This window comes from Peromyscus leucopus, chromosome 16_21 (genome assembly GCF_004664715.2).
Source record: "Peromyscus leucopus breed LL Stock chromosome 16_21, UCI_PerLeu_2.1, whole genome shotgun sequence".
Classification (NCBI taxonomy): Eukaryota; Metazoa; Chordata; class Mammalia; order Rodentia; family Cricetidae; genus Peromyscus; species Peromyscus leucopus.
This window is the reverse complement of record NC_051084.1, coordinates 69,076,407-69,131,641: the sequence shown is the minus strand read 5'-3', so window position 1 is coordinate 69,131,641 and position 55,235 is coordinate 69,076,407. Positions and strand designations below refer to the sequence as shown.

The window sequence follows — 55,235 nt, the reverse complement described above, 5'->3', positions numbered from 1 at the left end:
ATAATTCTTTTAGTTATGACAGAGTAAGTTAGAGATAAAGCTTTAGACTCAAGAAGATAATATAATATGGTAATTGAATGTTTTCTCTAATTTTGTCAAATAAAAATAGACTGGATATTATAACTATAATTCTTGCTTGATAACTTTTTTTATATGTAATTTTACTATGTTAAAGTTAAAACCTTTTTTGATTAGACAGAAAGGGGGAAATGTCATGGGATGATCCTTCTGTATGCTAGGAATGTGTTACTCTAATTGGTTAATAATAAAGCTGTTTTGGCCAGGCAGGATAAGATTAGGCAGACAAACCAAACTAAGGGGGGGGGGGATGAAAAAGGGCAGGGTTGAGAGTCTTGAGTCAGATGGAGAACAAATCAGACATACAAAATGGGATAGAGGTAAAGGCTATGAGCCTTAGGGCAGTACATGAATTAATAGAAATGGGTTAAGTTGTAAGAGCTAGTTAGTAATAAGCCTGAGCTAATGGCCGAACATTTATAATATAAGCCTCTGTGTGGTAATTTGGGAAGTGGCTGCCGGGTATTTGGGAACAGGTGGGACAAAAAACTCAGCCTCTGTTTACAGCTATGTATTAACTTAACCTATAAAAATTGATCATATGGGCTGGGCATGGTAGTACATGCCTTTAATCCCAGCACTTGGGAAGCAGAGGCAGGAAGATCTCTTTGAGTTGGAGGCCAGCCTGGTCTACATAGTGAGTGACAAGACACCCAGGACTACATAGAGACCTAGTCTCAAAAACAACAAACCCATCCCCAAACTAAAAACAAACAAAAAAACCAACAAAACATAACAAAAAAATCAAAAACTGATCACATGGAAATCCAAGGCAAGTAAAGTTGGCTTTTACATTGTTCTCTTAAAGGCAGACTAAACAGGCTGAGCACACAGTAGGATAGCAGTCTTAAGTAACCTCAAAGTGTATTGTTAACTCTGGCTTTGAGGTCCAGCAAAAGTTCCAATCTCTTAGAATATATTTTTTATATGCACTCCCACAGTTCCTCCTTTTTGTTTTATTAAAGAAAAAAAAACACAACATGTTGATTTAGGTGGCCACTGGTAAAGAACTGGTCAAGGCATGGTATACTATAGGGATAGCCTGAATCTGTACCACTTAATTTTTCCTTCTGAAAAGTTGGCAAAGGCTTGAAGACTTTGAGAAGGAAGACAAACAGAATGGCTGTACCTGTAAAAGATCACACCTTAAAATTTAGTCCTTGTGTTAGCCAGGGTTCTCTAGAGTCAAGAGAGCTTATGGAATGAATCTCACTCTCTCTCAGTCCCACAAAGTTGGATGTTTTAGCTGGTCTTCTGCATATGCTCTAATCCCAGAGAAGTAGGCTCCAATGCCAGTGAAAGAATGGATGGGCTAGCAAGGTGAGGACAAGCAGGCAAAGAGCAAAAGCTTCCTTCTATGTCCTTATATAGACTTCCAGCAGAAGATATGGCTCATATTAAAGGTGTGCCTTCCTACCTCAAGATCTGGATCAGAGGTGTGTTTTCCTACCTCAAAGGTTTGGATGAGAAGTGGATTCATCCACTTCAAACCAAGCAGAAAATCTCTCACAGGTGTGCCCTCCATTTCTGGATTATAGTTCATTCCAGATATAGCTGACAACCAAGAATAGCCATTACAAGTCCATCTCTTGTCAACTTGACACACAATCATATCTCCTTATGTCATGATTAATTTCCAAACGAAAACAACAACCAGGTCATAATAAATGCCTAAACATAACTATCCCACATACAATCACAAATGCATTATATATTTAATCAGGTCATAATTACACCTAACTTGATAAAACTGTCCCTCATACAACCAAAAATACATTATAAATTTAAGAACAGGTGGCAGTGTCCCTTGGGGGGACATCCTATTAGTATTCTCTTAATTGATGTTATGATAAAGAAATTGAAAGAAAACACAAATATCTGTATACACGTTCTTAACAAAATACAGCAGACACTCATGTCAACTATAATTCTTGGTTTTTTTTTTTGCAACTGGTCACATGGTCTTGGCTGGTATTTATAAATACCTTCCTCTACTACCATTCTGTATTTCCTCTACCCTTGGCAAGCAAGTCTTGGCTTTTTCCTGGAGGAGTGACCCACACCTTCATTCCTGATGTGTCTGTATCCTGTCATCCTGCCTGGATTAGGCTGCTGTAGTTTCCCTTGACTTTAATCTATTGGCGAAATTATTAAGGCCACTCCATGTAGTTAAAAGGAAGATTTATTTAGTGGATAACTTACAAATGAAGGGATAGGTAGGTCATGGGGTCTGGGGAAGGTGTATCGCACTCCAGTGGTGTTCTCTGGAGCTCTGCTCCGTCAACCCCACCGTCAAGGGTCCAGAACAGAGAGCACGCTGGCCCATCCAGATCTCAGGTCTCTTGGCGCCTCCCTTGGCCCTGCCTTGTAGGTGTGACAGTTGCTGAAGCCTCAGTGGGGGTTGGAACTTCCAGATCAAAGCTGGAATGGCTACCCACTACATTAATCACAGGACATGGTAGCACCAAGAGCTGCCCTAAAGGATCACCTGCACTCCAGACATAATCTTTTTTATCTCCATTGTGGAGAAGCAATCCATTTTCCCTTTGGTAATCTGGATTAATCATCCCTCCTAACACTGTCATTCTTTTCTTAATCTGTTGGTTTAAGGTCATCAGAAGGACAAAGTTACCAGAGGGAAGCTGAGCTTCCAGTTCAATGGAATGTTTGTTGTGATTCCTGGTAGAAGTACTCTCCTCCCTGGAACCAAAACTTCTAGGCCAGCAGAACTTAAGATCACGGGAACAGGAAGCAAAATTTTTCCTAGTGGGTCCCTAGGGGTAATAGTGAGAGAAACAATTCCCTTTTCCACCTCTTGATTTCTGGATCTGTGGATCCTTGCTATGGGAGAAACTGTACCACATACTGGACGCTGATTCAAAGCATATACCACCTTTTGGAGAACCCTGTCCCAGCCCCTCCAGGCTACTGCCACCTAATTGGCCCTGTAACTGTGTCTTCAGAAGGCCATTCCATCCATCAAGCCGGCTGCTTCAGGATGGTGGGGAACATGGCAAGACCAGTGGATTCCATGATCATGGGCCCACTGTTGCATTTATCTGGCTGTGAAGTGAATTCCCTGGTGAAGCAATACTTTGTGGAATACCATGTCGGTGGATCAGGCATTCTCTAAGTCCACGGTCGTAGTTTTGGCAGAAGTACTATGTGCAGGAAAGACAAATCCATAACGTAAGTATCTACTTCAGTAAGGACAAAGTGTTGTCCTTCCCACAAGAAGAAGTCCAATGTTGTCAACCTGCTACCAGGTTGCTGGCTGGTCATCCTGGGGAATGGTATCATATCTGGGGCTCAGTGTTGGTCTCTGCTCTTGGCTGATCTGGTACTCACCAGAGGCTGTAACCAGGTCAGCCTTGGTGAGTGGAAGGCCATGTTGTTGAGCCCATGCATAATCCCCATCTCTGCCACCATGGCCACTTTGTTCATGGGCCCATGACAGGAATGGCTGGGGAAAGAGGCTAACAGTCCACAGAATGGGTTGTGTTTTATCTACTTGATTATTTAACTCCTCCTCAGCTGAAGTCACCTTTTGGTAAGCACTTACATGATCCATCTGTCTTTTGCACTGGCCAAATAGAGTTAAAAGGAGATATGGTGGGAACTACCACTCCTGCATCTTTCAAGTCCTTGATGGTGGTACTAATTTCTGCAGTTCCTCCAGGGATGTGATACTGTTTCTGATTCATTATTTTCTTTGGCAGTTGCACCTGCAACTCTAAAGGCTTCACATTTAGCCTTTCTAACCATAATAGCCCTCACTCCACAGGCCCGGGAACCAATGAGAATTCTGCCAACTTCTAAGTATATCTATCCCAATTATAAATTCTGGAGCTGGGGAAATAACCACTGGATGAGTTTGGGGACCTACTGTGAGTCAGACTTCAGCCAAAACTCCATTAATCACCTGGCCTCCATAAGCCCCTACTTTAACTGGAGGGCCACAGTGCTTCTTGGGATCTTCTGGAATCAGTGGCAATCCAGCATCCAACAGACCCCAGAAAGTCTGATTGTTTCCTTTCCCCCAGTGTACAGTTACCCTTGTAAAAGGCCATAGGTCCCTCTGGGTAAGAGCTGGAGAAAGACTTAACTGTAAAACTTTTAGGTATCTTATCAGGGTCCTTCCTCAGGGGAAGTTGGCCACCCCTTCATTCAAGAGGTTCTGGGTCTGTAAACTGGCTCAAGGTGGAAATTGATTCACTAGCCAAGACTGCCTTTTGTCAAGATCCAATGCAGTCTTTCTTTCACTTGAGAATTTTTCTGCTTATCCAGATCAAACAGAAATACAGTAGGCTTCTCATTGACTGGATGCCTGGAAACACCATGATTGATTAGCCAGTACCAAAGGTTCATATGAGTCATGCCAAAATAAAATTCACTTTGCCTGGTTAGTCTAGTATGAGACCTGTTTTGTGCCTCAGGTAATTCAGTGCTGCCACCTGGCCCCTGCTATCTGGGGGCTCAATTAAACCCATTGCATTTAATTCATCCAATTGAGCAGCAGCATCTCCAACCCTAAGGTCTGGCACAAGGAGAAGGGCGACAACAAAGCTCTTCAAATGTGCGGGTGCCCCTCTCACCAGTTTGCGTCTTATGGGATTAGTGAAGGGCATGTCTTCTGGACCTTCCCATTGAGGAGGATTAGGTTTTACACAGTATATCCACTCTAGCATAGCAATTTCCCTGAGCCTTAAAATTCCTTCATCAACACTAAACCAAAGGACATCAGGCATCTCCAACTCCTTTTCAGTAGGCCATCTTTTGATAAACGCTTCAGCCAACCATTCAAACAGACTTTTGACACCTCTTTTAACTGTGCGAGCGTCCATATTAAATCTAGAATCTCTACTTAGAGGGCCCATATCAATAAATGCAGCCTGATCTAGTTTTATGTTCCTTCCACCATTATCCCACACCCTTAAAACCCATTCCCACACATATTCTCCAGACTTCTGCTTGAATGAATTGGCAAACTCATTTAGCTCTTTAGTAGTGTAGCGCACCTCCTCATGGACTACACTTCCTATCTCCCCTTGAGGAGCCTGCTTTGCTTTAGGTCCAGTTAAAAGTCTAGAGCCAACTACTGGTGGGCCTTGAGGGACAGCAACATTGTCGTGCCTGGCATTTTCTTCAGAGAAAGTCACTGCTGGTTTATCAGACAATGAAGGATTAATTTCCTCAATGAAAGGTGAAATAGGCAGTATTTCAAGGGGTGGGGCTGAGGGTACTATTTCCTCTGGTGAGATAAACCCTTGAGAATCTGAGAGTTCAAAGTTCTCAGCTTCAACAGGGTCCTCCCACACATCACCATCCCAAGTTACAGGATCCCATTCTTTACCAATTAATGCCCTTACTTTAACTGCTGACACCCTCTGAGGCTGAGACTTGAATTTTCGCTGTAGTTCAGCCAACCTTATAATGAGGGCTTCAGTTTGATTTTCTACAACTTGAGCTCTGTGGCTGCTGGAGAGAAGACTCTCTTCCAAGGTACACTTAGAAACCTTTAAACAGTTTACTTGCATCTGGAGCTGGTCAATTTTATCACTAAGTTTTTTGTTGTCCTTCACCGTATTCTGAAGTTGATTAATTTTACCACGGAGCTCATTCCTATCCTTTATTAATTTATCCAGAGATGCTAAGAGCAACCAACCAGCAGCATCATTTTCCTTGTTTTCCCCCAAACTGTCAAAAGTCTCATATACAGAGTCATCACATCCATTGCCACTTACAATTGGTGAATCAGGATAATCAAATGCATCTAACTCTTTAAGTTTGTAATATAATTCACACCACGGGCTTTCAGCATTCTCCAAGCTCCCAGGAGAGGAAGTGACTGTAGCTGAAGGTTCTGATGAATTGAAAAGCCTATTCCAGATACTTAAAAGATTCATCTTTATATGTCTGTTTCTCTAGAACCACTTCTGGTACCAAAATCTGTATTAGTTAGGGTTCTTTAGAGTCAAAGAACTTATGGAATGAATCTGTCTCAGGGAGTGACTTAGAACCTGCAGTCCAGCTACTCCCAACAATGACTAGCTGTGAAGGAAAAGTCCAAGAATTCAGCAGTTGCTCAGTCCCACAGGGTTGGATGTTTCACCTGGCTTCTGCATATGCTGTAATCCTGAAGAAGTAGGTGCCAATGCCAGTGAAAGAATGGATGGGCTAGCAAGGTGAGGACAAGCAGGCAAAGAGCAAAAGCTTCCTTCTTCTATGTCCTTATATAGGCTTCCAACAGAAGGTATGGACCATATTAAAGGTGTGCTTTCCTGCCTCAAGACCCAGATCAAAGGTCTGGACAAGAAGTAGATTCATCCACTTCAAACCAAGTAGAAAATCTCTCACAGATGTGCCCTCCATTTTTAGATTGTAGTTCATTCCAGATATAGTCAAGCTGACAACCAAGAATAGCCATCCCAGTCCTGAAAACCATAGAAGGGTTCAGTCAGTTATCAAACACCATTTTAAAATATTTATTCTGAAAATAGGAATTTACAGTTACTCTAGTTTGGCTGGAAGGAGTTAAAGCCACTGAAGCAGTTGCAGTGGAAACTGTGGCAGCTATGATAGCTGCCATAATCATTCCAATGAATCTTTTCATATGTATATGTTCTGGTGCATAACTAAATTGTTTTAAAGCAGATCCCCCATGCCACAGGCCAATTATACAGGAATCCAGGCACTGATTATTTGTCTAAGATGTTAAAAATCTTAAAATCACCATTTAATTTAAAATCACAATGTAATAAGAGGAAGTTTGGTGAGTGGGGTAAGAATTAGAAGAAGTGCATGCTACTTTTCTTATGAGGACACTGATCACTGGCTAAAGAGTTAGGTCCATACCAGTATAATCTCATCTGAACTTGATCTACAGTATTCCAAATGAGTTCACATGTACATCTAGGGGTTAGGATGTGAATATATCTATCTGGAGATGTATTTCAACATACAACAGGGAGAAACAGACTTCCTTATCTAACAAGGTCTTATTGGCTTTAATTTGGTAAAGTGGAAGATCGGGAATGCTGGTTTTGTGTGCTTGGTGTTTTTTTTTTTTTTGGGGGGGGGGGTTTGAGACAGGGTTTCTCTATGTAGCTTTGGAGCCTTTCCTGAAACTTAACTCTGTAGCCTAGCCTGGCCTTGAACTCAGACATCCGCCTGCCTCTGCCTCCTGAGTGCTAGGATTAAAGGTGTGCACCACCACCACCACCACCACCACCACCACACCACCACCACCACCACCACCACCACCACCACCACCCCCCAGCTGCTTTTTTTTGAAGTGAAATCATGAAACATTTATGGAGTTTTCCATGTGACTGATTTCCTGAGGGACATTTGGGGAAAAGTATGTTGGGTAAGACTCGGAGGCCCAATTCACATAATAAAAGGGGCAGGGTTGGTGCGTCTGACTCTAATTCTCACCACAGACATGGGAGATCTACATCAGTTGCAGAAGAGTGTCTTGTTCTCAAAACACGAATCCTTTGAGATAATTTTCTAGCAGATGACATTAACATGTCTTATGGAAGAGACACTCTTTCCTTGAGTCTAGTCTATTTTTTGTTTTACAGATATTCCTAGACAACTGTCAGCCAATCAGGGTCCTGGACCCTGGAAATCCCCCCAACCCAACTTCTGCTATGATAAAAATTCTGCCCTGAGTGGGCTCAGGGCTCTCTGCTGTCACCGCTGTGTCGTCGGATAGAGAGACCAAGCTCGGAACTTGAAATAAAGGCTCTTTGCTTTTACATGCGGGATTAGGTCTCCATGGTGGTTTTTGGGGGGTCCCCAAAATCTGGGCATAACATGGACCTTTGGAATATTCTATTTGAAAGTGCTCTGGGAGAGGACTGGTCCAACTGTGGACTTACAAATATTGGAAACCTAATTCCAATGGCCAAATCCCAAAGGGGACTATGGAAGCAGCTATGACTTGGGAATGTTCTCGATCCAAGGACCATGTTGAGGCCAGGACCTACTTCTAAGTTTTTTTTTTTTTTTTCCCCCCCAGACAGGGTTTCTCTGTGTAGCTTTGGAGCCTGTCCTGGAACTGTCTGTAGACCAGGCTGGCCTTGAACTCAGAGATCCACTTGCCTCTGCCTCCCAAGTGCTAGGATTAAAGGTGTGTGCCACTGACGCTCGGCCCATATGTTCTTCTTAATACTACACTACCTCCCTTTCAACAGAAAGCAGTGATATTTTATTGATTCCCCACTTTAAGGAAAAACAACAACAATCGAATCAGAAAATTCGTCATGTCTTCTAGAAGAGGCAAACGGAAGTGCCAACAATCACCGCCCCCAACAAAAAAACCAAGAGCTACTATTTCCCTAGCGACCCGGGGTGGCGTCAGGTCATTGCTCTGGTAGAACAGTGGAGAAGTCTGCGCGGGTAACCGGGAGAGGAGCCGGCAGAGCGCTGGACCGCTGACACCTTACCGAGCTTTTGGGGAATCGCAGCTGTGGTCTGAGTTTACGAACAAAGCGGGCGTGTGTGGTCCTCAGTGCCACTCTTCAGGTGAAGACACAGACGGCAGGGGCCAGACTCCCGCCACTGGCCGAGGTTGTCCCCGCGGAGACCCAACCGCGAGGGAGGAGCGAGACACGCCGGCGTGACGTTCCTGCGGGTCTCCAGGACGTCTTCCCGAGCCGCTGGGGGCGGAGCTCAAGTTAGCGTGGCCCTTCCGGGGTCGGCCCGGCTGGGGGCCCTTCCCGGGCGCGAGCAGCCGCAGCCCACGGCGTGTCCCCCGGGGATCCCGCGGAGTCCTCCCGGCCGGGCCGCCCAACATGGCGCTCCGGGAAACAACAACGCGGCGCCACCGGTCGGATTCGCCCCGGGAAGGAACGCCACACCCCCCTGACATTTCCCCCCCAGTCGCCGCCCCCCGCGTGACGCCTGGACCAATCCCGGCACGGCGCTCGCGGCCGGGTTCCCCCTCCCACCCCGGTCATCTCGCGAGAGTTTAGTTCTCCTCTCCGGCCCCAGCGGTTTGATGCTTGTTCGTCCGCCTGAAGGTTCCAAACAGGCCGCGTCTTTGCCCTTCGGCCATTGAGATCTCGCGAGATTTACCGGGCTGGGCCCCCCCCCCTCCACCCTCCAGCCACGCCTGCGCAGATCTCGTCAAAGCAGAAGGTCGCTCTTGGAGGAAGTGGCCTCTTGGCGCCCCGTGACCGGAGCGCCGTTACTACTTTCCCGAAGCGCCTCTCGGCCTCTGGCCGCGACACCCCGCCGCCAAGATGCCTCGGATTATGATCAAAGGGGGCGTGTGGAGAAATACGGAGGTGAGACCGCTTTTCCCGCCGTCCGCTGCCCTCCGCCGGGTCCGGTAGCGTGTGCGCACGCGCGGGGAGGTCCCGGGGAGCCGCGGCTGTCCCGCGGGGTCCCCGTGGGGGGGACCGCAACTGTGCCGGGCCCGGGTGCGGCCGTGCGTGCGTCCCCTGCGCACCTCGGGGGGCGAGGTCGCGGCTTGTCGCCTCGCGCTCCCCACCTGGCATCTGCTAGGCCCTCGGACGCTTATTTGCTCGGTTTAGGGACGCGCCCCCTCGCTCTCCCCGACGACCCCGTGGCCTCCCAGGCGGGACCTCGGCGGGAGCGTGGTTTTTCTCCAGCCCCTTCCTTTCTTAGCTGGTGCACAGCGCTTCGCCCTGGTGGAAGTCGCTGTGGTGGCCGCAACTTTGTTTTTCATTGACTTCCTTTCGGTGGGGCGGGCGGCGGGGTTCACGTCTGCACCTCTCTGCTTATCTCGTACCGTGGCATCATGGGTCCGCTCTGCAGATCCCAAGGTCTTGTCTCTTACCTTTCAGTCGCACCACCCTTGCCGGCATAGTAAGCCAGTTAGGACAAACTACGTATTTGCTTCCAGGAATGTAAGTAGATCCTGCCACGGGTAAACGGGACGGGAGAAGAAAGGAAGGAAAATAGAAATTAAGTTCCCGTGCATTTGAGCGAATGCACTGAATGTATGAATAATAGCTTTAGTCTTGTGCTTCCTTGAGATGTCTTCCTGTTGCTTGGCATCTTTCTGACCATCCTCCAAACTTAGCTCAGAACACTTCTTGGGTTTAGTTATCTAGTGGTTTTGTGGTACCCATCTTCATTTGCTGCAGCTTACTTTGGTTTTGCAAGCGCTTCTGTGTGTGGTTCCAGCTAAGTTTCAACTTCTCAAAGTCTCAGTTTACTCATTTTTTATAAAACAAATAGTATTTACCTCTTGCAGTGAGTTAGTAGTTGGAAACATTGAGAACGCAGCTGAGCACATTATTTAGACTTTCAGTAAAAACGGGTTGCTGAGCGGTGGTGGCGCTCGCCTTTATTTGTTTTTTTTTTTTTTTTTTTTTTGATTTTTCGAGACAGGGTTTCTCTGTGTAGCTTTGCGCCTTCCCTGGAACTCACTTGGTAGCCCAGGCTGGCCTTGAACTCACAGAGATCCGCCTGGCTCTGCCTCCCGAGTGCTGGGATTAAAGGCGTGCGCCACCACCGCCCGGCTGGCGCTCGCCTTTAATCCCAGCACTTGGGAGGCAGAGGCAGGTGGATCTCCATGAGTTCAAGGCCAGCCTGGTCTACAAAGTGAGATCCAGGACAGGCACCAAAGCTACACAGAGAAACCCTGTCTCAGAAAAAACAAAACAAAACAACAACAACAAAAAACAGGGTGCTGTTGTCTTCATCAGACATCACTGCAAGAAGACCAGGCTTTGGTATCCTAGAACCTAGTATGAAGCAGGTTGCTTGGTGATGTTTGGGAATCCATCTTGTACCTGCCATACATTCTTGGTTGAAGATACGTTGAAGTGTAGAAAAACTATAAAAGTTTATTCTATTAAAGTTACAAATGAAGGCACTGAAAAGGGACTTGCTTGCACTGAGGCTATTTAAATTAGAGAAGAGATGACTTCTGAGGGAGAAGCGGAATCACAAAATCAAGGAGCAGCAGGATTCCTTTGTAGTGGTTAGAACCTTGCCCATGTGTGTCTCATGTAGCCCAGAGTGGCTTTGAACTTGCTATGTAGATGAGGATAACCCTGAACTCTTTTGATCCTCCTGCCTCTACCTCCAGTTCTGGGATTGCAGGTGTGTACCACTGTGCAAAGTCTTACGGGAATCTAACCCAGGACTTCGTGCATACTAGGTGAGCATTCTACCAGCTAGTAATATGGAGTGGAGAGGCTCAAGTCCAAGGCATGCAATTCAAGTTCATTGTGGAAAAAAACCTGAAAGTAAGGTGCTCAGGTGCATTCATCTGTGGCTCTCTGACCTCTGGTGTCTGAGTTCACTTGGCAGGTTGTCCTGGGATTGGGGCATGCTTTGGGTACTCTGGTGAAATAGAATTGGAGATTGGAGTAGGCAGGGTGAGCTGTGTAGAGGGAGCTGTGGGTTCCTGGATTGTTGTGCGTAGGATGCTGGAGAGGAAATGTCATGTTGTACCAGAGTCTCAGGTTGCTTCTTGAGATCTGGGTAAGTCATCTTTGATTCTCTTTCCTGGAGTACACAGACCTAGTTCAAGGTAGATACTCAGATTTTTTTTTGAGTAGATATACATGTGAACTTTACCTTTGTGAAGAGAATGATAGATGCATACTGGTGAATACTTTTTGTAAGTCTGTCATAAATTAGTGTTTTCAACATTGACTTCTTTCCACTTCCAGTTTGTTGAGGAGCAGGTAAGATGTCCTTCAAGGGATTTTTTCTTTCTTTTTCTTAAAAACCAAAAGATTATTTTCATTTTTAAAATTATATGTCCGTGTATGGGCATGTTCACGTGAGTACAGGCACCCTCAGTTGCTAGAGGCTTTGGATCCCCCTGGAGCTGGAGTTACAGGTAAGCTGCCTGATGTAGGTCCTGGGAATCGAACTTAGGTCTTCCAAAGAACAGCACATGCTCTTAGCCACTGAGCTGTCTCTCCAGTCATCTCCTGATTTTTTTATGCTATTTATCATTAACTGTTAATGAAGTTTTCATGCCTTTTTTTTTTTTTTTAAATGATTGTGTGTCTCTCCATAGGAAATCTGCAGGGGTTAATTTAAATTTTGTCTTTCCTCATCTAGAGGCTTGTGACTGAATGCATTCTCTTTGGTAACTCTTTTAGGATGAAATTCTGAAAGCAGCAGTAATGAAATATGGCAAAAACCAGTGGTCTAGGATTGCCTCCTTGCTGCATAGGAAATCAGCAAAGCAGTGCAAAGCCAGATGGTACGTACCCTCCAGTAAGTGGAAAACAACGGGGTCCTGATTGTGATGAGTGAACTGTCTCTTTGAAGCCTCCCCCAGAAGAGCAAGAACTGTGATAGAGAGGGAAGTATGGGGAGAGATGGGCTTCCTGCGTGGTCGTAAACAAACCGTTTCCCTCCTCTTTACCATGTCTGTTTCCTCACAGTTTAGCGTAATAATACTTAGTGCTAACTGATCACTTGTGGAGCCCAATCTGAGTGAGTTTATGTATTTATTTGAGAATGCCTTGTGAGACAAAATACATAATCTTAGGAGAGATAGCTGGCCCTCAGCTCAGAGAATGAGTTGTATTCTGAAAGTTTATGAATTGATTGATTTAGCATTCATTTACTTTCCCAAAGAAGTAATGCTAAACAATGCTTGATTTTCTAGGCCAGGTTACAGTGGTTGGTTTCCTTGTAATAAGGTGGCAATATTTCATATTTGCTACATGAAAATGCGACACCAACATTTCACCTGTGCTGTCACCTTATTAAGTAACAGGGTAGTGGACACCAGCATGTGTTCTTGGCTTGAATGAACAGGCCCCACTGTAGCCCATGGGCTTCGAGGAATGTAGTTTGGATTGTAGGAGGTGACCCCGTTCCCAGTCTTCTGGATGGTAGGAACAGTCAGATGCAGAACAGAAGGGAGGTGGTCTCAGGTTGTAGTAGTTTGGTTCCCTGTTGTCAGTGGCTTTAAGCTCCAGCCCAGCTTGACCCCAGGGGTGGTGAGGACTTAGGAACTTGGATAGACTCTGACCCAGCTAACCATGTGGTAGATAAGGCAGATTGGGCAGACGTTAGAAGGTAGAGGATACCATAGTAGTTTTACTTTAAATTTAAAAGTATGGCAGATGAAAGCATACATTTAGTGGGCTTAAGCCAGATGCTTTACATACCAAAAAAACCAAAACAAAACAAAGGTGCTATTTTTTGGTTTTTCAAGACAGGGGACAGGGTTTCTCTGTAGCCTGGGCTGTCCTGGAACTGACTTTTTTGTTTTTGTTTTTTGAGACAGGGTTTCTCTGTGTAGTTCTGGTGCCTGTCCTCGATCTCACTCTGTAGACCAGGCTGACCTCGAACTCACAGAGATTCCCCTGGCTCTGCCTCCCGAGTGCTGAGATTAAAGTTGTGCGCCACCACTGCCCGGGAGAAAGCATGTGATTTTAACAGTCAGTACATCTGATATGTAAACTGGAGATTTGTTCTGGGTAACTGACTAATGTTTGAAATGTTGTCTCTACTAGGTATGAATGGCTGGACCCAAGTATTAAAAAAACTGAGTGGTCTAGAGAAGAGGAGGAGAAACTCTTGCACTTGGCCAAGCTGATGCCAACGCAGTGGAGGACCATTGCTCCAATCATTGGAAGAACAGCAGCCCAGTGCTTGGAACACTATGAATTCCTCCTGTAAGTGGACCTCTTAGAGCATCCGAAGAATATGTGTATATGTTACTGTGTTGAACAAACTTACAGCATTTCCAGCTTAATGATGACTGATTAAATTGAGGGAAACTAAAGCCATGGAATCCTGTATTCCAAATGTCACGTGGCTGAGTATATTATGTCTTCTGTTACCCCTTAAGGGTAATTTACCAAATGTGCAAGTCATACTCATCTTAGAAAAGTGAGAGACAGAGTGAGTGTGTGTCACCTGTCACCAGCGCTGCTGAGAATTTGCTAGAACCTTTTATTTGAACGTTGCGCATTTGTGAGTAAGGGCTGCCTGGTTCATCGTGAGTGAAAATACTGAAATTGGAGAACTTTCATGCCACTTTATTCACAGAAAGCATTAGTAAAGATGATGTTTTCCATAATCTTATCTCTTAGTTATTTTAGCAAGGAAAGAGTGCCAGAGCTAGGCACCTTGGTAATTCTGATACCAAATGGTGTGATACTCTGATGAACTCATCTGGGCTCCCCCCCCCCCCCACAAGGGACAAAACTGCCCAAAGGGACAATGAAGAGGAAACAACAGATGACCCCCGAAAACTTAAACCTGGAGAGATAGATCCAAATCCAGAAACAAAACCAGCTCGGCCTGATCCAATTGATATGGATGAGGGTAAGTGGATGCTTGGCAGTGTTTCTTTGGTAACTGTAGGTGACTCAGGCCTGCCTTATATTCTTTCTAGTTCTTTCTTGAGCTCCTGACTTTTTAGAATCCCAGTTTTGTCAGTGGTTATTATTCTAAGTATCTCCCCAGATATGTCTGCCCCCCCTTTTATTACAGAATAACTTTTTTTTGGCTGATACCCCTTTATTTTCCATTTCTTCATTTCATTTGATGAATGAAATGTAGTGTAGTAGGCAGATGTCTCGGAGATGAGTGGACCCTGTTTCTCGTTCCCTTTCTAGACAGGGAGGCAACAAGCTAGCATATTGGACCTGCGTATTTCTTTAGCTTTAGGCTGATGTCCTCTCCACGAAGGGCTGTACTGCATGAGTCTGGAGACTGACTGATTCCGTGAAGCAGTGAGGCAGGAGCCAGGGATTGGGCTTTGGAGCCCTCTCTGCTCTATTAGCTGTTTGACCATAGCCAAGTAATACAGGCTCTCTGAGCTTGAGTCTCCCATGCTGGGGGTGGAGAATAGTATCTACTTCCCTTCCTGCAGGTTTAAAAGTCTGAATGCAGCAGTTCCCAAGGGTAGCTAGTCAGTGACTAGGCTGTACATGTCCTTGTGACTTAGGAAACTTAAAGCTCAGGCCCCAGGCCCTCCCCTGAGATACCGAGTTGGCAATTCTTACTGAGGGAAGAATGGAGGGTGGAGTGATGTGAGTGGACTCTTAAGTCTTGGACTTGTGCTTGGATGGTTAGTTGATACAGTGTTTCTCCACTTCTACTGTGCGGGTTTGCTGATGATAGGATGTTACAGTAGAGCTTCCAGGGAGGGAAGACCGGCTGCATGCTCGATAACTCATTTCCCTTAGCTCTTGTCAGCACCTGTAAAGTAAAGGGAACATTGGCAGAGGTAAATATGAGACCAGGCTTACATAGCTAGCAGGCTAGTGATGGGATGTTTGTAACCTGACTCTGACCTCACAAGTTTTCCTTACCTTGTACCGGTGGTGAGTGCATTCATGTTCTTGTCTGTCTGACTACTGATGTTGGAGAGGAACTTATGCTTTCTTGTCTTTACTTTTGCAGATGAACTTGAGATGCTTTCTGAGGCTCGAGCCCGCCTGGCCAATACTCAAGGAAAGAAGGCTAAGAGGAAAGCAAGAGAGAAGCAGCTGGAAGAAGCAAGGCATGTTTTTTTCATTCCATGTCTAAGAATAGTTGTGCATCCGTGGCTCAGGAAAACTGTGGTTGTCAGCTGTGGTGGTGACTCTCTGAACTGGCCAGTCCCATTTTGCCGTTACTCCTCAGTTTACTTATTGTTCTGGAACAAACAAACAACTTCTGTATTTCCTACCTAACCATTTCAGAGTAGTTATAGGAAAAATACACTTGAAAGTTGGCAAAGCATGGCGGAAGTTCTGGGCATTTGAGCCAGCATGCTGTTTGATCTGTTGTAGCTTCTTGGCATTAGGTGACTTTTACATGACTGTTAGTTACCAGGTCCTCACCCTCCTAGATTGGTGTGAGGTACTGGCTGGGAGGCAGGCATCTCAGCTGAACCAAATTCTAGGTTCTCATAGAAATGGTTATGTAAAAAGTGAGTGAACTCGATCAGGCATTGTCTTTTACTCAGGCTTTCCCCCACCTTTTCTTTTTCCTTTTGGCTAAGTTAATAATTAATACCATTCAGTTGCCCAGAAACCAAGATCAATTTGGTAACGATACCATCTGAACTGTGTGCAGCTTGTTAGCTTGTGGGATTTGGGTACTGGACTAATTTCCCATTCCACAGTCTACCCAGGGCCCTTTTTGGCTCCTGTACTGTCTAGAAATTGCTTCTTGACTGGTGGGTAGTAAGCACTGTGTTCGTATTCACAGTGCCCGAATCCTGGGATGGAGGATGTTTTTTGGCATAGCTGGCCATTTATAGTGTAGTCAGGTTTGATAGGAGTGTGATACGGATAGTGAACAGAACTAAGAGGAGGCGCTACATTTCTAGCTACCTCCCCATTCTGTATACTGTTGAGGGTTAAGTAATGTAAGGTTGGGAAAATACTTTTTTTTTTTTTTTGTCTAAGACTATTTGAGAGCTCAGTTTTTTGAAAACCCCTTTCTCATGTGAGTTGTCAAAGAATACAGTAATTGCATCTGTGAAAGTCTTTTAAGTTTGGTTAGGATTGATTGATTGAAGTACATCTGGGCAGATTTTAATTTACTGTTTCTTGTAGCATCTGTGTGTTTATGTAAGCTGTGCACAGCATATATCTTACAACAGGTAGGACTGACCTGTGTGTGAAGCACAGTATAAGACTACTCCAGATGTTAAATTACTTATCTGTTTCTTACAACTTAAAATCACTTTCACTGATTATAAATTAGTATGCTTTTCCTTCTAGTTCTGTTAATCTTTTCATTTTAGGCTGTGGTTGATACAATAGCATATGCTTTTGTTAGATTCACTTAGCATGATGTCGGGAATGTTCTCTACTGTGTTTAGTCTTTGTTTCTGTTATTTAAAGAATGAAATTTACTTTTGGAACATATCCTTTAAGACTTTTCTTTCATTGTAGATGTCTGTAAAGCTATTAACATATATACTTAATTGGATCATTCCATCTATAGTCACATCTCATGTACAGTCATTTGTTAGTCTTACTAGGGTTCCTCTGAAACTGTCTGATTTCTTCACAAGTCTCATTGTTTTCTTGAAAACTGCATGTTTTATATATGGTAGCATTATAATAGATGTGGGTACTGTACCCCTTCCCCATCCAGTTTATTGGTCATTGTTTATCTGTTTTGAGATCCACTTCATTCTTCAGTGAAGTCCGTTCTGTTACTGTCCTCGAGAGATGAGCAAGCTCTGGTGTTGCTGCTCGCGCTCAAGAGAAGCCTTGGAGCCCACCGTCACTGGGAAGGCATGGTTTGGGCGGGTTTCTCACGGACACTTCCTGATCATAGATAGCGGCGGTCGGTCGGTCTGCTGTGCTGCTTTCAGCGGTGGTCTGGGTTGTGCACAGACTGTATTGTCGACAGATCTGGTCTAGTTTGGGGTCCTTTGAAGAGAGATTTCTGAGAGCAGCCTTTGAGATTTGTTCTGACTCCAGGAGAGCTCTGTCCTCTATCTTTCAGTCTCCGTCAAGCTAGTGGGCCCATAGATTGACCTCGGTCTACGTGGAATCCATTCCCTTTTCCGGTTGCTGTTTACCACAGCCTCTGCTGCCCTTCCTGTCGCTGGAGTGATGATGCTTTATGTCTGGCTTCTTCTTCAGAGCTCGGACTGTGCACTTCTGATTGACATTCTTGCTTAAGGAGCTGAATGTGCCGGGGAGCAGGGCTGGTAGGCAGTCCTTGACTCTCTCCCAGGGTGGAATCTCCATTCCAGAAGTTGGAACAAAAAAAGCTCTCAGGGCTGTATTCCCAGCTAGTGTGCTCAGGGGAGAACCCTTGTTTGGGTGGAAGAAACCCCTGCAGCTGGGTGTCTGGTGGTAGGGTGAGAAATGCTGATGTCCTGTCCTGGCTCTTCTGTGACACTAGCTGTCAGGGAGAGGGAGCCATATCACTGGCTGTACTGAGTGGTGGTTCCTCCTCTAGGAGCTGGTGGGTAGAAGAGAGACGGTCTCTTTGCAGCTGTTAACTGCTTGCCTTTCTCACCAAGTTTAGGTAGATTTTCTTGAATGTTTATATATTTGCCATGACCTTTTTTATTTTTTCTCAGGACTGTTTATTGGATTCTTTGTGTTTTTATACTGGTAGTCACCTCTGTGATATGATTTGTGTTGTAGTTTATGATTTGTTTCTCTATCTTTAATACTGTGAATAACTTTTCTCATTAACTCACTAAAATTATAGCATCATTGGGAAATACAAAGGAAAACCTGAATTAAATGGAATTTTACCCTCCATTAATTGCCACTGTTAATATTGTCCTTGACTTCTTCACAAGCACGGGCTTATAGAAATGCATGCAACTTTTGCATGCTTTTCTATTTGTCCATTTTACCTCTTTCTGTGTAAGAGTAAATTTTTGTATAAAATGTTTTCTCAAGATGATACAGAAGTTATATACTCCAGAAGTTGTATAAAGTCTGCATAATACCTTATATCTTGTAAATTCAGTTAATTCTTACTGGCGAGTTAGATTGTGGCCAGTGTTCAGCAAAAAGACTGGTCAAGTACTTGTGTTGATTTATTTTCTTGGTTGAAGTCAGAGAAGTAGCCTAAACATATGAAAAATGTTAGGTTTTTAATGTATGTTTCTAAATTCTTTCTTTATTTATTTTTGCTGTTGTTTTTTCAAGACAGTGTTTCTCTGTGTAGCCTTTCCTGTCCTGGAACTCCCTCTGTAGACCAGGATGTAGATCTCGAACTCAGGGCTCAGAACTCAGAAATTTGCCTGCCTTTGCCACCTGAGTGTTGGGATTAAAGGCGCACACCACTGCCTCCTGGCTCTAATTTGTTTTGAAGAAAGCTATTTGACTCTTGTTACCTTTGCTGGAGACTGTCTGCCCTCTGGCCCCCCCCCCCTTTTTTGAGACGGACTCAGTGTTCTTGCGGAAGACCATAGTTCTGTTGCCAGCTTACAACCACCTGTGACTCCAGCGCCAAGAGTCCTAACGCCCTCTCCTGGCCTCCTTGGGCACTGCATGCATGTGATGTTCACTCACAGATATACATATGCATAAATAAAAATAATAAGTATTTAAAAGTTTACATAAATTTTAAAAATAGTGTTTTATTAATTCTTTGAGAATTTAATACACTATATTTTGATCATATCCACCTCCTCCCAGCCCCACCTTGTACATAAACTATATTTAACCATTTTGATTAGTTGCAAGTATTTTTTATTTTTTTTTTTTTTATTTTTTTTTTTTTATTTTTTTATTTTTTTGGTTTTTCGAGACAGGGTTTCTCTGTGTAGCTTTGCGCCTTTCCTGGAACTCACTTGGTAGCCCAGGCTGGCCTCGAACTCACAGAGATCCGCCTGGCTCTGCCTCCCGAGTGCTGGGATTAAAGGCGTGCGCCACCAACGCCCGGCAGTATTTTTTATTTTAATTTTGTTTTATGAATTTTGTGATGTAGTTAGAAAAGTTAAATCTCAAGATTTGCTACTTAATTAGTAGCTATGTTCTTATTCAGAGAGATAAGGTACATACTCACTCACAGTTCCTCTGCTCTCCCTTTTTAAAGCCTTACTGTATTTTTAAATCAGAACTGGCGTTTGGCACATGGTGTGAGTAAACACTTCTTCTTCAAGTAACAGTTTTCTTATCGCTGTTGGAGTAACCCACCTCTGCCCGGCAGTGCTGGTTTTCAAGTGACTCTGCATTCCTTCCTCCAGGCGCCTTGCTGCCCTCCAGAAAAGACGAGAGCTCCGAGCAGCTGGCATAGAGATCCAGAAGAAGAGGAAGAAGAAGAGAGGAGTTGATTATAATGCCGAAATCCCATTTGAGAAAAAGCCTGCTCTTGGTTTTTATGATACTTCGGAGGAGAACTACCAGGCCCTTGATGCAGATTTCAGGAAATTACGGCAGCAGGATCTTGATGGGGAACTGAGATCGTGAGTCCCTTTGAATTTGGAAATAGGTGCAGTAGGACTTTGGGAAGGCCTTTGTTTTGTCAGCCGGGTTTTTAGGGTTTAGAGTGATGGGGCCTCCTTATGCTCTTGCTTGTTTAATGGGTTTACCTTTGTGAGGACATCAGTGAACCCAGGCTGTCATGTTTTTAGTATATAACATGATGTGCAGTTCTTGTAAAAAACCTTTTCTCTATTTACTCTAAGTGTGTGTATGTGTGGCGTGTATGTTATGGCACTCGTGTGGAGGTCAGAAGGCAGGATTGGTCTTTCCTTCTACCGTGGGTTGTCAGGTTGGGGAAGCAGGTCCTGGGAATCAAACGGGGGTCCTCTGGAAGAGCAGCCAGTGCCCTTCCCCATTGATTACCATTACTCATGACGTCTTTAGTTACTTACGTGTGTGTGTGTGTGTGTGTGTGTGTGTGTGTGTGTGTGTGTGTGTATGTGTATGAATGACAGTTTCTCACCATGTATCTCTGGCTGTTCCGGAACTCACTATGTAGATCAGGTAGACCAGGCTGTCCTCAGACTCAGATCTGCCTGCGTCTGCCTTCCTAGTGTTGGGATTTAACACCACTATGTCCCACTTATTATTATTACTTTTTTTTTTAACTGACATCTTAATATTTTTGTACATTTGTAAACAAGTTAGATCTTTTGCTAAAGACCTGAAGAAATCTTACCAAATGTATCTAGCCTTTTTTTTTTTTTAAATCATCATTTGCTTGTGTATGTGTGGGTGTGTGTTTGCATTGGTGGGTGCATGTGAGTGTGTGCTTGGAGAGGAGATCAACTCCGAGTGCTGTGCCTTAGGAGCTGTTTCCTTTGTGTCTTGCCTACTCCCATCCCTGCTAGGCAGGCGCTCTGCTGTGGAGCTATAATCGCAGTCCTACCTTGTTGGGTGAGGTGAGCCTTCTCGTTGGCCTGGAGCTCACCAGTGTTTGGTCTTTGAGCTCCAGGGACCCATCTGACTCCATCTCCTTAGCTCTGGGAGTTCCAAGTGAGTGTGTTCATTCTCGAGTAGTGTGGAGGTCACGGTCAGGTGTGTGTGTTCATTCTCGAGTAGTGTGGAGGTCACGGTCAGGTGTGTGTGTTCATTCTCGAGTAGTGTGGAGGTCACGGTCAGGTGTGTGTGTTCATTCTCGAGTAGTGTGGAGGTCACAGTCAGGTGTGTGTGTTCATTCTCGAGTAGTGTGGAGGTCACGGTCAGGTGTGTGTGTTCATTCTCGAGTAGTGTGGAGGTCACGGTCAGGTGTGTGTGTTCATTCTCGAGTAGTGTGGAGGTCACAGTCAGGTGTGTGTGTTCATTCTCGAGTAGTGTGGAGGTCACAGACAAGCCTCCCTGTGGAGGTGGTTCTCCTGCCATCACTTCAGGCCATTAATGCCCTTGTGTTGAGCCAGCTCATTGGCCTAACCTGCTTTATTTTTAAAGTGAAAAAATTTTGCTTTTTTTTTCTTTCTTACAAAAAAAAAAAAAAAAAAGAAAAAACATTTGCTGCATTCTTAAATCTTTACATTAGTTTATGTTTTTGTGTCTCTGCCCATTTTAGAGATATCTAGGACTTTCTGTGAGTCTTAAACTATTTGCATGTTGTAGGGTGGGCTTTATGATTACCAGAGGGTTATTTTATTTTTTATTTGTTTGTTTATTTTTGGTTTTTCGAAATAGGGTTTCTCTGTTTGTTTGTTTGTTTGTTTATTTATTTTTGGTTTTTTCGAAATAGGGTTTCTCTGTTGTTTTAGTGCCTGTCCTGGATCTGTGCACCAGGCTGGTCTGAACTCACAGAGATCTGCCTGCCTCTGCCTCCCAAGTGCTGGGATTAAAGGCATGAGCCACCACTGCCCAGCCAGAGGTTTTTATTTGCTACTCAGATCACTTTTCATTTCTATCCATAGAATTTTTTTTTTTTTTTTTTTTTTTTTTGACACAGGATTTCTCTGTGTAGTTTTGGAGACTGGAACTCTGTAGACCAGGTTGGCCTCAAACTCACAGAGATCTGCCTGCCTCTGCCTCCCAAGTGCTGAGATTAAAGGTGTGTGCCACCACTACCCGGCTATGGATAGGAATTTCTACTTAGCTATACTACCATAAACCAGAATATGTATTATATAGTATATAATAATATAATACATATAGTATATAATATGTACGTATTCTATGACCACTATAAAACATAATTTTATTGAATGTTTAGGACCTTTGTTTATGTGGGCTCTTCAAATAGATCAAAACGAAGAAAACTAGTCATTTGGAAGGGGTAGACGTGGCTGGGGTAGGGAAGAATACAGGTAGAGCTTTAAAGGAGTGCCTGAGGCTGGGTTAGGCGTCCAACAACCTGTGGGCATCATTTGTTATTATGAACATATTCTCCATAGTTTTTTCTTTAGTGGGCAGCAAGATGGCCCAGTGGGTAAAGGGACCTGCCGTCGAACCTGATGACCTGAGTTCAGTATCTGGGACCCACATACTGGAAGGGGAGAGCCAGCTCCTACCAGCTGTCCTCTGAATTCCATATATACATCATAGCACATGGGTGCATTGCCAACCCTCAGAATAGTTACAATGTTAAAAAAAATGTATGAACTTTTAAAATCAAAGTAGCTTAATAATGGGAGAAGAAACATTTATGATGTATTTTAATTCTGTCTCCTTCATTGATCCTTTTCTGCATACTCATCTCCATTATTTTCTTACGTTCACATATATTTCTATGAGAATATAAACAGTTGTTAAATTTTTGACATATTTAATGTTTTACTTATCTTTATAGTTTTAAGTTTTAAATTTTAGTACTTAAGTTAGTGTCCTGTGTGTTGTTAATAATTCTGTTAAGTTTATATTCTTTTCAATTGTTCTAGATCAGTTATGATGTCAGGACAGCCTAACATATTATTTTTGTTTTTAAAAAATTATTTTCTGGGAAATGGAGTTGTTTAAAGTCTTAATATTTATATAGCTTTTGATATGATTGCCTATGTATAACTCAAAAATCTTTTTTCTGTCTTGATCCATGATAGTGAAAAAGAAGGAAGAGATAGAAAAAAAGACAAACAGCATTTAAAAAGGAAAAAAGAATCTGATCTGCCATCGGCTATTCTTCAAACTAGTGGTGTCTCGGAGTTTACTAAAAAGAGAAGCAAGTTAGTGCTGCCTGCCCCTCAGGTAATTGGATCAGCCCGTGGTTGTGTGAATTACATATGTGTGTTATATTCAGCAAACTGGTGGGCTGCTGTCTCAGGCCTGTGCTTATGGCCCAAGAAACAGTCTAATGGAGATGCCATACAGAGACAGTCCATTGATGAGGCAGAAACACAGTGTGTCACATGCTTCTGCTTCTAGTGGTGGTGGTTCTTAATTGAATTTTTCCTTAATACTCCTTAGAATTTTTTTTTGGTAAAATTACCGAAGTAACTGAGTGTGATTCTAATTAGTCTTACCAATAAAAACCAGGAGCCAGATATGGAGGTAAAGCTGAAAGATCAGAGAAGCAAAGGAACAGCCAGTCACTTCTTATCTCTCAGAATCCTCAGACCATAGGGGGCTACACCTGCTTTAAATTCCTGTCTCCACCTCCCTGGTGCTGAGAGGAAAGGTGTGTGCCACCACTCCCTGGCTTCTATAGTTAACTAGTGGCTACCTCTGCCCTCTGATCTCCAGACAAGCTTTGTTTGTCAGAACACAAAATATCATACAAGTAATACTTTCAGATTTTCCTAGATACCTTGTGGTTCAGTGTAGTGTGTGTGATAGTTGATTTTCAGTAGTATTTTCTTCTCATTAATAGTTTTGTACAAACACTTGTGTTCTTGGTGCAAGCAATCTTTCAGTATATTTGTATAAAACATTTTAAGTATGGTGAGCACATACCCTAACATTGGAACAATACGAAGAAGATTTGTATGGCTTTTGTGCAAGGGTGTTGATTTATTTATTTTAAGATTTATTTATTATGTACACAGAAGAGGGCGCCAGATCTCATTATAGATGGTTGTGAGCCACCATGTGGGTACTGGGAATTAAACTCAGGACCCTTGGAAGAGCAGTCGGTGCTCTTAACCGCTGAGCCACCTCTCCAGCCCCTGTCAGACAAATTTATGATCCATTCCATATTTAAAGAAGAAAACGTGAAGCTGGGTGGGTAGGGAGGGTGGAGTAGATCTGGAGGAACTTGGGGTGTTAAATATGACCAGTAAACATTGTGTGGAATTCTGAAAGAATTAATAAAAATACTAAAAATGGCAATATAGCTATTGTAACCAGTTGTTTATAATGTGAATTCCCCCCCTCCCCCACGCAGAAAAGGAAGGCTTAAAACCTTACTTTGGAAATTTTAAAGCCAGGCAAAGTTAAGCAGAACAGTGAGGTCTGCCCTGACCCAGCTCTACCAAGTCATCCTTCTGAAACAGGAAGAGTTTATGCTGCTGTGTTGTCTGTTGAAGAGTTTACCAGGTTGATGTTGTCTTTAGATTTCAGATGCAGAGCTCCAGGAGGTTGTCAAGGTAGGCCAGGCCAGTGAAGTTGCTCGGCAGACTGCAGAGGAGTCTGGCATTACAAACTCGGCTTCCAGCACTCTCCTCTCTGAGTACAATGTCACAAACAGCAGCATTGCCCTGAGAACACCACGGACACCGGCCTCCCAAGACAGGATTCTTCAGGTACGCTGGCACTTCGGACAGTGAGCCTCTCACACGTTGATCTTCTTTAAAAGTGTCACTGTGGAGGAGGACGCCACGTTCTTTGGTTGTGTATGGGTAGGGCCAGCAGTTTGAACCAGTCTTGATGATCCCAGAGCATTTCTTACAGCACAGAAGCTGAACTAGCAGGTCAGTGGTGACCATCTGTTTATTTACAGCATTTTGGGCTGGCCTGGCCCTCTGCCTTTATTTGTACTTGTCAAGAAGGTGCAGGCCTTACAGTTTCATGCTCCTAAGTTTTATGTGTATGCCTGTTTTTTCTGCATGTATTTATGTGTGTTCCCTGCGCAGGTCAGAAGAGGGTGTTGGATCATTGGAACTTGACTCACTGCCTTGTGGGTGCTGGGAATTGCACCTGGGTCTTCTTTAAGTGCAGTCAGTGCTGTTATTCTCTGAGCCATCTCTGCAGCTATCCCCTCCAGTTGTTGACTCTTGGTGGCCACTGTATCTGAGACTTTGTGGGGCTGCCGCTGTTGGTCCCCAGGGCTGGCTCAGACACTGGAGCAGAGCAGAGCAAGGCTGTGTCAGCACCTCCCACAGATGGCAGCCGCCGCCTCACGGTGCATCCTGACCTTCGCTTTGCTTTTGACAACTGGGGGAGGGAAAATGCAGAATACAGACTGTCCTGCTTCTCCATCCTGGGTGCTGGGCTTACGGGCATGTGGCATCCACACCTGGTGACAGCAGCATATCTTGACATGTAAACTTTATTCAGAACTCCTGATGGGATGTGTTAGGTTGACAAAGGAATGAAAATACGGAAATCTGTTATGGCACAGTATTAATTTTCTTGTTTTCATTGGTAGAATGTGTACAAATTCTGTTGGTATCAAGGTTTGTGTGATAGGACCAGAGGGAGGGCTCTGCTAGCCTTTTGAACTATTGTGCATTCTTCTATATCTTCAGGAAGCTCAGAACCTCATGGCCTTGACCAATGTGGACACTCCATTGAAAGGTGGGCTGAATACCCCACTGCATGAGAGTGACTTCTCTGGTGTGACCCCACAGCGGCAGGTTGTACAGACTCCAAATACGGTTCTCTCTACCCCTTTCAGGTATTGTGAAAATCAACATGTTTTATATTTTAGAAAAACTTGAATCTAAGGACCTGGGCAGCATGGTTTTTTTTTCTTTTTTCTTTTGTCTTTTTTTTTTTTGTTTGTTTGTTTGTTTGTTGTGTTTTTTTAGGAATGTTGAAAGAGAATGGAAATAGTGTTCAACATGTCTTTTTGATGTTTCCTAATTGGGTGTGCCTGTTGTCTTTGGAGGCCAGAAGAGGGTATTGGATCTCACAGAACTGTAGTTAAAGATGGTTGTGAGCCACCATGTGGGTACTAGAAGTTGAACCTGGGTCTGGTCTGCAATACTTGAACTGGTCTGCAAGAGCAGTCAGTCAGTGCTCTTAACCTTTGAGCCATCTCTCCAGCCCTGGTATTTCTTTTTAGGTGTTAGCTCCTCCCTCCATGAGTTATTTAGGATAGCAATTCCCAGAGTCCATTACACTTCTGGATGACAGCAGAATCAAGAAGCATTGGAAGCTAGTCTTTGTATAATATTTATTGCTTCCTGTGAGGCTAGAGAGCCTAATCTCTATTTTCCTGTGTATATCTTGTCTCTCAAATAGATTGTAAGCTCCTTGGGGGCAGGGACCATGTCTTAAATGATAACACCGCACCTGTTGGGAACAGCTGTCTGGCGGTATCATCAGTCTGGAACACAGCCAAGATACAGGAAGTAAGCACCCAAAACCAGAAAGGCTTTGAGTAATTAAAATATAAGTAGCTGCTGGACTTTATTGTTAAGAAAGTCTAAACTCAGAGCCTGTTCATACTTAGATGTGACTCTAAAAATGTTGTGTTTGGGTTCCAAACAAAATGTAAAAGCATAAACCACTTAAAGTGTACATTTGATGGGAAAGCTAAAGACTTAAGAAGGAGGCAATAAATAATGAGTGCATTGAACTAAATGAGTTACTGGGGGCCAGCCTCCCTGCCAGCTGACTGTTCTTAGTTACCCCAACGCATCAAAGGTTGAAAAATGTTTGGTGGACCTAACACAGGAGGGCATAATGTTAGGTATTAGGTGTAGAAGCCAGTTGTTCACCATACTAAACTTCTCTTAATCTGGATAACACACTCAAAGCAGATAGAGGTTTTGTGTCTTTTATTTTATGCATTTATCCTGACTTAGATTTCTGTTTGTCTAGGACTCCTTCTAATGGAGCTGAAGGGCTGACGCCCCGAAGTGGAACAACACCCAAGCCAGTCCCTAACGCCACCCCAGGTAGAACACCGCTTAGAGACAAGTTAAACATCAATCCGGAGGATGGGCTGGCAGACTACAGTGACCCCTCTTATGTGAAGCAGATGGTGAGTGTCAGTTCTCTTTCCAGTTACATTCAGTGCTTGGCATTGAATCCGGGACCTGCAGTCTGCTAAGCAGTGTTCTGCACTGAGAGACACTTCCAGCCCTAAGTTTTAAAACTTAGTTTTTTATATTTATATGCATTGGTGGTTTGCCTGAATGTATGTCTGTGTGAGGGTGTTGGATCCCCTGGGCCTGGAGTTAGAGACAGTTGTGAGCTGCCATGTGGGTGCTTGGAATTGAACTCAGGTCCTCTGGAAGAGCAGCCAATGCTCTTAACTGCTGAGCCATCTCTCCAGGCACCCCCCCCCTTTTGTATTGCCAATGCAGATCCTAATAGTTTTTTTTCTGTTCCTGAAGAATTAGTTTTGAGACATTTTGAAAACCATAAAATATACTGATTTATTACAAGTCAAGGTTTTGTTTGATTTTAATGTAGGAAGATAAGAGAATAAACAAAAAACATATTTCTGAAGTTGGGATTATTTCTAGAGTCACTACTAAGCTAATTGTTTTATTTTTATATATTTAAACATCTATGAATTATATGTATTTTTTAATTTGGTGTGTATTCGTGTGGTATATGTGGGTGCACATAGGCCATGGTGTGTATGTGTGGGATGGAGGACAACTTGCAGGAGTTGGCTCCCTCCTTCCACTCTGTGCGTCTTCTGACTCAGACTCATGGTCCGTCTTGGCAGCAAGCACCTTTACTGGCCGAGCTATCTGACTAGCCCGGAGACAACTGTTTCAGAAACTGTTTTGTTTTTGAGACCCAAGCTGTTGTTGCATTTGTGACAATCCTCCTGCCCCAGCCTTGTGAGTTTTGTAATTATAGGCATGTGCCACCATTTCCTGGCGTTTTATAAGTTCTCATAGAATGTTCGTCAGTACTTATAGTATGAATTGAGAAGAACCGATTCTTTTCTACAGGAAAGAGAATCTCGTGAACATCTCCGTCTAGGGTTGTTGGGCCTCCCTGCACCTAAGAATGATTTTGAAATTGTTCTACCAGAAAATGCTGAGAAGGAGCTGGAAGAGCGTGAAATAGATGATACCTACATTGAAGATGCTGCTGATGTGGATGCTCGAAAGCAGGTGAGAATCTTGAGAAAGTACCATCAGTGAGGCCAGGTATCTTGGTAGGCTTTAGAGCAGTGGTTCTCTCTCAGTGGGTCTCAACCCCTCTGGGGTCCATGTCAGATATCCTGCAGTTCAGATATCACTATTCATAATAGTAGCAAAATTACATTATGAAGTAACAATGAAGTACTTTTATGGTTGGGAGTTTGAACCACACCGTGAGGAACTGTGTTAAAGGTCACGGCCTTAGGAAGGCTGGGAAGCGCTGCTGCAGAGGGAGGAGTGGCCGTCAGTGTCCCCAGGTTGCTGCTTTGGGGGTTCTGATATTTTAACACCATTTCTCAAGTTATGTCATTTAACAATAATGTGCTCACATGGATGAAGGATTGTGTACTCAGAATACCTTAATGGGTTTCTTAAAATGTTTGTGTGCATGTGTGTGTTTCAACACTGAAATTCATTATACTTTTTTAAATAACACACAGATAAATCTTTTAAACTTTGCTTCAATCTAGTGAAGAAAGGATGTTAAAGACAAAAATTGGCTTAGTTTTGAATAGTCTTCTATTAGTGCAGACTGATAAAAACTAGGTTTGGAATTGGAAGTGTGTCAGAAAATGGTATCAACCTCCTACACTGATGCAGCTTAAAATTGCTTGCTCATCCATCATCTGTTCATCCAGTGATGCAGGTTTTAGCTCCATTTGCAAGGAGAAAATGGGTTTCAGTTAGTTTTCTCAGACTGCATGGCCCTTTCAGCTGAGTTCTGCCACCTTTTGTCTCGGGGTGGCTGTGAGAACAGCATCAACTGGAGATCATGCTTTGTTTTTTTCTGTAACACGCTGCAGTTTTTCTTGCAACAGGGCAGATGTGAGGGTGCAGCATTTGAAGTCTAAACTGTTGGGTAAAGTTTTAGTACAGAAACTGCCATGGTGAACAATAGTACACTGCTGTTAGTTTTGATATGTGCTAAACATCACACGGGCTCCTACCTTGCTCAGTAATGGACCTGGAACTTGTGAAAGGCATTAGCTCCCACAGCTGTTTCTGTGCAGGTGAAAGAAACACTGTGACATTGTGATCCATTGATAGGATGGCTAACCAAACTTAATTGGCAGTCCTTTGAGGGTTACACTTACTACAAAACAAAGTGCCTTTAATGCACAGTGTTTTATATGTGCTGCTGTGTCAGAAATAGGGTTGTCAAGGCAGGTGGTGCCTGAGTGCTCCAGCATTTCATGAAATGGTAGTCAAGGGTTCCTCTGAAGAATGCTGAAAACTCGCACTTTGACCAGTGGCTAATACTTCCAGGACATTCAGTGCATTTGCCTTTTGCATTATTCTAAGCTGTTTACGTGGACATTCACATGAAAGTAGTGTGTACTTTGTGCAAAGCATATTATTAGCTTTGTAAGTCTGGTGGCAGTCATTGCCAGGCTGCTTGAATGCTGAATCTCCTTTTTTTTTTTTGTTTTTTGTTTTTTGAAACAGGGTTTCTCTGTGTAGTCCTGGCTGTCCTGGAACTCACTCTGTAGATCAGGCTGGCCTCAAACTCACAGAGATCAGCCTGCCTCTGCCTCCCTAGGGTGAAAGTGTGTGCTGGGATTCAAGGAGTGCGCCACCACCACCTGGCAGAATGCTGAATCCTTTCTCATTCAGTTCTTGAAAGGGTGCAGTGAAGAGGGAGAACAAAACAGAAGTCCTGTTGCGAAGACTGAACTGGAGAAATGAAATCTCCTCAAGTCCATGTGGCATTTGACAGTTATTTTATAACTGTTTTCCTTCAAGTAAAATTGCTACATTGCCTCCAGGTTTATACCCAAGTGTTGATCATCAGAACAGTTTACTCAACCTGTAACCCTCTTAAATGGCATCTTTAGAGGTACCCTAAACTTGCTTTATAGTGGTGTACTTTTACTTCTTCTGTCTTATGAGACTCTTTGGTGCCCATATGGCATTATACAGAGTATTCAGGCAATCAGTCGGGGGCACTTCACAAAAGGTGTGTAGGGTCGACCTCTACAGTGTCACAGGTGTCACCCACCAAGGTCTACAGTGCTTCCTCTGTGATGATTTGCTTTTTATACTGTCATTTAATAGGAAGAGAACAACTTTGTCTTTTGGATTTCCTCTTGTGTTGATTTCTTCCACATCATTTGAAACTTTGATGATGTCATTACTGGTTATAACACCAGATGCCTCAGTGCCTATGGGCTATGGCTGAGGTGGCTCTTGCTAACCTTACGGGAGCTATGTGAATGTAGGGAACAGAGGTGGATACTTTTTGTGTTTTCTTGTTTTGTTCTTGCAGCTGCTTCAGTTACATTTACTTCACTTGCTCAGAAGTGGCATGGAAAATTAATGTGTTGTCCCATCATTGTAACTGGAGGGGCAAAGAACATTGGCTGGTTGAGGTTTGGGTGAAAGTGAGTAACTGTGTTGTGGGAATCTCTTCTGTGTTTATGCTTGCCATTTAGACAAGAAAGATGGTTATCTGGTGGGCAGAGCCAGAGAAGTCTGGAGACCTCTAGTGTACCTCAGGTGTCCTTAGTGTCTCTTGTGTAATGAGAGGCATAGATTGATTGCCGGGGCCTCGACACGACCTCTCTACATCCTTGTACGGATTTCAGTAGCTTAAGCTTTTGGAACGAGTTGATTAGAAATGTCAGCTGCTCCAATAATGCACATCAATTCCCTTCTTAGGCCATACGAGATGCTGAGCGTGTAAAGGAAATGAAACGAATGCATAAAGCTGTTCAGAAGGATCTACCACGACCGTCTGAAGTAAGTGGTGAACTTCTGATTTAGGAAGTTGCTCTCTTTAGATGGTCTTAGTGCTTTTCTGTCTCAATCATAAAGACTATAACAAATTTCTTCTGTGCTTTGGAATATAGTAGAGTGGTTCTCAAATCCAGTCTTGAGAATATTGCACTAATACCGTTGGGATTTAGAAGTGAGAGGGTTTTAGAAGTGGAGGGAGAAGTTGCTTTTGAGAATATGAAACTGCTGTTTAGTTCATGCTGTAAGAGCAGGCACAGTATATTATGGATATGTCTGATAATTTTACTTGTTTTAAAATTTTAGGTAAATGAAACTATTTTAAGACCTTTAAATGTAGAACCACCTCTGACAGATTTACAGAAGAGTGAAGAATTGATCAAAAAAGAAATGATTACTATGCTTCATTATGACCTGCTACATCACCCCTATGAGCCATCTGGAAATAAAAAAGGAAAAACTGTTGGATTTGCTACCAACAATTCAGAGCACATTACCTATCTTGAGCATAGCCCTTATGAGAAGTTCTCCAAAGAAGAACTGAAAAAGGTATGGCACACAGGAGGAGCTCCATTGTGAGATTTAAACACTTGTTAGGTGCTGTTTGTCACCAAGTCAGAACTTCTGTGACCACACTGGTGCAACTCAGAACCAAAGGAAGCATGGCCAGGAGGTAGTGTCATGTGGCATGCTTCGGAAAGGAGATGTTGTTTTTCTTTTAGTTGTGTGTGGTATGTGTTTATGTGTGTGGGTGCTTGAGCCTGTGTGCATGTTCAGAGGCCACAGGGTGATGTCAGGAGTCATCCTCTGTTCCCCTCGACCTTAGTTTTGAGATAGGATCTCTCTTACCAGACTTGGGGCTTGCCATTTTTGCTAGACTGGTAGCAGCAAGCTGCAGGGATACCCCCATCCCATGTTGGGGTTCCATGGGTCCCCTGTTGCACCCAGATTTTATGTTCCATACTCAGGACCTTGTGCTCACACAAGCACTTTATCCACTGAGCTGTGTTCCTAGCCTCTCGGATACAGTTTACACACCCTGTGTTATTAGTTACACTTTGGTGGCAGCTAGTTTTGATTCATGGGTAGTGCTAGCAAGGTTGACATTTTTTTTTAATTGTTCTTTCCTCTGTGCTAAAGTCTGCATTTGAATTCCTTTAACACTTAAGTGTTGTTTAGACTAATGCATTTCTGTTATATATAATAAGTAAACAGTTTCTAGTTGGAAGCTCTAATGGTTTGATTATCTCTTCTAGGGCTCCTGTTGAAATTAATTACATTGTAGCAGTATTAAGATGTGGAGCTTCAAGAAGTGATTAGTTCTTGAGGGCTCCATCCTCATGGATGAGTTAGTTGTTCCTGGAGTGAGCTAGTTCTTTCCTGAGTGATGCTTTCTGCCACTTTGTGATTCAGTCAGAAGGTCTGCTGTGGATGTGACCCTTGACCTTGGACTGCCCAGCCTCCAAATCACCCAGTCTGTGGTCCTGGTATAGCAGTGGAAATGGATCGAGACAGGGAAAAGTACTGGCCTGAGTCTGTCTTCCTTCATCCTGAAGCCTTGAAGGCAGTGACAGATAGGGAATGGGCCACTGTACACTTGGCACACTACAAGCAAGATTCTTCCCCCTCTCGTCTTCTGGGCACTCCTTTTTGCCCATCTCAGTTCTTTCTTTCAGTTTTCTCTATTGCATAAGTGATACATATTATTATGATTTCCAGACAGTAAAGGGAGGAAGGTCTAAGAAGAGCTAAGAGCTCTGATTTCTGAGTGACTTTGAGTTACTTCTTTGTAGTAAGTTGGACAGGAATGTGCCATCTTATTGTTGCCTAGGGACTGAGTTAGACTCAGGAGCCAGGGCTTGGAGTTTCCTTTTTTCCAGAGTGAAAAATGAATAAAGGCTGCTGGGGTCCAGCCTCTTAGACAGCCTTTCCCAGGGTCGTGGAAGAATCTTAACATCGTAGCTGAATCTAAGCACAGTGAGGTCTTTAGTCCATTCACTTTATTCTTCTGAGTCAGTTCTCTCTATACAGCTTCAGTTCTGTTCTCATACTTAGCTCCTCTCTGTCCCTTCTTCTGCTGTTCTCTCATTGTTCTTAGTTCTTCCTTCCCCTAGTCTCTGACGTCTCCAGTTTATATACACATACAGTCAGCAATTCTCAGGCCAAAGCAAGGTCACAAGGCTTGAATTCTTTCAGGGTCATAAAAGCAGACAAGAGTTTACACCAGGCAATGACTGTCAGGCTTTCTTTACGACTCAAGGATGAACTCCTAAAGGGAAAAGGTCAAATGAAGGGAGAGGGACCTAGAGTCAATTAGGGAAAACCCAAGAAGGGAAAAGGGGGCATCTGTATGTCATACTGCATTCCTAAGTGTGGTTAGATATAAGCTGATTAGTAAGCCAAGGTGGAAGGAAAAGGGTTAAGGATTTGTTAGTTTGAGGTTAGCTTGGGGCAGCACTTTCTCATCTGCTGGCAGGGGGGGGAATGTGTTCAGGGTTGCTAGGCAACCTGGGTCACAGTATGATGCACCTGGTTTGTAAAAGCCCTTCTGAGTTAATGCTAAAAGGGGGAATCTTGAGAACTAGTGATAACATTTGGGCTATGGGAAGAAGGAGGAATTAAGCTTAATTTGCACAAGAAACAAAACTGTATCTACATCCACCTGGCCTTGGTGGTTGTTTCAGTGAAAATGTTTACCTTATCTCTGGAACTAGCAAATAAGTCTGCTTACCTATCTGCAGCCTGTCCTTGGATGTTTGAGAAGTATCTCAGCTAAAATACTTTTGTCTGGAGAATGTTCCCTGCCTGATGTTTGCTAATGACGATAATTACAGCAAGGCAGACTTCTGAGTCTAATGCTAAAAGGGAGAACAGAGGCCTGAAAAAAGAGGTCTTGACTGTGTGACTGTTGTCAACACAGCTGGGGGATGCTATCCAAATACCCCAATAGTATAGGGGAGATTGTGCCCAGTGAGTGATCATCCGCACTGTTAGAGGTTCTTGGGAAAAGAATCAACTGGGAAAGCTACAACAGCACACAAGAGATTCACTGCAGGGTGCAGCTAACACATTCAAAAGCCGGTGTCACCAAGACTCCTTGTGTTTTGGCTTCACCCCCTGGAAGAGCCTATAGCTTTGCTAGTGTCAACTGAATTCCTACTTCACATTTCTGCGGCTTGCAGCAAAAAATAGGAGAAAAGGAATTTAGGAAATAAACTTTCCAAAATTTATTGCACTTTTGGACACATGAAGTAAGGTCACCTTTTTAGGTTCTTCCTATAGGGAATAAACTTGAATGTAAGGTTTGAAAGTAGTAATTCTAATTACTTTGGGATTATTTGAAACAAATACTAAATGTTCTGTGTTTCATCTGTTTTTATCCTTCTTTGTTCCAAAGAATTGAAAGCAGCTATTTGCTTAGCAGATCCTCTTCCTCCCCCCTCCCTCCCTCCTTCCTTCCCTCCCTCCCTCTACTCCCCCCCCTCTCGTTTTTTGAAACAGAGTTTCTTTGTGTAATAGCCCTGGCTGTCCTGGAACTTGCTCTGCAGACCAAGCTGGCCTGCTCTGCCTCCCAAGTGCTGGGATTAAAGGCACGCACCACCACCACCTGGCCCTTTTTGTAAGATTTCCTTTTTATATGTATGAGTGTTTTGCCTGCATGTGTGTCTGTATGCCACATGTGTGCATTGCCTGAAGAGGGCATAGGATTCCCTGGAACTAGAGTGGTTATGAGCCACCCTGAGGATGCTGGGAACCAAACCCAGGTCCTCTGCAAGAGAAATAAATGCTCCTAATCACTGAGTTGTCTATCCAGCCCCTGAAAATTCTTTAAGTTAAACATTTTTTATTCAGTTTTTCTAACTACATTAATTTTTTTTATTGTGTGTGTATGAGTGGACATGTGCCATGGGTCATATGTAGAGGTCAGAGGAGACTTGGTGTGAGTCATTTCTACCCTTCCACTGTGTTGGAATAGGTTTTTGAGCTCAGGTTGTCATGTTGGTTATGCCCTTGTTTGGGTACCATGTTTGTTAAATCCCTGCTGGGCTGTCTTGCAGCCCAGAGTCTTTATCCTGATTCTTTGATGGTAACTCTCATGACAAAAGCTGAACTTGTAGAATTTTTATTGCGCACAATATCTGAATAAAATGCACTTTGTCTTACTATGAGTTCCAGAATATCACTAAGGTAACTGGGTTTAAATTGAAGGCCAGCCTGGGCTACACAGTGAAACCCCATTTCTTTTTTCTTTCTTTCTTTTTTTTGTTTTTTGGTTTTTGAGACAGGGTTTCTCCGTGTAGCTTTGGAGCCTGTCCTAGATCTTGCTCTGTAGCCCAGGCTGGCTTCGAACTCACAGAGATCCGCCTGCCTCTGCCTCCAGAGTGCTGGGATTAAAGGCGTGCGCCACTGCTGCCCAGCAAAACCCTATTTCTTAAAAAACAAAAATTAAATGAACATATTTTATTGAGTATGTTAAAATTGGCTCGTTTCCATTATTTTTCTTAAGAGGAGTTACTTAAAAATATCCAGTCTTTATCCTCTATAGTCATGATTTTTCAGTTTTCACTAATCTTTTTGGTTTATGAGTCAGTCGCTTTGGACTTTATGTAATTTTGATTGTTTACTTTCAGTATTAGTAGAAAGACTGAAGGAAGACATAGGTTATGAGTTTTTTTGTAAGCCATGGGAAGGGCTGGCCCAGGTTTTTGATAGGTTTATGGAACTCTGCATCTGGGCTTCACGTCTACCATCATTTACCTACGCTCGGTCCTGACGGGTGGGCATCAGACATTTTACAGTTGAGGAGTGGGCTCAGAGGAGCTGAGGCTGCGGCAGCTGCTTTCCAACAGGAAAGCCGCGATTAAACCGGCTCTGCCCAGCTCTTCTCTGCTGCTTAAACTCTCTGTCGTACAGAAGTCAAACTGGTGTGGTTCCACTGTCTGCAGTTTTTTTATTTTTTTATTTTTTATTTTTTGGGTTTTTTGAGACAGGGTTTCTCTATAGTTTTGGTGCCTGTCCTGGATCTTACATCTGCCTTCCGAGTGCTGGGATTAAAGGCCTGTGCCACCACAGTCCAGCTCTAGGCCTTCAGTCTTTGGATACCAGGGATGTTCCTTTAGAATGAGAAAACAGCTTGTGTCAAAGATGCTTGGGTTTCCTTCATCTTGGATAGAGCACCCTAAGCCAGCGTTGGTGCCCTCGGCTTAGATTTTTGCCTCATCTGATTACTTGTCTTAGGCAAGAGCTCTAGTTTCATCAGCTTTAAAATGAAGTCAGTACTGGCTAGTTTGTAAGGTGGCTAGAATTTTTTTTTTTTTTTTTTTTTTAAGAGAAGATCTTCCTATGTAGCCCTGACTACTCTGGAACTTGCTATGTAGACCAAGCTGGCTTTGAACTTCTAGAGATCCACCTGCTTCACACCTGACATGCTGGAGATTTTTGGAGGCAATGAAGATTGTACTTTTGAACCAAGTTTCTGGTCCATTGTGACTGGTACATACCCGAGAGGTGTTGCTGTTCTATTGATGTTTGTACTCCTGCAGAATCATGGGTGCTTGACTTTTAAAAATCAGTTTGTATCTTAGAACCTTCTGTGTGTGTGTGTGTGTGTGTGTGTGTGTGTGTGTGTGTGTGTGTGTGTGTGTGTTTGTGTTTGCATGTGTATATGCACATGTCAGAGGGAGACACCCAGAGTGTCTTTCTCCATCACTCTCTGCCCTAGATCCTTGAGATGTAGTATATAGCCTGTATTGTCTTTCACTGAACCTGGAGCTTTCTGTTTTGGCTGGGCTGGCTGACTGAGGGTAGACATATGTGGTCATGTCTGATCTTTTCTTAAAAAAAACCAGACATGGGCTGGAGGTGATGGCTCAGTAGTTATGAGCATTGCTGTTCTTGCGGAAGTTCTGGTCCAGTAACTGGCACCCACATAGAAGCCTACAACTGTCTGTAACACCAGTCCCAGCGGGGCCTCTGAAGGCACTGTATGCATGTGATTCACAGATACACATGCAGCCAAACACCCATACACATAAAGTAAAAACCAAAAACCAAAGTGGATACTAGAGATTTGAACTGGGCCTTCAAGCTTGCAAAGCAGGTACTATTAGCATTGGGCATCTCTCCAGCCCCTACTCAGATGCTTCTTAACCCAGTTAGCTTAGGTATTGTCCAGCCCTTTCTAGAAAATGACCAAGTAAACCCAGCCATTGGTTTAAGGAGGAGGGAAATAAACTAGTCTTATGCTTTGTGGTGGTGGAAAGTGTATGCTTCAACTTAGACTATTACTGTGAACAGGCCCAGGATGTTCTGGTACAAGAGATGGAAGTGGTAAAACAAGGAATGAGCCATGGAGAACTCTCCAGTGAAGCTTACAACCAGGTGTGGGAAGAATGCTACAGTCAAGTTCTGTATCTTCCTGGTCAGAGCCGCTACACAAGAGCTAATCTTGCCAGCAAAAAGGACAGAATCGAATCCCTTGAAAAGAGACTTGAGGTTGGTATCCATTTATTTACACATTTGATAATTTATCATGATTGTGGGTTGTATATGTGCATGATGTGTATGTGGGCGCTCATGCTGCGTTGCACGTGGAAGTCACAGGAAAGCTTTGTGGAGCACTTCTCTCATCCCTCTAAGTGGGGCTCGCACTGTGAGCCATTTCCACTGCCCTTAGTATCCTTTGAAAAGTCTCCCTGAGATCTCCCTAAAGTGAAAGGGTGAGCAAGGAATACCTCTGGGGACTTCACTAAACTTGGCCGATTGTTTTGGCCTTCTTGAAAACTTCACTGAGCACCCACCTGTCAATCAGAACTTTTTACACAAGGGAGAAGGAATTACCACAGTGATATTGCTCCCTCAGAACAGTCGAGGTCAGTGAGATCTCTCTCAGCAGTAGAGTTTGAGTTTTCGCCCAGACAGCATGTTTACAGAATTTGAGAACATTTTTGTGCATCCTGACATCCAGAAGTTTGAGTTAGAGTAGGGCTGTTATGTAGACAGTGGCTTCTGTGATTTCCTATGTCTATAAAGCATGAAGCCTAGTAACAGCAGTTCATGGCGTGTGCTTTCCTAATACAATGTGCATAGTTTGAATTCCAGAAGATCTGTAGGTTGTGGTTCCAGGTTGACTTGTGGAGTCTTTTTTTCTTTTTGGTATTTTTGAGCCAGGGTCTTACTGTGTAACTCTGACTGACCCTGGAACTTACTGTGTAGACCAGACTGGCCTGAAACTCACCTGTCTCTGCCTCCCAAGTGCTGAGTGAGATTAAAGGTGTGCACCACTGCATCCAGTGTGCCTTGTGGGTTCTTTCTTAATGGTGGTCTTTAGGGATGTCTCTGAGGCCAAGATGGGATGGGGGAGGAAAAAGGGGTTCTTTAGACCATTGGATGCAGAAAATGGCCTCAGTTTCCTCCGTTTTTCCTTTACAGAAAGCAAATTTGAGAGTATTTTTGTTGGGACCTAAATCTAGATACAAAAATTACTTGGGGTGGTTGGGGCTGTGTGGGGCCAGAGAAATGAACAGGAAAAAGCAGTATCTTTTTATATGAACATCTTAATTTAACCTTGACAACCACAGGTATAAGATATCTATGGTCATGCCTATGTCTTTCTAAAGTAATTCTTGCAATGCCAGGGCTGTTGAGTGCTGTAGTTTTATAGCTTCCAGCAGGTGGTACTGTTGCTCTGTTTAATTCATAGATAAAAATTCTTAGAGACAGAACACGAGTGGTTAAATTGTAGGTTAGACTGTGTTGTGCAGGATTCGTTTCTAATAAATGGTAGTTAGTGTAATCCTGATCTAAGGCCAGCTTTGTAATTGATTGGTAGGCTGTTGGGAATGCTTCCTTGTAACGTTTATATATAAATACTTAAATCTCTCAGTTTGAAAATCTTCTCATTTTGAGGCGGGTAAACTCTTTCTGCTGCAAATGGCAAGGACATTTTGTGCTGTTTAAAATTTTTTCCCCTGGATCTCCTTTACTCTGCTGAGGTACTAACTTCCATGACAGCACATAAATGTCACAGAGTGAGTGGTGCTGTCAGGTACCGTCGTCCTTCCTTCTCTGTTGAGTCAGTCCTGTGAATTCCGAAGGGAAAGTACAGAAAGAGCCTCTGCTGTCCTTCTGTTGGAGATTTATCTGGGTCGTTGATGGGCATCATTAAAAACATATGGTTCCCTTTGTTCAGTTCAGTACCAGGAACTGAAATCTTCCGTTGAACTACTTCTGTTGTAGGATTGGTGATTTTGGAAGAATATTTATAAAACAGTCTGAGTAATTCTTTTACTCCTGGGTAGCTTGGCTCATTGTTAACTCAGCTAGTTACTTTTAAGGAATACTTAATTAAATCCTTCAATTAGTAAATTCTTCGTATTCCAAAAGAGAGTTTATTAAATCTTCAGGGAAAAGCAGCTCAGAGATCCAAATAAACAAAGCGTCCATCTTTGTTTCCTTCTGTAAAGTAATTCACAGCTAGATTCTCATAGCTTCTGAAGACAAAGTTGTACTGGTTTGAAATACATAAATATTTCATTTTAATTGTGTGGTGATTCTTTCATCATCTAAAATTTGATTGCTAGTTATAAACATCATTCAGAGTTTGTTGTGGGAGGGAACTGCAATTAGATGGTGTAAACTAACTGCTAAACCTCCACTGAGGCTCAGGGCTTTCTGGGAAAGCACAGTGGGCTGTGCTGCTAGTGTTGGACTTTTGAAGCCGTGAGCATTGGAATAGTGAGTCCAAATTGTGGCTCCATCTTAAGCCCATCGGGCAAGAAGACATCAAGAGTTGTCGTGACTGCTATTTCCTAAGTGTACTAAAAAATATGTTCTGAAGTTTATACTGTGGGTAGTTTTTGAGCCACACTCATGATTAATATTTGGAACTTAGCACTTAAATAAAAAAAATCCTTAAGATAACTTAAAACCAATAGAACCATTTCATTTGATACAGAATGTGGTTGAGTGTGTTGGTGTGCTGCAGGGCCTATTAAACACACACACTGTAGTTACAGATCAGAAGTGGAAGACTTCTGGATTGTAACTGAATACAGGGATTCCATTCTGCTTTGGAGGCAGAATTAACTAGAACCTTGTCAGACATTTGTTTGTAAAGGGGCAAACAGAAAAGAGAGCTTAGGAAAGTTGTGCAAGCCTAGCTTACAGAGCCATCTTAGCGTGTAGCCGAAGTCCTGTGCCTGGGCTGTTAGAAGCTCCTGTGGGAGGTTAGAGCTTTTGCTGTTTCTAGTGATTTCCCCCAGAGTAACTGAGAGGCTTGGTTTCTGTTATGTGCATAACTCTTGGAAAACAAGGATGGCTGTCATTCATTGTAGAAGAAATGTCGCCAAATTGTTGAAATGCTTTCCCCTTATGTACGCACACATTTAATGACGATTACCGGGTACTGATGTGTTCAGTCATTGCTCTAGGCTGGACACAGCACGGACAAGACAGACAAGCGCTTCTCTGGGCTTCGTTTATCTGGAAAATGCTAGTAGAGGGCCTCGTTTTCGGATGATGCTAGGTACTGAGTCATTTTTGTGTTTGGGAAGTGCAGAGAGAATCTAAAGTGTTCTAATTTGTTTCCACTTCAAGTGGAAATAGGAAATCATCTGAAGGCATAATTAGTTTGAGTGAAGCAATTTCCAGTAGGTATAGAAGTGAAATGAAAAGTCTGAATTTAGGCCCTGCCATTAAGTTTAATAGTATTTGAGATCGTAGCTAAACTTCCGTATTGAGGAAGCTTGGCTGGAAAGTGGATTTTGTCATGTTAGCTATAAAAGTGGAAAGGCTTTTCTCAGAGGTAGAAACCAGGCCCAGTGGGGACACCGTTCCCCGTATGTTATTGGCGTAGTCAAGAAATATTATGTAATGTTGACTTCTTGGAAATAAGTGGCTTAAAGAACACAGATAGCAATTTAAAGGCCTTCTTGGTATATTTGTAAAACTCTGCCAAGGACCCTGACTTTCCTGAGGCTTATATTTCAGCAGAATTGGCTGTACAGTGGATCCCATTTTTCAGTGCTTTTCATTATAAAGGCAGGTATTTTAACACAGGGGAAATGTACTTTCTACTCCAGAGTGAAAACTGAAGGATTAAGTTGGTGGGCAGTGCTGGGTAGAGAAGTGTGTGCTGGAAATACCTCTGTAGCTGTTTCTGTTCTCCTGAGGCTGGGACGGCTGGAATAGGTGGCTTGAGGTCCAGAGAAGCTCTTCAGTTCTTTGTGCTTCTCTTTCCCATATTTAGCTGTTTGTCATGCCCCTTCAGGGCATGGGCAGAGTTCTCAGTTGTCTCTGGCAAGAACTCAGATCAGAGCTTGACAACTCGGGTCAGAGATTGAGTAGCAGCACAGCCCTGTTGTTTTAGTCCTCGGCATGAGTTGAGTTCCTTACAGGTTGGTTGTGTTTCTCCTCCTAACCTGTGCACACTCACACTCACCATGTTCTGTGCTGCTCTACCAGGTGATGACTGCCTTGCTGGGTAGCTTGCTTCATTGGAATGCAGTCTGATGTCTGCCAAGTCTGATGGATGCTGGCTGTAATCACTCGGACCTGCACGTTGTCCGTAGAGGGGAGGGTCACTGGAAAACCTGCTGTTAGTGAGGAGTGTGGTGACGAGAGGAGAGGCACTCTTGACTTCTCTGCAAGTGCTGTGGTGACTGAACTGCATCCTTGCTGTGACAGGATCACTGAGTGATAGGCTGGGCAGGGAGCCGCCGTCCGCTGGGTTTGTTTTGGGTGTCTCCAAACCTGTTTTTATATAAGGTTATATTCTGAATTCATATTATATTCAGTTCTGTTCAGTGAGGGATGCTCTGAATGCCTCTGAACCTCACTGGAATGGACTTAAACTGCAGACAGTGCTGGAGACCCAAGGAGAATATGTTTATTTTGGAATTACTTAAGCTTAGTAACCTTAACAAACTCAGTGAGCTTGAAAGTAACAATTACACTTTTATAAGTCCCATACAGCTCCCTTTGTAATGACCCGAGGAAACACTTACGGGTCCACTGATTCATCTCCTGGGGACCATCAGTTTTCCATTGGTCTCTGGCCAGTCTTTTTTAGACAGTTTCTCTTCTATGCACTTAAAAATAACATTTCTAGACGTTTTTCTAAAAATAATACCTGTGCTTTGTAGAAAATTTAAGAGAACTAGAAAAACTGCAGAAGAAAAGAAGCTTACTATTCATGAGCCTGCTCTCTAGATGCAGTCACCTCAGAGTCTGTCCAGAACACACGTGAACACACATACACTTGCCTTGTTCCATTTCAAAAATGGATTCAGTTTTAAGGTGAGTGTGTGTATGTGCACGCATAGACACAATTGTGTGGGTGCTGGGAACCTAACCCAGGTCCTCTGCAAGAGCAGTAACGTCTCATTATGTAAGGGAAAGGAAAGTTTTTAAATTAAGTTAAAATGATCATGTGCCATGTTTTCTACCTAATAGTATAATAGTGCAAATAGGAATTTAAAAAAAAGAGGCCTGTGGTCACTTTCTCCCATTTAAACTCTACAGGAAAGTGTAAATTTTGTAAAATTTGGATAAGCACCAATTAGGTTTACGTTTGCTACCGCTTACACAGTTGTGAAATGTAACCTTTTAATCCTGTGAACTATCTTGGAGGAAAGTATTTTCTATAGTTTTATAGCTTGTTTAGAATAAAAGAATTAGAAGTTTTAATAGTTTCATTTGGGTGTTGAACTCTTGTTATGTGGGGGACATACAAGTTCATGTCTTGTTTATGTGTTGGGAATGTGTTTGTTTTTTTTTTTTTTTTAAGGGAGTTTTCTAGTGGCATAAAGCAACTCCTTCCCCTGTTTGAATTTCTTCAGGAACGTTTGTATTTAAGCCCAGGGAGGACACTTGGTTTGTTCGCATTGTGTTCCAGTACAGGCCAGTACAGGGAATGCCGAGGAAGCAGGCTGACAAGAGGGTAGCATGTTGTTAGAGTCCACCTTTGTGGGGTGTTGGTCCTGGGCATTGACCTAACCTAGAGTCTTATGCGTGCTATGCATTCTCCAGCCTGCTGTTTACTCTGAGACAGGCTCTCACTGAGTTACTCATGCTGACTTTAGGTTTATAATCCTCTTCCTGCAGAGGGACAGGCCGGCCTCCAGGTTTGTCATTCTAGGGAACCGGAGTGGTGCTTTGTGTCGAGATAGATGCTCCCTGTTGGCGGGCACTTTCTCACAGGTGGAAGCCTGGCCCACCTGCACGGGTGATCCTGATTGGCTATACAAGATGCAAACCTCAAGGACAAAGACAATTATTCATTGGGCTTTTCTTATCTTGAGTAGTTTGTACATGTGCAGTTTCTGCAGTAGATCCAACAGACAGGCTGGGCAGCTGCTGAAAAGCCTGCCACCAGATGCATTGTAATGAAAGGAAACGAACTTGACCTCATTGTTCTGAAGATGGGGCATGAGGTTAAATAGTGAGGCGTAACTAGAGTGGTTCTCTCCTTGCCCTGCTGCATACTGGCTGAGTGCCCCCTTCCACAATGTTTAGAACCCCAAATGTTGTGGGTTGCAGAGTGTGGAGTCTCTGTTTGTACACAGTGAGAAGAAGCCTTGGGATGGAAATTCTAAGTTTCTTATATTCTATGCAAATAGCCTGAAGGGAATTGTAATTTTTAAATGTTTAAATTATGGCATTTTAAATAATTTTGTGATTCATCAAATGAGGTTAAATGTATCCAGGTAAATGTCAGTGCTCAGAACATGTTAGAGTTTAGAACATTTTATATTTCTTATTTTCAGTTAGAAGATGTTTATCTTTTAAAAATAATTGAATAGCACTAAAAACATTTGTTTATTTTGGTTTTCTGGGACAGTTTTTCTGTGTAACCCTGGCTGTCCTGGAAATCCCTCTGTATACCAGGCTGGTGGCAAACTGAGAGATTGGCCTGCCTCGGCCCCCCACCCCCACCCCGAGTGCTGGTATTAAAGGCCAAGGTGTGCACCACCACTGCCTGGTCAGTGTGTACGTGTCAGTGTGTGCATACATGTATGAGTGCCCACGGAGGCCAGAAGAGAGTTGCAGGTGGATGCAAGCTCCCAGGTAGGTGCTGCGAATCAATGCAGGTGCTCTGAAGCAGCAGCAGCAAGAGCTTTTGAACTGGTGAGCCATCTCTCTAGCCCCTTTAATAGCAGTTTTTGAAAGATGTTAAGTATAAGTGGCTTTTTTTTTTTTTTTTTTAATATAGTGAGTGTCTCACTGTGAAGTCCTAGCTGACTTGGAACATTCACTATGACCTTAAACTCACAAAGGTCAACTTGCTTCTGTGTGCTATCACATTTGGCAGTATAAGTGATCTTTAAGATGCACTGGTTTGAAAGCCGAGCCCCCTGCCCCTTTCAGAAGAACATCTGGTAATTCAGCTCTAGGAAGCTGTAGCATTTCCTTAAGCCAGTATTGTTCATTCAAAACAACTTGCATTAGGGCAGCTGTGGATGCCTAATTTAGAAAAACTAAGTTAGCATCCAGAGTAGAGGGCTTGATTATGACAGTTACACACACATGTCAGTGTGCATGTTCCTGTTTGCCTCCCTTATATCTGCCCCTCCCCTGCTGTCTGCACCTAGTCCTCTGCTTGCCTGTTTTCTAAAGGACTTAAGATTATGGATCTGATAACAGCCTGGCTTCTGTCTTATACACCACCAGCCTTTACCTTCTGGCACTTCAGGTCTTGGAGTTGTCGAGGGCTGTCTTTTCTTTCTAGTGGGCTTAGCAGTCCTAGGCTGTGTCTTACTGATACCTTCCTTCCCATCTTAATAATTAGACAACTGGTGTTCAATAGCTAAAATTTAATATTAAAAGCTATCTTTCATTTTTTTTATGTCTGATGACTGACTTTATATATCTATATTTAGTTACTTAGTGACAATAATTTTTTTCTTGTGTTTCAATTTATTTTATCTGAACCTGTAGTTGAGCCAGAAGATTTTTATAAAGCTTGAGGTGAATGAAGTATAATTATTGGCAATAACTGGAAACTAACAATTTTGAAGTTTTAAAGTCTGGTGGTTTGGGAATAATAAACAGCTGAACTATATGAGTGAGGTAATTCCCAGAGACAGGGGACTCTGTGCTAAACCGACCACGATGGCTAATTAAATGGTCTCTGCACATAGGTATTAAACTGTTACCAACTGGAAATTGAATATCTATGGAGTGTGGTCAATGTAAAGCTAATTGAGATATCTTAACCAATGAAAATGTTAATTTGTATAACTAATTTTTAAGACACACCATATTAACTTGAAATTCTATGCTTTTAAGGGTTTTTGGGTGTGTATTGAAAGCCACATGTGAGTGAAGTCTAATGCGGGTATTAGATCGTGTTGAGTTACATGCAGCACAGACCTTGATGCAGCTGTGGGATTCATTGCTCAGCTCCTGTGGAAGGAGGACTGTTGAGGGGTGTGGCAGAGAAGACAGCTGGTACCAGTTCTCGGCTGATCCCAGCTGGATCCATTCTCCACCCTGGCTGCTCGTTAGGACTTTCTGGGGACTTGGGAGACAGTGGTCTGAGATCACTGAATCAGGATTTGGGGCTGGTCAATTTGAAAAGCTTCACAAATAATTATAAATTTAGCCATGGTTGAAACCACTAGTTTAAAAAGACAGGCTCCAAGAATGTTTGATGTGGGGGAGAGTAAGTGTAAAACACTGTCTCTCTCCTTGACTGCAGTGAGTCAAAATTAGGAGGAGTTTAAAATTTTTTACCGGGCGGTGGCAGCCCACACCTTTAATCTCAGCACTCGTGAGGCAGAGCCAGGAGGATCTCTGTGAGTTTGAGGCCAGCCTGGGCTACAGAGTTGAGTTCCAGGATAGCCAGGACTACATAGAGAAACCCTGTCTCGAAAAACCAAAACAAATTTTTTTAAAAAAAAACTTATTTTTAATTCTGTGTGTGGGTATGTGTACTTGAGTGCAGGTGCCCACAGGGGCCAGAAGCATTGGGTAACCCAGAGCTGGTACTTAAGAGGAGGTTGTGAGCTGTGTGACTTGGGTGCTAGGTCCTTTGCTTCAGGTCCATAAGGATAGCTTTATTTTTCTCCATACCACTTCTCTAGAACCTAGATCCAGAAGTTCTGTTTTTTATTTCAAGGACGGGGGGAGTTCTTGTGCTTATACCTGGACAAACCAATGGTGAGGATTATTTCTCACTCGGAAATAACCTTTTCACTGATAGGACACTCTTTGTGCTGTAAATCACACAGCTCAGACAGCTTCTTTAGGGTAGACAGATTGCTGTTTGTCCTGTGCTCCCAGAGCTGTGCAGATGGCACTACAGTTAGTTACCTCGGGACATTTTCCTCCCCAGGAAGAACTCTACCCATGGCAGTCACTCCCTTTCTTAAGCTACGCAGCTGTAGACAGCACTAGTTGCTTTCATGCTGTAGATTGGTCCATTCTTGATACTTTAAGGAAGTGAAATCATGTAGTGTGTTGGCATTTGTGACTGGCTGCTTTTACTAAACATTGAGTTCTGCAAGTTCACTCAGTTGTAGCATGTGCTAGTACTTCCCTGCTTTTTATGGCTGGGTGCTGCTCCATAGTGTAGGTAATAGCTCACTTTGTTACCCATACACAGTGGGTGGGTGGTGGGGTTATGAGTAGTGTTGTGAACATGGTGTATATGTTTTTGCCATGGCATATCTTCACTTGGGTATATTTTGGGAAGAAAATTACTGGCTCAGAGTACTCAAGAATTCATCACCTTGTTTGAACTTCATGGTTAGAAAACCTTCTCATCAAGTCACAGAGTGACCAGGACTCCATGTTCTGATAACACTGCCCCGTAGAACAGAGGTCCAGCATATGTCGTTTGATATGGTGGTTTGCAGAAGGCACATTGCCACCTAAAAGTAGCACAGCTGCTCTCTGCTTTTGTCCTCAGGACGTCTACATCGTCTTCTGTTGAAGTAGAATGTAAAAATTTTCAGGTCTTTCCTCATTCCTTTAGTGAGGAGAGAGGAGTGAAATGGTTGGGCTCTCCGTATCTATAAAACAATTGTAATCAGAGCTCACAGTTGTTGATTGCTTCTTCTGTGCAGGTTATGGGTGCCCGAGGGTTTGTATGTGCAGTCTCATCCACTTGAAGTTTCACAGTTGACTGTCAGCAGTGACTGCCATCTTACTTACTGCTGATGGGGAGATGGAGGCAGAGCTTAGATGGCCTGCCCCATCAGAACAGCTGGTGGCATGGTGGACAGTCCAGTGGTTCTTAGCCTGCTCACACTACCCGCCCCACCAGTAGTTGTTGTCCTCCTGGCAGATGTGTCCTGATGTGGAGCTGACTTGATTGACACAGCAGCAGTTGACGGGCCCCGTCAGTCGCAGAAGCCTGAAAGCTTGACCTGTCTGCAGTGTGGAAAGAAGGACGGGTTTAAAGGAGCGTTATTTGAAGTCGTTTTAGCTCTGTTTTAGGTCCAAGGCACACACGTGCAGTGCTTTCCCTGCCCCGGGAACTCACCTGACTCTGACTTCCAGTAGAGCAGGAGGGGGATGGGTGGGGTATAAAACACTTCTCCAGTGGGCCTTTTGTACAGGCGTGGAACACTGTTCAGTATAAAAGGGGAACGGATGTGTGATTCGGAAGTGAATTTTGAGATGTGAAAGAAGACGGCTAGGTGGCATCTAGAATGATCTCAGAGTCATTGCACAAGGTGGACAGCAGTTACCCACGCTTCAAAAGCCAAATCTGCTTTGGGATTGAACTGTGGGTGAAGTTACGGATATTTGAGTGTAAGGAAACTCCTTGCTGAGGCCAGTTTTGTGTCCTGTATTCTATCAGTGAAGTGAGAGGAGCCCCAGTGCTTTGTTACTGAGTCCTGTTATCTAGTAATCTGCTTTTCTCCTGTGTGTTGATGTGATTCTCCACTCCCTCCCCAACTCCCCAGATAAACAGGGGTCACATGACAACAGAAGCCAAGAGAGCCGCAAAGATGGAAAAGAAGATGAAAATTTTGCTTGGCGGTTACCAGTCTCGTGCTATGGGGCTCATGAAACAGTTGAATGACTTATGGGACCAAATTGAACAGGCCCACTTGGAGCTGCGCACTTTTGAAGAACTCAAGAAACATGAAGACTCTGCTATTCCCCGGAGGCTAGAGGTAAGACCATGTGCTGCCTACTGCTCAGAAGGGAGACCTGTGGAGAGCTACTCACTCAGACTTCCCTTTTTCCTCGCTCGAGCGGGTTGTCTCTGAAGTTGGTCCCGGTGAGAAGTGGGTTTCTGACTCTCTAATCTAGATCCACCTCTGTGTAGTTGGTAACAAGCAAATGATTGCTACTGGGAAGACTTTTCTCATTCTGTTTTGTTTTCAGGCATAATGAGTAAATCTGACTGGTTCCCCTGAGACTTAATGGCTTGCCATCTGTGTGGCTCTGGGGAATCGAAGGCAGCTTCTCTAGTTTTGTGATTGGAGATGCTGAGAGCCCAGCTGCTCAGTCCAGAACATCAGATCCTTTGGCCCAGTTGGGTTTAGATTTAACTCCCTCGTGTGCACTCTAGGCCCTGCCCAGCTTCGGGCAGTCAGGGCTGTTTGCAGTGTGTTGTGAGTATTGAGAAGACTGCAGTGGCTGCGTTGTTGAGATAGCAGCAGAGGTTTTACAACATGGTAATCACATGGCCAGAGCAAAGAAGGGCGCGGTATTGTTTTATAGCAAAGATATAGACTGTTTGTCTGGGAACTGTATCCTTCCCGAGAACTGTGAGTTAAACAGCTGTTTGTAAGATGGGCTTAGGTTTGAAGTCACTGGGTTATTTTTCTCTCTTTAAGTGTCTGAAGGAAGATGTGCAGCGGCAACAGGATCGAGAGAAAGAGCTTCAGCAGAGGTACGCAGATCTGATGATGGAGAAAGAGACTTTACAGGCAAAGTTCTGAAGCCCAGCTGATGCTCTGCCACCGAAGAACTAGTTGCTGGTTTCATACTCTGCAAGGCTGAAACTGACATTTCTCTTCATTGACAAATTCACCCAGCACCTGTGGTTTTCAGTTGTTTGTTTTGAATGGTACCGATCTTGCGCGTTCTGTGTTACAGACTTGGACTCCGGGATAATGAGGGTTTAAATTATCCAGACGCTCATTCTTTGCCAGTGTCACATTTGCAAAATTTCGTAGTTTAGGCCTTTAATTTAAAAAGCCTGACTTAAAATACTGCCTGTAAGTAAACCCTTGAATAAAAAGAACATGTGAAAAAACCGAGAGTGTAGCCTTTTGCTTGAAGTAATTAGATGCTTAGGATGCCCACAAGCCTCCAGCCATACTTACTGTGTGCCACACTTAATGAGCACCTCTGGGTTAAGCTGCATGACGATGGACTCAGTGTAAGTCCTTAGGAGGCAGTCCTTGTGGTTGTTTCTCTACACCGGCAGGATGGACATGCTTGTTAAAACCTAACATTTTTTCCCAACTATCATGTTAGGGAATGTTTCTTCTCTGCCAGTTACTGACATGAACATTTGTGGATTATAACTTGAAAGATTTGCTTTTTTTTTTTTACTTGTAATATTTTACATGAATTTTTAAAAGATTTTAAAGATTAATTTCAACAAGGCCATCAAGCTTTATTTAAAGCTTTGCATTTAGCTTAATACGTCATTTCCATAAGTTTGGAACTTAGAGGATGGGTAGATGTAGGGAGACCTAACTTTAATAATTCCTGTAAGGAGACTTGGTAGCAGACTATACAGGCTGTTGACCCCAACACTGGCAACAATAAACAAAAAACTAGTAACCAAACACGACAGTGTAGGCCAACCGCGTGTGACTTGGCAGAAATGTTAGGGACTGGAGGGAGAAAGAAGCATTCGTTCATTGGTTCATTGATTCATTCACCAGGATTTATTGAATAATAGTCCTGTGCCCGAGTCTTGGCACTAGAGCGAGGATAAAATAGGCTCTGTCCTGTTCTCGTGAGAGTGACAGACACTTTTGCTATCTTGAGACAAGGTCTCGCTCTGAATCCCCGGCTGGTCTAGAACTTACTCTGTAGTCCTGATTGGTTTGGAATGTGAAGCATCCTCCTGCCTCACCTCCTGGGTGCGGGGATTATAGACGCGAGCTGCCATGCACCCCGTGACAGATGGTTAAAATCAAGTGTTAGAGATGAGTGTTTGTTAGAGCAGAGCGCTTGCTGCTGACGTCAGTTAGGAGAGACAGATGTGCACAGGGAAAGAAGTGTCATGAATTTTAGATTCTCTGAGGAAACTGAAGGAGGGTGACACGGGTGTGATCAAAGAGCTGCTTTGAAGAGGTAAAACTCGAGAGTCAACTTGGTTGCCATTTTAGAAAGCCAGGGCCTTGTGAGATCCAGGGAAAGAAGTCCTGCCATAGTGGATTGCCAGCCCCATGCTGCCACTGTGTATTGGGGCAGCACAAAGGGAAGTGGCTTGAGTGTCAGGAATGGTATTCATGCAGGGCCTGACCATGTGGACCCATGAGAGAGGAAACTGGAAATATTTAAGTATTAGAAGCCATGAGAATAAGCAGAGGGATGACAGGTCAGCTGTGGGTTTGATTCGTTGCTGTGGCCATATTGTGAAATGTCTCACCTGGATGGGGGTCAGGAAGCCACCACAGGAGCCAGAGGCAGTAATCCAGACATGCTAGGAAGCTGCCTGGCTCAGGCCTGGGGATGCAGATCCACAGTGGACTTGACAGTTAGGCTCTGTAGGGTTAGACCAGGAGTCCAGAGTTGGTGGTATCTAGTCATGTAGTGTTTTCTCTCTCTCTCTCTCTCTCTCTCTCTCTCTCTCTCTCTCTCTCTCTCTCTCTCTCTCTCTATCTCTCTATCTCTATCTCTATCTCTCTCTGTGTGTGTGTGTGTGTGTGTTCTCTGTGTAACAACAGCCTTGGCAACTCGCTGAGGTCTAACAGAGATCTTCTGCCTCTGCCTCCCTAGTGCTGAGGTTAAAGGAGTACATCACCATGCCTGGCTGTGATTTGGTTTTGAGCACAGTTAGATTACGTGTGTGCTTAAATGATCACTGTAGTATCTTCAGTGTTTTACCAGAGGTTTGTTTTTTGTTTTTTTCAAAACAGGGTTTCTCTGTGTAGCTCTGGCTGTCTTGGAACTTGCTCTGTAAACTAGGCTGACCTCAAACTCACAGACCCACCTGCCTCTGCTTCCTGAGTGCTGGGATCAAAGGTGTGCACCACTATCGCTTAGTGCTTATTTTTTTTTTCTTTTTTAGGAAATATTTGATACTATCTTTGAATAGTGATACTATTTTAATTTTTTTGCATGTTTTGTTGACTCAGATGTCTAGAACAATGTTAAGTCATAATGGCAGACAGTCTTGTTCTATTTCTGGTTTTAATGGGGATGTCTACTGTTTCCTATTTAAGTTGGCTGGTTTGACATAGGCACTGTATAGAGAGGTAGCCTTTCTCTGGTCTTAGCTTTTTAGAAGGTTGAGTTAGGAAGAAGGTTGTGGAGTCCTGTTGGGCAGAACTCTTGAGTTTCTGTTAAGATGGCCTTGCCATAGCTGGGCAGAGGTGACAGGGGATCTCTGAGTTTTAGGGCTACAGAGCATGTTCCAGGACAGCCAGGGCTATGCAGAGAAACTCTCTTCAAAAAACCAAACCAAGGGCTGGAGAGACGGCTCAGAGGTTGAGAGCATTGATTGCTCTACCGCAGGTCCTGAGTTCAATTCCCAGCACCCACATGGTGGCTCACAGCCATCTGTAATGAGATCTGGTGCCCTCTTCTGGCCTGCAGTCATACTTGCTGTATACATAATAAATAAGTAAATCTTAAAAAAAAAAAAAAAAAAAAAAAAAAACCAAACCAAACAACAACAAAGATGGCCTTGGCGTTTTCTCATGCTGTGTGGTGTTGACTCTGATAGATCAATATGAAACCACCTCCCTACTCTTGGAATCAGCTAGATTCACAGAAAACAAAGAGTCATAGTTCATTTGTGTTTTATGTAGACTTGAAGTACATGGGCTACATTGTCCCTCTATTAAAGATTCACTGTCCTTAAAATTTGGATGAGTGCACCCACTTAGAGCCTAAAAGAATCACAGCTTACCTGATTAGCCTGTATAAGATGGGTTTTTTTTCCTGCAGAAAATGGTGTTTTGGTTTATTGTGGCTTTGTTTTAAAATATATTTCTCATTTAATGTTACTTTGTTTTCTGGTTTTTGTTTGTTTGTTTCCCCTCTTAACACTGGGAGTATGGGGTTCATGTTGTTTGTGTGAAATGCTGTGGTGAAGGCTCTGGGTTTTCTGGAAACTGAACATGCTGGCCATTTTCATGTGCTGTCGCCTTGTCTTCTAGGTAGCAGCTTATCACTGTGTTTCAGAAATTGGTTCAACAGTTAAGGATATTTAAATATTTCTGTGTGGCTAGCTTTAAAAATATTTTGCTATTTTGTTACTTGTACGATTTTACATTGTGTAAAGAAAATATGGCTTATGTAGTTTTTGTTTATTTAGAATGTATTAAGATTTTGAGGCCTAGAATCTTTGAGCGGTGTTTTGTGGATGCTTTATTTAAAACGTTTTTTCATTTTTTCATTATTTGTGTGTGTGTTTGTGCGTGTTTGTGCGTGTGTGTGTGTGTGTGTGCGCGCGCGCGTGTGCACCCACCCATGCACAGCACATGTGTGAAGGTCAGAGGACAGCTTGTGAGAGTTGCTTCTTTCCCTTTACCGCTTGGGTTCTGGGAATCGAACTCAGAGCTTCAGGCTTGGCAGCAAGTGCCTTTAACCCGCTGAGCCGTCTCACTGGCCCCTGTGGATACAGTTTACATGTGGTGAGTGAACATGAGATTTCTCAGTTAAATTATCCAAATTTAATTTAATCTTTGAACGATTATACACTTAATAGTGCAATTGTAAGATCTATTATAGTTATTTCTGCTTGTCTAGTTAGAGCTTGTGCTGTGTGTATCTTGATACTGTTCTGTGGATTATCTTTTTGCTTTGAGTTTGGCTTCGATACTGGAGTATTTCTCATGTTTATGTTGGCTTGTCTGATCGTCTGTTCTCTTTACATCTGACTTTGACATAGCATTTCAGTTTCTTCTGAGGATTGACTTCACTCTGTCCCTTGCCCAGCTCCCTCCCTTTTGGTTTTCTACCCTCTAATCCTTTGGAGGTTCAAGAAACCCTGTGTTCCAGGAGGCCAGAGTGCTTTGCCACGCTCCCTCCCTCCCTCTGTCCCTTCTCTTCCCTCTCTCCCTCCCTCCCTCCCTCGAGAGAAAAGACCTAGCCCTGGCTGACTGGGACCCTGCCCAGACAGACTTCCCACCATTGCCTCACCTAACCCGTCTCTCTAGAAAAGCTGCTTTTTTTGTTTTGTTTTGATTCCTTTAGGAATGGGATGGGAGTCTGTCTCCTTGAGGTTTGTTCTTTCTTCTCCCAACTTTTGTTCCCCAAGATTGAGATGGGCAGCATGAGCACCTCACTCAAAGGACAGTTTCTTAAACAGGTTGTCTCTGTTGTCAGCCCACTTGAGAACCTGTGAAGTTTACTTGGGTCTGATCTGTTGGCTTTCTCTTCTTTGCCGACTGGTCCTCTAAAATTGTCTGTGCCTTTTCCTCAGCTTCTCTGTTTCCTAAAGGAACTGTAATTTCCTGGCTTTAATTTTCTTGTGATTTAGAAAACAGTGCATCCTTTTAAACTTCTCAAGTAGTTACAGCATTAATCAGTGTTTAGAATCCACTAAGGACACGGGAACCAGAGTGGGAATTTGAAGACCTGTCAGTGGGAAGGGTACTAATAGTCAACTTCTAGGGAGGGCAGAGCCAGTTCTGAAGATTGCTGCAATAGCAGATGCACAGTGGGAGGCTACCCAGGAAGGACAGGCTTGGAGGAGCCGCCTCCCTACCCCAGACATTGAAACTCCCATCTCATTGGAGAGGGCAGGCAGATGGAGGAGCCTGCTGGGCTGCTGATGGTATTTGATGCCTATTGGGAGACCTGCAGAACTCTCAAGTGCATGTGCCTTCCTTCAATCCAGAAAAGGCTGTGGACAGTGATTTGGTTGACTGTGAGAAGAGGTGCTAGAACAGGAGAAATGCTCCTCTGTGCCTGGCAGATCTCCCCGGTGCTGTGGTGTGAATGCATTTCCTAAAGTTAAGGTTTGCAGATGAAATTGCTATTGGAACAGTGCTGATTGGCCTTTAAGCTCTGCCTTCATGCACAAATTAATGCTGTTACCAAGTGTGGGGGGCCAGCTTCTACATTTATTTACCCCAGGGACTCTTGAGGAGCGAGGGAGAAGAGATAGAAATATAGAGGAGAGAGACAGACAGAAACACAGGATAGGCTCGGGAGGGCCTGGGTCTGAGCCCCTTCTGTCTCTTCTCAAGGGCTTTTGAAGGAATGCCAAGGGGTGGAGCAAAAGACCTCCCTGTAGCACAGCCAAGTGCAGACCATCCCAGACACCTGGTGACCATGCATGTGGTCAAGCCATCCTCTAATGCAGCCCTGCTGTGTAAAGCAAGCTCAGATCTCACTAGGAAACCTTTGTGGGCTCCCACAGCCAAGGAAGTGACAAGAGTGGGCTCAGGATAAGAATGGGTTATCCCCCTTTTGTGCATGTGCTCTCTGGACCTTCGATCTCTTGCTATGAGATGGCCCCTGGAGGTAGGAGCCATCTGACCTGTGACTGTGGGCCCACTTCAAGTGGAGTAGTTTGAAGGAAAATGGCCCTCAGAGAGTGCCACTATTAGGTGTGGCCTTGTTGGAGGTAGGGTGTCACTGTGGGGTGGGCTTTGGGGTCTCTCAAGCTTCACTCAGTGTAAGTCAGTTGACTTGCTGTTGCCTCTGAGTCAAGATGTAGGACTCTCAGTTCCAGCACCACGCCTGCTTGCACCCACCGTGCCCCCTGCCATGATGATGGACCGAACCTCTGAAACTGAAGGAAGCTAAATGTTTCCTTTACAAGAGTCGCCTTGGCCATAGTGTCTTTCCACAGCAACAAAACCCGAACTAAGACAGAAGCCCTTCCTTCCTCCCTTCGGTGGCTTTCATCGGAGCTCTGTGTCACAGCAGCAGAAGTGACTGACGCCCTTGTCAGTTACCATTGTTTGGGAAGCCAGGTCGGAAGTTTGAAGAGTATGGCAGTTACCTGAACCGGTTTTAATTCCCTAGCGTTTGGATTCAAGTGTTTAATGTCTGCCCAGCCTCTCCGGTTGGGATTGCTTGTTATTTGGACCCTTCCTGCAGCTCGACATTATTTCTTCATGTTTCCTTTACTGCATGTTAACAGATAAGGCCGAGGAAGGGAGCTCAGGCAGGGCTGAGGAGATAGCTCAGCCATTCTAGCTTTGACCCTGGTTTGGGGGAAGGGAGGATGCAAAGTTCATTTTATGAAATCTATAAAATGTGTATATTT

General features: G+C 43.6%; 2 protein-coding genes across 2 annotated transcripts; one reads left to right on the top strand and one right to left on the bottom strand.

Moving 5' to 3' along the window:
- Positions 1-1,979: 1,979 nt before the first annotated feature.
- Positions 1,980-8,956, bottom strand: LOC114707846 (Friend virus susceptibility protein 1-like). The gene is made up of 2 exons (XM_028890702.2): positions 8,532-8,956; positions 1,980-6,512 (listed from the first exon to the last, which is right to left on the bottom strand). Exon 2 carries the CDS (start codon positions 5,982-5,984, stop codon positions 4,482-4,484), a length of 1,503 nt encoding a protein of 500 aa, XP_028746535.1. The 5' UTR covers positions 5,985-6,512; positions 8,532-8,956; the 3' UTR covers positions 1,980-4,481.
- A 119-nt stretch (positions 8,957-9,075) lies between these two features.
- On the top strand, positions 9,076-49,086 carry Cdc5l (cell division cycle 5 like). The gene is made up of 16 exons (XM_028890688.2): positions 9,076-9,374; positions 12,180-12,283; positions 13,551-13,712; positions 14,240-14,367; positions 15,451-15,550; positions 19,709-19,927; positions 22,961-23,105; positions 24,410-24,598; positions 25,544-25,692; positions 26,844-27,006; positions 27,935-28,099; positions 30,788-30,868; positions 31,169-31,411; positions 37,160-37,357; positions 47,779-47,991; positions 48,661-49,086. Exons 1-16 carry the CDS (start codon positions 9,330-9,332, stop codon positions 48,763-48,765), a joined length of 2,409 nt encoding a protein of 802 aa, XP_028746521.1. The 5' UTR covers positions 9,076-9,329; the 3' UTR covers positions 48,766-49,086.
- The last annotated feature ends 6,149 nt before the right edge of the window (positions 49,087-55,235 follow it).

Coding starts and splice junctions, on each gene's coding strand:
- LOC114707846 (XM_028890702.2), bottom strand. CDS start 5,984: ATGAATCTTTTAAGTATCTGGAATAGGCTTTTCAATTCATCAGAACCT.
- Cdc5l (XM_028890688.2), top strand. CDS start 9,330: ATGCCTCGGATTATGATCAAAGGGGGCGTGTGGAGAAATACGGAG. Junction 12,284..13,550: donor AAGCAGTGCAAAGCCAGATG/GTACGTACCCTC, acceptor TGTCTCTACTAG/GTATGAATGGCTGGACCCAA. Junction 19,928..22,960: donor CTTGATGGGGAACTGAGATC/GTGAGTCCCTTT, acceptor GATCCATGATAG/TGAAAAAGAAGGAAGAGATA.